At 42.6% G+C, this 64224-nt stretch overlaps 5 protein-coding genes and 1 long non-coding RNA gene across 7 annotated transcripts; 2 read left to right on the top strand and 4 right to left on the bottom strand.

The window, feature by feature from the left end:
- Nucleotides 1–15327: 15327 nt before the first annotated feature.
- Nucleotides 15328–26879, top strand: LOC118786657 (hippocalcin-like protein 4). Its single transcript, XM_036541865.1, has 4 exons — nt 15328–15476; nt 25030–25209; nt 26199–26414; nt 26682–26879. Exons 2-4 carry the CDS (start codon nt 25048–25050, stop codon nt 26877–26879), a joined length of 576 nt encoding a protein of 191 aa, XP_036397758.1. The 5' UTR covers nt 15328–15476; nt 25030–25047.
- Nucleotides 26880–31542: 4663 nt separating this feature from the next.
- On the top strand, nt 31543–37040 carry LOC118786980 (cytosolic 5'-nucleotidase 1A-like). The gene is made up of 6 exons (XM_036542347.1): nt 31543–32050; nt 33509–33676; nt 34629–34758; nt 35752–35874; nt 36070–36254; nt 36449–37040. Exons 1-6 carry the CDS (start codon nt 31943–31945, stop codon nt 36803–36805), a joined length of 1071 nt encoding a protein of 356 aa, XP_036398240.1. The 5' UTR covers nt 31543–31942; the 3' UTR covers nt 36806–37040.
- Nucleotides 37041–38276: 1236 nt separating this feature from the next.
- Nucleotides 38277–40749, bottom strand: LOC118786982 (interferon alpha-inducible protein 27-like protein 2A). 2 transcript variants are annotated; one of them, XM_036542350.1, is made up of 5 exons: nt 40730–40749; nt 40386–40406; nt 40156–40182; nt 39509–39679; nt 38277–38640 (listed from the first exon to the last, which is right to left on the bottom strand). In XM_036542350.1, exons 2-5 carry the CDS (start codon nt 40393–40395, stop codon nt 38543–38545), a joined length of 306 nt encoding a protein of 101 aa, XP_036398243.1. In that variant the 5' UTR covers nt 40396–40406; nt 40730–40749; the 3' UTR covers nt 38277–38542. The 2 variants fall into 2 exon arrangements, with proteins under 2 accessions (XP_036398243.1, XP_036398242.1); XM_036542349.1 differs by having other exon boundaries at nt 40684–40741.
- A 783-nt stretch (nt 40750–41532) lies between these two features.
- Nucleotides 41533–48422, bottom strand: LOC118786981. Its single transcript, XM_036542348.1, has 8 exons — nt 48138–48422; nt 46488–46646; nt 45441–45587; nt 45013–45093; nt 44167–44328; nt 43936–44004; nt 43083–43244; nt 41533–41972 (listed from the first exon to the last, which is right to left on the bottom strand). Exons 1-8 carry the CDS (start codon nt 48283–48285, stop codon nt 41860–41862), a joined length of 1041 nt encoding a protein of 346 aa, XP_036398241.1. The 5' UTR covers nt 48286–48422; the 3' UTR covers nt 41533–41859.
- A 1909-nt stretch (nt 48423–50331) lies between these two features.
- On the bottom strand, nt 50332–52422 carry LOC118787486 (interferon alpha-inducible protein 27-like protein 2). Its single transcript, XM_036543067.1, has 4 exons — nt 52398–52422; nt 51927–51965; nt 51062–51223; nt 50332–50564 (listed from the first exon to the last, which is right to left on the bottom strand). Exons 1-4 carry the CDS (start codon nt 52399–52401, stop codon nt 50458–50460), a joined length of 312 nt encoding a protein of 103 aa, XP_036398960.1. The 5' UTR covers nt 52402–52422; the 3' UTR covers nt 50332–50457.
- Nucleotides 52423–60926: 8504 nt separating this feature from the next.
- Nucleotides 60927–62421, bottom strand: LOC118786432. The gene is made up of 3 exons (XR_005005338.1): nt 62411–62421; nt 61998–62027; nt 60927–61526 (listed from the first exon to the last, which is right to left on the bottom strand). It is a non-coding gene; the product is annotated as an uncharacterized LOC118786432 (long non-coding RNA).
- Between the last annotated feature and the right edge of the window lie 1803 nt (nt 62422–64224).

Genomic DNA, 64224 nt, shown 5'->3' with positions numbered 1-64224 from the left:
CTGCTGTCAGGCTAACTCAAACTTTAACAAGACAATTTAACAAAAGCAATAATTACGTTGTCATGGGGGTTATGTATCAGAAAGCATGCTTATGCTGTAACATGCATACTTCATTGAAATCTCATTCCTGTGCAGAACTGCTCAGTATTTGATACACGTTCTGGGCAGGAGTAATTGAACTGAGACCTGGCAGAGAAGGGAATGTGCTCAAGCTGTACTATAGACTGGCTTAAAAGGTGAATATGATTTGAATTAGCATCTTTTGAAGGTATGGAGATTCTAACCACAGGACAGAGAGAGAGAGGGTAACTGGGTTTAAAACAGTGGTCTTTTTGCTGCCCTAGAGGCTAATATGTCTTACAGATCTCTTGTTACTCTCTGAGAGGCTGGTATGTCCTACAGTACTGGGACTGGATGAGGCTTTGCTGTTACTGCAGGAAGGAATGAATGAAGGAGCCAGTTTGGAAACCAGCAAGATTCTTCTTTACTCAACCTTTATGAGAGGGGGCGGGGGGGCGGGGGGACACTGTGAGCGTACTAGAACTCCTCTCACGAATCTGTAGACAATACCTAATCCTGTTAGACGAAACACTACAGCCATCTGGGTTTGCGTGGTGAGAAAGCAGCTGATCAGCCTGCTGACTGTCTGCAGACACAGCATGAAAATACAGAGCAGTAGAAATCTGGCCCATACAATACAGGTACAGAACTGCACAGATCTGTCTGACCCATAAATAATGCAACAAAAAGCACAGCACTATCTTAGACCATACAGTGCAATACAGAAACAGCCCATAAATTTAATAATATAAACACAGCTTTTAGATGCTACAGAGTATACCAGAGGTCAAGACTTGCCATTTGTGGCCTAGTTTATCTTTTTTGTGCTAAATATGATCTCAAATTTTTCTCACACAAACAATATGTTTTTAAGTGAGATTTTGCCTAGCAAACTGTTTTATTTACCAAATGCTTCCTCAAATGGCTCAAGCCTTTGAACATTTGCACGGCTCTTATGGAGAAAGGCATGCTGGGTAAACTTTGTTCTGAGGCGGCAGCTGCCCTGGAGCAGGGTGAAGACTCTGAGTGTATGCATCAGCCCTTGGATCCTCTGCATCTTTTGAAATTTTCAATTGAGGATCCTTCAGTTTAGTCTGGCCACACCCCCTGCCAGCTCGTGGATTATTCCCCCCCTCCAAAAACACCCTGCAGATGTCCCCTAGGCCATGGCCCTGAGCTCTTTGTCCCTAATGAAGTGCCAGTCAGACATACTAATCGCAAGCGTCCCGCCACACCCCCTCCCCCCACCATACACACACCACGCAATGGCTAATTAACCCCCCACCCCTGTGAAAACAATAGAGAGAAAGAGCTCTGCCTTGATGCTTGATTTTAAACAAAAGGCCCCACCTCCCCCAGCTCCCTGCTCTAGGAAGCCCTTGGAAATCTGGGCAGTGGGCAGGAGATAGCAGAGTAACATGCTCCCCTCGTTTGGCTTGGCAGCCGATGCAATTTTGCGCTCCTGCGCACCCCTCAGACTTATTACAATGCTCAGCTATCCCACAGGATCTCAGGCAAAATGCTCAGGGGTTCTTTCCATTCAGGGAAATCTAATTAATCAGTTAATGAATTAGTTTGCTCACACGATTCTGTGGTGGGTCTGTGGGTTGATCTCCCAGTCTATTTGCATGGATTTCTACCATCCATTTTGTGGTATAAACTGTCAAACAACAAGACACAAAACATCCCAAGTAATGCACATGAATACAGGTGTAGAATAGTCCATTGTTTCCAGTGAAATGCCATGTAATTTTTACAAACTTGTGAAAATGGTCTGCTGGTGTGGAAGGCATGGCACTGATTACACAAGAACAGCATCTCAGCCTCACGGGAGCCATGAGAGTCTAGTGGTAAGAGTCCAGAGGAGACTTGTACCTGGACATCACAAGCATGTTGTTTTCTCCCAGTGTGTCTGACTGCATGCCAATTTCACAGCACATGGTTCTGACAGTCAGCCAAACATTCCTGCTGGATCTTAAAACACACAGATTGAGCCAAGCTACAGGCAAGGTTGTGTGTGTGTGTATGTGTAGGTGTGCGTGTATTCAAGGGTTAAGTAAGAGACCAGAGTAGGATGAAGCTGGAGTCTTTACTGTACTGAGGGACTGTTATTGTGCACTGTAATCAAATTGCTATGACACTTTTCAACCGAGGACAGCAAAAGGGTTTAAGGCTGATGATTCTCTCTCTGTCAAACACACACACACAAACTTGTAGTGCTTACATTGTCAGGTGTGTTTGGGAGTTAGCGATTAAAGTGCCCTTGGGTTTTGCAAATGGAACCAGAAGCAGACTGAGTCTGGTTCCCTGGGGCATAAAGCCTGAAAGAGGCACTTTACTGTAATGTGTTAGAAATTGAAATCATAATTTTGGGAAATTGTCACTGCATCATTTTTCAGGAACAAAAACACGTGAACACATATGCACCAAAGCAGACCCTCACAAACTCACTCCTCTGTGCACAACCTGTAACCTAACAGCTTGTTATTCATTTTCAAGTTCACCACGCACGGTTGCACATGACGAGCAAGAACCATGAAGAGAGATGTTGTAGTTCCTCATTGGTCAGGCAGTGGTGTTAGGTACAGAATGTGGCAGGTCATGCATAACTTCACATCACCTCCACAGAGAACAGGGGGAGACCTTCCATGGCAGTGCCTTCCAGAACCTCACCTAGGGGGAGAGATTCCTGCACTCTGACCCCACACACTAACCCTGATACTGTGGCCTACTTGTGTGTGTGAGGTAGGCGGGCTATGTGCTTTGTTGGGTAGCAGATGTCCTGCAAATTTTCTGCCTTCTTATGCAACAGGGTCACTGTCACTCTGCTGTTCTCCACACATTGTCTTTGCTTCTCTTTCCCTCCCTTTCCCTCTCCCATCTCTTATTTCCTTCTTCCCTTTCTCTTGCTCTTATTCCACCCCCCCACCCCCCCTCTTTACCTCTCTGTTGGGAGTGAGGCAGTAGCTCTAGCGCTGAGCAGTCTGCTCTGAGAGAGCAGAGGAAGTCCCAGTCTTCCTGTTTTCATGACCACTTTAAAAATGTATAGAATGTTCTTGGGGGGGGGGGGGGGGGGGCACAGTGGCTGGACACAGTGGGTGTGCCTACGGTCTCACCAAAGCTTACCCATGAGTGTGACCTTTCTGGTCTAAGGTGGATTGTGAGTGTAGTCTGTAGGGGAGAGGAATGGCAGGCAGTGGCTATAACTGTCCCCCTGAAAGTGTTCCATCCTAAATGGAGAGAGGAGGTAAAAGACTGGGTATGGGCAGACCAAAGGAGAGCAGAAGTTTGAGCTAATTACCCATGGAAGTGGGAAGTTTTGCCTCCTGGGGATGAGGTATAGCTTCAGGCTATGAGGATTTGAATGACAGGTGTCAAAAGGAAAACAGAGAATGTACTCATTCATTCCTATCCCTACCTTAGTGATATACAGTCCCACACCGAATATGCTCTGCATGCTGTAGTTTCAATAACTGGCTGGGAAAAATGTATACCACTGTAATAAGTACAAGGATTTTCTCAAAGACTGTTTGGTTTGATAGACAGTATCTTGGTGTGTATTATATGTATGTATAATAGTAACAGTATATTCCTCACATATATTATATACACACATAAATAGATAAATATCTATCTCTCTCTCTCTCTCTCTCTATGTATATATATATATATATATATATATATATATATGACTGTATATACTGTATAGATACATCTCTTGTTTGTGTACAAGGTGTAGTGTTCGTCTGATGGTGTCCAGGCAATGGTGCTGGCTTGTTGCCAGGGGCAACCTGATACAAGCAGGAAGCTAGAGTAACGAAGCGGCAAAGGTCCGCACTAACACTGCAGTGAGCGCGCTCAGCAGGCTGGCCAGACAGCGTTTCCCGCCACTGGAGAGTGGGGCGGGGCTCTGGACTGCAGCCCTGCACAAAGAGAGGGAGGCTTCCCGCCAAATGGCTACTTTGCAAATGAATTTGGTGGGCAGGGCCAGCTGCCTCACACTCTGACAGGTTAACCCCTTCACAACCATGATGCCTGCGGTCTCAAAGTGTGGAGACACAAGTGCTTTTCCTCACATAGTACAGCTTTTGTTTGTTTGTATACTTTTCTTCACTGCTCCCTGTAGCAACAGCAGCCTTTGACTAACTTTGATTTATAATTAATACAACTGTTACTGATTAATTTTATAAGTAAATTTCTTTAAGTAAATTAAGATGATTGTGTTTGGGGTGAAACAGAACAGAACAGAACTTTCAGATATTCAGTCCCCTATTGAAAAGTTCAAACACAGTCACTCTTCACAACCCTCTGTATGTTGATATCATGACACCAGATGCATGAACATGCTGGCCTGTACTGTGTCAGCTAATGGGGACCCATATCCTTTTGCAAGGAAGACAATCACACACAGAGCGGGCACCAACAGGTGGACGACTGCAAACAGTTTGTGTGGCATTTTGTCGACACTGTGTCCCCCCATACAAACGCACTGAATGGAAACACTGAAGACAGTTAATTTACTGATTTTATGACAGCTGTTATGACTGTCACAGCCCTGCTCCCACCTTGAAGATGCCAACACAATCTGATGACCGTTACAAAAGCAGCTCTGTCAGAGTGGACACCTGTGTGCTAGAGGTGAAACACCTGTCATCTGTAACCTGGTGGCTGGTGGACATAACCCTAGGGCGGATTTTGCCATTATTTGCTGTTGTTTCACCCTCTTGTTTAATAGCTTGAGACATTCAGGAGTACTTAGTGCAGCAGCATTGTCCTTATCTATTATCTCACGTTATATAACTCTAATGACTGCGGGTGGACTGCACTTGCTGTTCTCTACAGAATTTAGGAAAGGGCGCTATTGATTTGGTGAGAAAAGGGATTTAGTATTATATTCAGGGCAACGGCTCTGGCTCAACATTGATTCAACTTTGAAAAGGTGTCATAGCAACGTGCGAGAGAGGCGACAATTACAGAGGACCGTTGTTTTGTGGGGATAGTTTGAGGCGACCAACGCCTCCCCGCTCGTACCCTACGCGCCTCTAGACGTAGTGTAACGATCTTAGACGGCGCGTAAGGGAAAGCGCGCCTCATTCGCGCCGTTCAGGTAGCATTCCAGTTCAGATGGCGGGCAGAGAGATAGCTTGTTTGTAAATTGTAGAGATTCCACAGTGGCGTTTTGCGGATTGTTTCTGGGATAACAGTGGTTTATCTTAGTATATATCTTTGTACTGTACTGATATGCGTTGTGCAATCTCGGGCAGTGTGTCACATCGGTTTTCACGGCAACCAAAAGGCGCTCTGAGCTCAACACAAATGCAAGATACAAGCTGCTGCCGGGCAGCCTCGGCAACTTTCTCATGCAGATAATAAACGTTCGCAATAACCTAATCGAGAGGAGGAAGGTTGGAAGTTGCCTGTTGATGTAAACTGCGCTGTCTTGCCCAGAACTAATATCTGTCTTAGTACTTAAAGTGTAGGCCTACTACCTCCTAATGAAGCGTTAAGAAGCACTAACTGGTATGTTTCAGTGTTGTACTTTGGATAATTTCGTCTGAGCTGTGATCAGACCAATAAGAACGCGGAAGCACACTTCAACGCTTTGCGCAATATTGATATAGTATTTTTCTTTGTAAATTATGATTCAATAAATTAACGATAATCCGTGGCAAATATTTTGTTGTCAACGTGTTTGAGGAAGTTTTTGATGTGTCAACTACCTGCTGCTTTTCCAAGAGGTAATTGAATTTCTGAATTTCTGTTTTCATTTAAAAATAATAATAATAAACGTGGAAGAATCGTAGGGTATGAGCGAGTAGTGCATTAACTCCTACGTTGTCTCGCAACATCATCTTAAATCGCGCAGTTGGGATTGATTGACTAAATCGCCATTGATTGCAAAAGAGTGGTCTATTGCTGCCACCTACTGGTTAAAACAAAAAATATCGTTGGACAGGGGATTGAGGTTAACACGTCACTATGTAGTGCCATAATCATGACTCCAGACCTTGGTTTAAAAGAAATGAGTTGCATTGCTCTGGGCTGTTCCTCTCTCAGCACCCTAACAAGCAAGACAGCACTGCCATCCAGATGTGCTCTGCATGTGTCCACACTCAGAACAGTACTCAGCATAACAAATACTGAAGGACTTGGGGGTCAGTGGGTTATGATTTTTATTCCCAAGTAAATCACATATTGGCCTTGTGTCCTTTGAGTATGGGGTCTCACTGTCCTTGACACGTGAGATTGGGTCCAGGGCAGTTTTAGCCTCCAATGGGAGAAAAACAGTTTTTGAAGGGCAGTGTTTTTGAATGAGCAGAGCACGATTCCCCAGCTCCCGTTCCCTGATTCCCTCTTAGATAAATGGAGACATCACTCAGCACCAAAAAATCACATGGAGAGGTGGAACACCACACTCAGACCACCTGGAGAACAGGAACAGCACCCACAGACTGCATGGTCAGTGTGTATTTGAAGGTAAAGGGGAACTAAAGCCATAAGGCTGCAATATTTGAGAGAGACAGGGAGAGAGAGAAGGAAAGAGAGAGAGAGAGAAATGGAGGGAGAGGGAGAGGGTGAGAGACAGGGAGAGATATTAAATGGGCAACAGGAGTATCATTAAGATACTATTACAGAGAAATCAATATATATATAAAATATGATTTTATTTTAAATACCTTACATTAGAGAGAAAGGGAGACCGAGAGAAAGAGAGTGAGACAAAAAAAATTTCCTTATGGTAAAAGGTAGGTTGGAAATGTCTGAATATAATGAATGTTGAAGTTGATGTTGCACAAAATACACAAAACAACAAGAGGATGGAATCTCCTCATCCTGTTCCTTTCCTCAGTATTCAGAACAAAATGTAAAATATGGCAGCCCAGGGAGCCAAAGTAAATGAATCTTGTGCCTTAAAGTTGAACACATCCATGCCCATGATAATGAACATATTCATGTCTCTTTAGGAATTTTACAACATGCCATTTACATAGCACATATATAACATGAAGCTGTAGAGAAAACATAATAAACACAAAATTCAGAGACTCTAAATGCAAATTACATCTACAATGCAGCGCTACCTATTTTTAATTCTACTGATTTTTTTTTACAAATTCATGTCATATATAATAAATATAATAAATAAATAAATATAATAAATATTTTCAAAATTCTTGAAAAGTCTTTTACTCCATGACGCTTGCCCATATTTTCCTTATATCTCTTTTCCACTCAACTAAGTCCACTCCCAGTCCTCTGAAGCACATCCAGCTCTTGTTTCATGGCCTGATAATGTGATCAGTCTTCAGCCTCTTCATGTCATTTTTGAAAAAAAAAAAATTTACATGAGAAATAAAGGAATATTCCCTCATGACTCATCACCAAGCTGATATAATAGCACAGACCATGTGGCACACTACTGAATTTGTCTGTAAAGACATGGTCATCTCCTTTGGGGGAAAGAGGGCTAGCTAACACCAACACATCATTTTTATTACTTTGTCTACTTTCTCTGCATGACATGATTGCCATTTGATGTCATTTTTATAGGTCTGATGGCTAGCAGAGAGACCTAACATGATCCCATTAAGTCAAAGGAAGAAATGCATATCCTGCTCATTTCTAGTAGATTTTATTTCCATTAAATTACAGAAATGTGATTGTCAAATATTTAATTCATGTCCAATTTATACATGGTTAACTTCAGATATGCCCAATTTGCCACATAATTTTGTCCAAATGTAAAGGTAGGCCTAGTTTTGGCTCAAGGTAATACACTTGACTTCAATATCACTCCCTATACTTTCCCCAGTATTTGTTACATATACAACAAATACCTGGCATTTCTGTAAAATCAAAGCTGCAACTGCCATGACTACTTTTAAAATAAAAGTAAACAGTACGTGACGCTGAAAAGAAACGACGCTGAGACCTGTGAAGCGTGGTCAGTTGGAGGTGCTTGAAGCTGTAATGACAGAAAAGGACGAGAAATAAAATTTTTATGGCTTCAGTTTTGAAATTCCTAGGTGTTTTTTTTAATTATTCATGTGTAATTGTAAAATTATTCTGCCGAACCTTATCGGTATCCCAATGCTTACTTTACACGCGTAACTATAGCGGAATTCAGCGAACGGTGAACGATCATTTTGAACACGTGAGGAATAATCTTGCTGGTGGGAGCTGTTCATTGCTGGAGGTGCTGAATCACCAGACTCAGGCCACACGCTAAGTCAGATCATTGGACATCTCTTTCACTCCACTCAGTAGAGAGCTTTTGGAGGTAGTTATGGTTACAATCAGTTAAAATATTAGTTACAGTTAGTAAGATTTCTTCTATGTTCTCTGTTTGATCAGTTTGAATACATTAATAGCAAAAGACATATTACTGTTTGAATTGCATATATGCACTGCAGATGCATTTCTCATAATGTGCCAGTAAGTAGTAATCAAATATTAATAAAAAAGTAAATGCATGTAAATATTTCCATAATGAAAAATAAAGCGTGTGTCTGTGTTCCATCTAGTGGAATAATTGTGTCACTGCAAATTTGAAAGGGTAAGGAGCGAATTCCTTGCAAAAAAATTGACAAATACTGTTGAGACCAATAAAATTATGCTACAAGGAAATTTAACATGTTCCATTTATACATTCTACATTTACAGCTTTTATGTTTAATGGCGTCCGGATTCAGTTGAAATTATATTGACAAAAATGTAGTTGCTGTATTATTTCACTAGATGGCAGTCCCCAACGAAATTTCTCATCTCGGTCTCAAAATTAAAAACTATTCAGCTATTTACAGAACGGTAAAATTGTCTAAACCGATTACTATTGATCTCTATCAATGTATGCACATATATTATAGAAGTAATCTGCCACATACATGTTTTGTGTGCATGTGTGTATGTGTGTGTGTGTGTGTGTGTGTGTGTGTGTGTGTGTGTGTATGAGTATGTGTGTATGACATGGACAAGAAACACTGGAGTCTCCTGTGTTCACTGAAGTCACGCAGAGACCTCCTCTATGTTGCCACAGCAACCTGCAACCACTGAATCCAGACTGTATTTGGGAGGAGGCATTAACCAGGAAGTAGGTTTGCGGTAGCAGGGTGGACATTCTGAGTGAACTACACATTTACACACACACACACACACACACACGCACGCACGCATGCACGCACACACACACACACACACACACACACACACACACAGTTTGTGGCGCTGTTGTGGCTTCATGGTGTAATGGAGAAAGGAGAGAGGTATGTACAGAAAAAGACAGGAGACAGAACAGAGATAGCAAGAGAGACAGGAGACAGAAAGGGCAGAAATATTCCCGGGTAGATCATGTCCTGGTCACATGTGAAGGTCACTCAGAGGTCAGGCTGATTACTGCCCTGTCTGTTTGCCCTACTATTCTCACTACAAATAGCTAGGACAGCAAACTTAGAGAGACCTAGAGACCAGGTGCTGCCTGACCAAGCCACCCTGACCATCAGGTGAGTTAAATCACATCTCCGGGGTGGATGACGATGACGTCAATGGCACAGGTCACATGTCATTGGGCTCTGATTCAGGCAGGCCCAGACCCAGACTCCCTGAAGATGCTTTAAAAGGCTTTGATTGAGGATAATTGATCGTCTGCCCTTCTAATTATAGCCCTGCTCTCCGATACTATTACTATACGCAGGCAGACATACAGTAAACCCCTCCCTCATATGCTCACTAAAACACGAACACACACATACACAGACACACACACATATCTCTGACTTCCTCTCCCTTCTTCTTTTCCTCTCTCAGGCCATGTGAAAAACAGAAATCGGGGCTGCTGGGTAGGTGTCAGTTTTCATGCCTGTCAGAAAGGGGAAAGAGTCCTGTGAAATAAGGTCTCTTTGACCAGCGAGCATAAATCACCACAGCACCCCATAAAACAGGATTCAGGTCTGCAAAATCATGTGTTCTAAATCATCTGTTCTATAACATTATCACACCTGAGCAAGGTCAGATTCACTGCCCTCAGCACTTAAACATACACATTCAGAACCACACAAAACACTGAAACAACACACACTCTGAAACATATGTGCACACTTACAAAAGCACATACACTAACACACACACACACACACACACACAGAAAAACACAGATGCAAGGTACGTTTTTCATGTCAACCTTTCCACTTCTCAAACAGCTACATGTTTCCACAGATTCATACGACCTAAAAAACGTTTCTCTTTTTATGAAGCTCACTCCACTACTTACTTTCACTCTCTCTCTGTCTCTTTTGCTTCCCCTCTTTCCATCTCTTTCTGTCATTCAGCAGGAGGGTTGTCAATAAGTAACAACTTGATGATCTGACACACTTGTCTTGCTTTGGCTGGGTGATCTGATAATGAGATGAGCTGTGGTCTATTACAGGAGCAGCAGCTAAAACCAAGAAGTACACACACTCTCACAAACACCAGCTCCCTAGCTCCATGAAGGGCAACACTGACACCTGTAGGCTGTCACACACCTGAGTCTCTTTGATACTTGCCAGGCTTTAATCTGGGCTGCACTTCTGTCTGACTTTGAAGAGAGAATATCTGGAACCTCCTCTTAATGATGTCAGGACCCTGCATTAAGCTGAGCTCTCCCTCCCAGAACTCCCAGATCAAGCCCCAAGACAGCCATCCTTATTTCACTGTGGATACAACCGTTCTGAAACTCATCAACCTGCCTCCAAACTTGACCTTAATATCAGCTAAAAATGCATAGGCTGTTGTGCCCATGAGAATGGCTCCTCCCACTCATTCCAGCTGCCACTCTGAAGTGAGCAAAATGAAGCAAGCAAACCGCGAGGAACAGTCAAGGAAGTGAAGGGTGAGGCAGGGCACACCAGGGAGCTGCAAGGTGTCTCAGAGCACACAGGTTAAGGTGGAAGAGGCTTTGGAGGATCTCTGGAAGGCTGAGGTTCTCAGTTTAAGGAGCTGCGCTCCCTTATCACATTCCTACAGTGTTGCCAGCACACAGATGAACCAAATCAAACCAGATTGAATCACTTCAATCACCAGCTGGATGTTCTGTCAGTTCCTGTCTGGGTCTGGTGCGAGGATTCTTTAGCAGAGGTTCTCTACCATGATTGACAGGTCTGCCGCCATTTCTGGTTAATGGTGTTGCCATGGACACTAGGTGCAGGTCTGGGGTATGTTTTCGTGTGTGACAGGTGTGCAGGCGTGTCAAGAGATGAGAGGGGGAGATGGAGGGAGGAAGTGCTGATGGGGGGAAAATTAGAATGTAGCAGGTTCAGAGGAGGAGTGTGGAGTTTAGGGCATGGGCGTGAACACCAAGAGCAGGCATAGATTTCCCTAAAGAACAGATGAGGCAACAGAGGGGAGAGGAGGATGAACAGAAACCACAGAAGGAAGGGCCAGGGTATGGGGGGGGGGGGGGGGGCAGATGAAAGAAAAACAACAGAGCTAGAGATAAAGTGTGGAGACCAGATTAAATCGGAGAAAAGAGAGAATGGGACACAGAGGGTGTGAGTGAGAGGCAATGACCACAGGGAGGCTATTAATATTACTGGGTAATAATGAAGGGCCACACATTTTGAGAACAGCGTCCATTTGTAAGCACCAGTTGGGCATTAAGGTCATCTTACTGCCACATCCTCTGTGCTTGCACAGGAGCACTGAAGCACATCAAGCACAATCCTCTGAAACACTTGCATGCAGCCTACAGCTATTTTTCACACTACAAGTCCTACAGTGCATCACAGGAGAGTGAGCACCGATTGGAGGATAGGCACAGGTCCCAGGGACATCATCTGAGGAACTTATGGGATAACACACAAGGCTGCAAGAGGATGCTAGAGGGTTGTAGGTTGCTCTAGGGGATCCTGTCCAGTGTAACCCACCTTACCCTCCTGGATTAGAGACAAATATTTTTTATATTGTAGGCTGATGGCCGCCCAGACCTGGACTTGCTCTTAGGCTGTGGGGCTCAGCCTGCAATCAGAAGGAGAATATTTCACAGCTGAGCCATTTGGGAGCTCAAGGTCCTAAATCAATTTTTGTACAGAGAGAAAGCATGCATACATGTAATCTGAATGCTGCACTTACACTATACTTAAATAGCTGTTGCACACTGATGGTTACCATGCCAGAAAACACATTTAAACCCTGTGGTAGAGCCAAGCCTAAACTCTGCCCTGCAGATCCTGAAATTTTGTCAAAAGTCAAACCTCTGTTTTCAGCTGCGTCCTGTCACACATGTGATTTCCTCTTCCTGTTTGACTTTTTCCTACAAGCTAATTGAACACATTTTGTCCTGTGCAATTCTTAAGGAAGAACTTGTTGGATGCAGCGCTTCCTATTGGATCGATGAGAATTTTCCCATCCCCCTCCTCTTCATGTCTCCCCACGGCAGCATCACCACTGGTAATGAGCAGAACTGATTAGAATGTACAGGCACTGATTCCTTTCTCCGGCCCTAGTCATCTGAATGCTGCAAAAGGACATGTCCGTGTGGGAGGAGAGAGAGAGAGAAGACGGATCCCTGTTGTGGGTCTAAAAAGGTCGTTACAAAGGGACAGTGCTCTCTTCCACGGGGTCTGATTACCTGTGGGTTCTTCTCAATGTCTCCCGTGAAAGATGATGGTTGATTACGTAAGAAGCCAAACGACCATTTGCCAATCCAATCCGACTCCTATTTGTGCGACGGCGCTATGATTAGCACCTCTGTTGTGAATGTTAAAGCGCTTGCATCGTTATTATGCTAATATAATTATTCCCCGTTGAAATGAGTTGAAAGGCTGGAGTGTTTGGGGGATGATTCACGGACATTTTGTGGCATAAAAAGAACAGCTCACAGCAGTCTGCCATCAGCCCTGGCTTTCAATCAACTACTGACCTACAACAAAACAGCACGGGGGGGGGGGGGGGGGGGGGGGGGGGCAGCCATCCAGGGGAAATGTTCTGGAAACTTCCTGAACACTGAGGCTGTGTTCCTGTAAAACTGTACAGAGATCCTAAGAAGGGTCTGTATGGGTTTGTTATCAACTACTCTGTTGCAATCATTACTTTCCAATAGGTCTGCACACTATGTGATGGTAAAGCTATGTTACCGCTATATTATTCACTGACTTTGCAGACTCTTTCTGAGGGAGCCTCGTGTAGCATATATCTTTTTTGTATTTGTTTGTCCAACATATTATCCATTTATACAGCTGAATATTTACTAAGGCCCCACCCCCCAAAAAATGTAGCAATCTAACACACAATATTGGGGTAACAGCACTCACAGATTGACCCCTTATTCTGATACCAGTCTATAGAGACAAATTGTAGTGGAGCAAACAAGACTCAAACCTAAAACAAATGACTGCAGCATCTCAGCGGGGCTCTGAACTCACAGCCGTCAGCTCCAGACCCCATTGTCCTCTCATTGCCTTATCATGTGTAGTGCTGTGGCCTTCCACAGTGTTCTATCCACAGCACATCCACAGGAAACAGAGTTTGAACTCCGCGGGTACGTCTCTCTCTCTCTCTCTCTCTCTCTCTCTCTCTCTCTCTCTCTGTCTCTCCCTCTCCGCAGTGACCGCGTGTGGCAGGACGGTGAGGTGTGACCAGGGTGCAGATTTCCCCATAAACTCGCTCCTGCCCGACACCACCGGGGCACCTGTGAATATGCATGGAGGTGACAGCGGCGGTGGCGGGAACGGGAACGGCAGCGGGCGTGGATTAGCCACTTCCTGGGACTAAGTGACAGGCCGTCAGAAGACACAGACTGGTGACGCAGGGGGGTGGGGGCAGCTGGGGAGTAGAGATGGGGAGACAGCGAGGGCCGTTAATATCCGCTGTGGTCCAGACGCGGGAGCGCTCATCGCCAGACAGCCAAGCCCCCGCAGAGGAGGCGTGACATACAGGTCTGAATGCGGATATTACTGGGTGTGATAATGTGTGATAATGAAGTCCAACACCGATAACCTAACCGTAGATAATCACACAGCGATAACTGCTCGCAGCAGAATCCAGTGCTTGCTTCTCTTGAGTCGGCGGAACATCCCATATGACCATACCCATCCAATACTGACCTTTGCTTTCGCTTAAGCATACAGACATTTGGGCAAAGACAACTGACAGAAAGAGAGAGAGGTAGGGAGAGAAGGAGAATGACAGGGAGAGAGAGCATCAAAGACACAGTGAGATGAATACGGTACTGTTCTCAGAAATTCACCATGAGAACCCAGAGGGAGGTGACAACAGACACTTGAGTGGCTGACTGAGGACTAAAGTACATAAGGGGGGAAGAGGATGAGAATGACAATGCATTGCATTCATATACCATCTTTTACTCTTTCAAGCAGCTCAAAATGCCTTGCAACGGGAGAGCGTGACTCACCTCAACCACCTCCAATGCGTAGCCTGTTTGATGCACAGCAGCCATTTGGCGTCAGGATGTTCAGGTGGAGATGGTAGGTTCTGTTTATTTCCCTAAAGCAGGGGGTTATTAGATGGCCATGATCAGAGACAACACTATGTCCACCGCTTGTTTAGGACCATATTACAATTCACCAGGACTCCACATACAGCAGATACAGTGTGCGGATGGCTTTCAATATCTTTGGAGAAACAAAACATTAGTGCAAACATGTTTTCACTTTGTCTTAGATTTTTGTCTTTTGGACTGAAAACCCTGATTCAATGAGATAAGTGGATGTTAATATTCCATGAGTAATCATTCAGACAGATGTTTCAACTGTATAATGGGAAGAACACAGAGGAAGGTGTATTTCTCTTATCCACAAAGGCAAATGGTTTTATGATTGATTATGGTTCCCAGACAGCAGGTGTGTGTTTTAATCGTCCTTAATCTGTCTGTCTTTACACAGTTTGCATTTGTGTGCAAACTATGTGCACCCTGATGAGTAAAACAATCTTGAATACGTTGAATAAAATAAATGCATATATCTGTCGTACGCACACATAACGCGCTTCTGCCGTATTTCAGAAAACGAACACCCCTCATGCAGGTAAAAAACTGACGCGCGTTAACCTTCCTCGGTCAAGCAACAGCGCGATGAGCGACACTTAATTACATGCGCAGCGCTGGGAGTTGCAGTCTGATGGACACCAAATCGTGTCCAATTAAATTTTGCAGGTGGCTTTGGATATTCGTGCATACGGGGCCGTTTGACCTATCAGGAGCCGCTCTAGGCGGATCTTACGCAAATAGTTCTGGCAAGGGAGACGCCAGCGGTCCATTCATTCAGAGACCGGGAAGACAAGGTGATTCAGTGACGCGGGATTTCTTTCCGAAGAACAGGTGCTGACATATTGTCCGATTAACAACCGCACGTCGCAGTAACATAACAGTCTTGTTTCTGATAGAACAAGGCAGAAGGACCTATTATCAGAAAGGGAATTCCCGGGTAAGTGAAATGGTTATTTTTTAATTCTAGTGAGTAATGTGCAAATATATAACACTGATGTTGAATATTACTACTTTCTTACATGGCAAAGCACAGCAATTTTTACTGTATCTTGAGCAAAAGCAGAACAATCAAAAGAGAGGGTTTAAAATGTTCAATGCATTTGTTATTTTTATTTATTTTATTATTATTATTTTTTTGCCTTTACCTGTTTGTTTTTTTTGGGGGGGGGGGGGGGGGCGTTGTGTTGGGGGTGATGAGAGTGGAAAATAATATGAAATATAGTTATATTACCTATAAATCTATAATAGTTAATAGTTGATAATATAAATAATATAAGTTGATAAATACAATAATCTCAATTGTTTAGTATATATAATAAATTTGTAGCATATAGTTTTTGAATTCTGTATGAGTGGAAAAAATAATCAAGCTTAGGTTAAGGGAAATTATGTTCTGTCAGTGCAGAGGTAATGCTAAAGAATCCATTTGACAAGTTGAATTGTATGTGTTACGGCAGGCCACGTTCAGACAGCGCAAGCGTTCCATTCACAAGTGTTCCATGACACGCTACTACAGAGAACGATTTTTTTTTTTTTTTAAATCCCATTGTCTTTAAATGTCAGCGTTAGCCTTTGCTGGACGTAACTTCAGAGTGGTGTGGAAAGCATGCTAGTGTGAGCCCTCTCCAGCAAAATCCCATAACAGCACAGCGTAGACAGGCGGGAGATGCACAGAGGAAGAAGACAGATGTGCAGAGAGAAGAGAAGGGCAGAGGAAGACAAGCTGCCTGATGACAGAGAGATGCGCAGAGCATGATAGAGTGTGTGAGATTATCTTGGTGAGAGGTCGCTGTGTGTTGTGTCTGCAAGACCCGTGCGTGTGTGTTTGTGTGTAAGAGAAACAGGGAGGGCATTTTAACTCTTTCAGCTGGCGTGGATAACAGGTAACCTCTACCTGCTAAAGGTTACTGCTAACTGTCCCACAGACTGTGGAATAGTTCTGAATTTTGACTCTTTGTCTTGCTGCCCTGCAACACAGAGAACGGTCATTGAAAACAGCCTTTCAGAAACTGGACGTGTTAATCGTGTTTTCTGTCACTATCGTTTGTGTCTATCAGAGATTTTCACAAATGTACACCCAGGAGTTTCGTCTTCTGATTCTCGGGGTTCGTCCGGTGCTCTTGCAGTGGTAATGGCCATGACTGCAGAGCCCGGGCGAGTTTAGCAGAGTTGCAATCAATGCTCTGATGGCATGATTGAATTAGGATGGCTAGACTGAAAATATGAGCAAATGTTCCCTCTAAAGGCTAACGGGACCCTGTGCTTTTATAATGCAGAATAGTAAAGGGCATGAGTCTGGATTTAGCTCGACAGGTGATGTTCGGAGGGCGGAATGCACCATTTACATTTGCATTGTGTCCTTTAGCAGGTGATATTATCCAGAGCGACTTACACAGAAAAAGAAGTGCAACAAATAAAGTTGCATGAATGATGGTACATACAGCACTATCTGCTGGCAAATTTTTAACCATTGTGTGATCATACCATAAATACTATGCACCATGCACAGAGAGAAAGGTGAATCCGTGAACGGATCTTTCTGGTCAGGTCGAAGCTTTATCACACAGAACAATGCGGAAATTTCCACAGATCAGTCAACGGTGGAACAGAAATGTGCTGCACTGTATTTGGAGTCTGCTGTTGCAAGTCAGTTACTCAAACAGATTTACCTTGTTATCTCCATCTGGCTTCTGTCGGACAATTGTTGAAATGATGAGAAATGCTGGTATCTGGAGGAGAACTCCTATGAAAACGGCCAGCAGGTAGTGTTTACCTTTCATTGACAAAGGTGACAAAGAAAGAGGCTCTTTGCCACTTTGGTGAATACCAGAATGTATATCCACCCACTGTCATAGTAAGCCAGTTGGATAGCATTTTAGGGTGGCTGTGTGGGTTACTGAACCTGTATTCCCAAGGTAGCAGATTCAATTCCCATGTGGGGCACTAATGTGGGACTCGTAAATAAGAAATTGCTTCTGGTAATATACCACTGTATAATTGAATATACTGTATGAGCCATGTAAGTTGTCCTGGACTCCTAAACAAAATGATGACATTACAGCTGCTGAACAGAAAGTGTGTAACTGCCTGAATACTCGGGTCCTGCTCACCTGTCCGTCTCCATGTCTATCAGGCAAAGAGCATCGACAGATGGGCTTGTGGGAGGGGCCTGAATTCCACAGTACGGACTTTGACAAATCTCCCACACGCCTGCAGCAATTGATGTACAGTAGCCATGATTATCACATTGTTCCATACAAGAATTGTGCAGACCAACGTGATTTTGTGGTCTGCATTCCTAACATGATAGAAAAGTAAAAAGATATACATTACCTTAATGAGCAATTTCCCAGAGAGGAAAAAAGTTACATGGTGACAGCAGACAGCATGATATAGCAGACACCATTGACTAAATTGGGATGCAAAATGCTTGGTATACACAACATATCACACACATTGGAAATGCCAATTTTATATTAGGCTTGTCTCACTGCAATAACCTCGGCACTCATGCAAGAGGGCTGAGACAAGACAAATGCAATCCTCTGGTGCAGTCGCATGCATCCACTGGCTATTTCTAACACTACAAGTCACACAGCACACTACAGTAGAATGGACTCTCATTGGAGGATAGGCACCACTCCACTAATTTCATCTGAGCAACTCACACCCCTCCTGACAAGTCGCAGTGTGTCTGAGAGCAGTGAGTTTTTTTTTTTTTTTTCTGCTGCTGTGGAATTGTGGGAATTGTTGACCTATAACATGGCTGGTTTGGAACCCAGGCCATAGGCTTCAGCCTGCACTTAAAGTGAACGCCTTGGCAACTGAGTCACTACACCTCTACCCTTTTAATAGCTTCCATGGGATCTCTGATGACCACACTGATTCAGGACCTCATATAAGTTTACATTTGACAGATGATGTCTCCAACAGCACAGTGTCCCCATGGAACGTTGGATTTTTTAACAACAGGGAAGGGTGAAGAGTGAGGAGGGAAGAGTGCCCCCCACTGGCCCATTTTTCATTTCAAAATGGAAAAAAAAGAAATTGGCAAACACAACACACATAACCACCCCTGAAGAGATGTTGAGACCACTGGTGAGACTGGATTTGACAGAATTTTTCCAGTGGAGTTCTACTTTATATTGAAGACTGAATGATAGATTCTTACTTGGAGAATGTTGTAACAAACCACTGCCTGTTGTATGCATAGAACTGAAAGCTGAATTATTTTACATTGTGAGACATTTTAAAATTACATTACATCACATTATTGTCATTTTAAAATAAATTACAAGATGCAACAAAAGTATATACATCAAAGGAGAAAAAGCAGCACAGCTGGTCCTGTTACAGAGTGTTACAGACTGCTGAATTGTGGAGGGTTATTCTCAGATTTCCATAGTCTGTTTGAAGTTATTGATCAGGGTTTTGGCATGCTGAGCGACCTCTTTGTTGTCGAAATAGAGGAAGCGTGTTCTGTTTTTTTTCTGCTGGCTTTGACTGCTCCTGTCTTTATTTACTTGTTTTGATAGATCTCAGGTTATTTTACTAGCAAAACAATTATGAGTGAAATTTATAAGAATGGGAGACGCTGTCAAGTACATACAACCGCTTTGCACCTTTGCAACCGCTTATGTTGTTTGTAGTGTTTCTTTAAGCTGTGTAATTCTTGCTTTGGTTGTATATTCATACATGCAGGACTAGGGTTGCTCTGTTGTGAAGGAGGCAGGGTTGTTAGAAGACCCATGGGGTGTCTGCTATCAGCAGAGCCATGGCTAAAAGCTCTCCATATAAATGTACAGTGAGGTGTGTATGGATAGCCTCTTTCTTGTTGGGAATGATCGTTTTAAACCCGTGAGACCTGGCTTTTATATTCCACTAATACAGATGAATAAAAGAGCATTTAATTGCACTGACGACTATAGTGTGGAGCCTGTTATTTCCACTATACATGGCAAAGGACTCATGCACTTCCATAAGAGCTATGCTGTGCGAGCATCTGAGCTGCAGAAGCGATGGATATTAAGAGAACGTGCATGGGAATGGGAAGGGACACGGGTGGTTACAAATCTGGGGAATTATGGGTGAAATTCAGTTTCCTACCAGGGATTTTGAGCACATTGTTGAGTATAACCCACAGCTCCATCCTGATGCCTACATTTACACAATGTGAAGTGCTGAGGATTTATAGAATATCCCCATTATCTGTCACAAAATACAGCCTACACATGTAAAATCTGCCCTGAGCAAAACCAGAGCTGTCAAAAGAGACCTTTAATATGCTATTATATTCGGAGACTGATTCAGGCTGTTCAAGACTTTGAACCGGTTTAAGTCGCAACCTTTATGCACTGTATATACTATTGATACATTCCAGACATCCCCAGCTCATAGCTGTTCCAGCTCATATGTCACATCCTCAAGTACTGTCAAACAATGTCTATTAGTAATGACTTTTATCCTATTTTTTTTCTTTCTTTAACAGAAAAGGTATAATAATAAAATCTTTGAAAGAATCTACATATTTGTTTCCTATTAGTCAACGCCAGGTAGTTTCTCTGTCTGTCTCTCTTTCTCTCTTTCCTTGCTGATAAGTAGACGTGGGAAAGAATAGGAAACGGGAAACAGAAAGTTCAGGGGAGGTCAGCAGAAAGGCGCAGAAAGTGCAGTCCTGCTCTGTGGTACAGCAGGCAAGAGCTGCTTTCCTCAGTGGAAAGGTCCTGAAGTCTTTCCTGTGCGTTGATGAGCAGGTCAGCCATGCCAAAGCAATGGAGGAAGCGCCGCTGTGAGCACAGTGAGACACGGCTAATAACAACTGATTTTGACTTGCTGTTTCCTTTGTCTGTGACAAAGGCAATGTCCTCTTGAAAGCCCTCAGCCATCCCAGACAGCTCCTGAGAGGAACCAGGGGGAATCACCCCTCCCCTCCCCCCGACTGTGGCTGGGACAGGCCGTTCTGCAGCACTTTACTGCTCTTCCCACTGTGGGACAGTTAGAGCCATGTTTCCCCTTCATGCATGGTCAGGGTGCAACCAGCAGACACACACACACACACACACACACACAAGCAGACTGATACATGCTCACACACATATACACACACTGGCAGACAGCTCACACACACAGAAGTCGTTTTTCTCACTACTCAAAGTGAGGATTGTGAAGACTAAATGACTGACCTAGTGCATGTTATAAAAACCAACACTGTGTTACTTCTCGTACCTTAGCTTATCATTTTGGCATGATCACCTGGCTCACTATGAATTATGTCTTCTCCCTTGGCGATTTCTACCTTTCCAGGACAGGACTTCATCCCTAGCTTCACAGACTAATCCATGAACCCCACCCCAGAACTGTGTATGAGTGTGTGCATGTGTGTGTGTGTGAGTGTGTGCATTGGAGGATTGCCTCCACTGTTTCCATGTGAGTGCGGAGGTAGTCATGCAGACTACATATATGTATACATACAGGTAGCATATAAGTATAAATCCAAATGACCCGTTGACTGCTTGACTGACTTACACAGTGCTCAGACTACCCACACCGCAGAGCGGCCAAATCCAGGTTTCAGTCCTTCAGGGGGAGCCAAACAAATGTGTTGAATCGGTAATGAAATCATGACCCAGTTCTGAAAGGCTGAGCAGTAGGGTTTCACGGCCTTGACCTCAGCGCTAATGAGAGATGAAAACGGCGAAGGTTGTAGGAGATGAGAGGAGAGGGGAGAGAGCGCATCGCTATAGAAACAGCGCCTGTTCTGGTCCAAAGACTTCAGTATAATACAAGGCAGCAGGACCCTGGGAGGGAGAGAGAGACAAAAAAGTGAGAGGTCCAAAGAGAGAAAAAAGAGATTGACAGGTGGGGGGAGAGATATAGGGAAAGAGATTGATGCTGTCTCCAGCCCAGAAGTAGGACATTTACATTAACATTTATTCATTTGGCAAAAGCTTTTATCCAAAGCGACTTACAAATGAGGCAGAGTACAACACAAGCAAAAAGTAGGAAACACATGCTTGAATCAGTTTGGTACACCAGCTTGTCTGTGTGGAGAGGAATGGGGGTGGGGGTACATTATGCCCAGAGTCAGTCATGTTTGTGTGAATTTGCCAGCTCAAAACAAGCAGTGACTTTAACGCTGCCTGACTCTCTATGGCATAATAATTCATCTGACACACCTTCTGGCTATACAGTATCTGTTCTCAAACTTGAGGCTTTAAATTTATTTTACTAAGCAACGCTACAAGCCAAATTGGAAGAAACGTAATTAAACAAGTGTATAACTCTCCACACTCAAATCACTACACCTGTAAATCTGTATCTCTCCAACTTTGTGTGCTCTCTCCCTACAGCTTGTCCAACTAATACTACTCCTGTGTTTAGTTTTTATGATGAATATTGACCTTCTTCATATAGTAACAAATTTAAGATTCAAAGATTTTAAGGTTTGGTGAGGTAATGAGAGGGAAATGTTGTACTGTGTCCCAAGGGACAAACACACCACATTATGATATAAGCAGCGTGGTCTCTGTTCTCCGTGCAGAAACTAGCAGCCAGGGACGATGGTGTTTACTGGTCTCTGGGCAAAAGGGCTTTGGTGAGCAGTCTGTCCCGTTTCCTTGACGACCAATTACACGATTTCTAAACGAACCAGGGCCCATAAAGCAACCTCTTTGCATGGAACATTTTTCCATCACAAAGGGGCCAGGACTCTCCTCAGACGACCACCTTCCCTGCAGTGATGCACTGTACGGTGCTGTGCAACCTCCCACAGCTCAACCTAAAATCTCACAGCCAACTGACCTCGCTCTGTTGGATTCAAACGCAATATGGGGATGGAATTTCATCTTACACTGTGCATGCGTGGGCTCAGATGTTTGTGCATATGAGAGTGTGTTTGTGTTTCTATGCATATGTATGTGTGTGCGTGTGCACTGTGTGCATGTGTGTGTGTGTTAGTGCGTGTGTGTGTGTGAGTGAGTGTGTGCGTGCACGACTTTAAGCAGGATCTTCGTGGTTTGGACAGCTAGAATTGCCTGTGTTGCCTTGACTGCCCCACCCCCCAACTGGACTGGGCCAAATCTGCACTCCATCATCCATTTCATCACATTAGTGCACCATATATACATGCCATGCTAAGATTGGTGTTACATCCTGCATTGCTCAATTCCGGGCCACACCTTTCCATTTGATCCTCTGGCCTGCAATGCAGTCTGATAGCTGTGACATCACCTGTGCCTGACCCCATAACTGCCATTGGCGGAAAAGACCTCTTTAAACCGGAACATATATATAAACCAAACTGCATTTAACCTGCATTCACCATTGTGGCACTGTTAACTTCTGCTTTGACAGCAGAAGAGAAACAGCCAATTATACAGGTTTTACGAGGCCTTACACAGTGAATTCTGAGGAAGAGTGTCAAACATGTTCATTTTTTTACAACAGATGTTTGCAAAGGTCCCCATATTAAACCTTACACTGCCTGACACCCTCAAGTAATGACCATTTCTAAGGGACAAAAATAGCAAGAAGAGGTGACTCCATCATCTAAACACATCATATTGTCTAAAGCTTCAGAATGTTTAAACACAAAGCACACAGTGTACTGGTCTATGTCCTCATTCACACTAAGCAAGTGAAATATATACATGTGTGTATGTTATTAACTGAAATTCATTCAGCTGAACCGAACATTTGATGTATAAGGCACTGTATACTGCATTACTTCTATCCAAATTACCTCTGTACTTTATATCCTGTGACTTATTTATACTCGTTTTCCTCCTAATTAACTATTGTGAATGAGGTAAAGTATACTGAGATTCAAACCTGTGATCTTCAGCTGCGTGAGTGTGTGTGTGTATGTATTGTATGTGCCTTTCTAGTTTCCCATAAATGTCTGTGATGTCTTGCCACAGAGAAAAGAAGTATAGAAGGAAAATCAATATCCAGTGAAACAGAGCATAATCAGGCCTCAGCACCCCTCCTCACTGTGCCCAGCCTCTGTCTCATCTCACAGCAATTTCAAAGGAGCAGTCTCTGATGTGGATTAGCCTTTCGCTACGTCACAAGCAACAAACACACAGGGCAAAGCTAATCGACCCACAAGTGTGAGACAGGGGCAGGGGATGAAAGAACCAGACTGCCTGCCAAACGCTGACAGCCCAAAAAATGCTCAACCAGGCACGGCGTAAGCCTTTCCTTCCAGAAGGAAAACCGCCGATAAAGCTCCAGTGGAGAACTCTGATTTGCCACAGGGCGGGAAAAAAGAATGTGTTCGGTCACTGTGCGAGGAGAACAATGACTAGTCGTTTTGGTGTAAAATAATGCTGCATAATTCAACTTCAACTCTAACAGAGTAGACAACCCCTGTTCCAAGGCGCTGCGCATTTCCAGGAGCTGAATTCTTTAATAAAATCATGAGTAAAGTCTGAACGAATGGAGGTACACTGGGATTCAGACTGGTGATCCTCAGTTGCAGAGTCCAATGGTCTGTTTGCGGAGCCCTTCTACTGCAGCTCTGACCACTGCCCCACACTGCTACTTGTACCGCTGTTCTACTGCCCCACACCCCTGCTCTGACCACTGCTCCACACCCCTGCTCTGACCACTGCTTCACACTGCGGCTCTGACCACTGCCCCACACTGCTTTTTAATACAATTTTCAGGACAAGTCTCATAATTCCATGATTTCCAGCTTTTTTGCACATTTTATGGCACATGCAAAAATCAGGGCCTCAGGAGGGCTCTCAAGGTTTCGGTACTCCATAGACTGAATGTACATAAGATCATAATTTTAATGATGACAAACAGCTATTAGTTCCTCTAAGTTTCTCACCTGTGGTCCAGAGCATTTCTAGCACTGTGGCTTTGAATACTTTACAGATTCCCCTACAAATCCTGGTAAGTCACTGCATATATAGATAGCTCTGCATGAAAAATTACTTCCAAGTGACAGTGTGAAATTTACCTTTATCTAATATCCACCTATGCCCTCTTATTCAGCTGACAGAACTCAGCTGGAAATAGCTGCTGTAGTCCACTTTATTAACCCCGTTTAAAAATTTAAAAACCTCAATTAAATCCCCTGCGGTCTCGTTTTTGCTGAGACCAAAGAGATTAAGTGTCTGAAGTCTCTCCTCATAACTTATGCTTGAGACTCATAACCAGTTTTGTCTTATTTCTCTGTACTTTTTAGAGCCTATGTGTCCTTCTTAATGTGTGGTTAATGATGCAATGCAGGATAATGGATGATATTAATGATCAGGATTACAATAATTATGATGATGACGATAGCGGTGGGGATGATGACGGTGATGATAGGAGTGGTAATTATAATAATTAAGATAGTGATGGTGATTATGACAAATATGAAGATGATGATGATGGCGATGCTGATGCTGATGTTGATAGTGATGGTGATGATGATGAACCTCAAGCAGGTGTCACGCCTGTCTTTTCCATCTCTGGTGTCCATGTCACCCGTCCAGGAGGGAAAAATAAGGACAATGGGGAAAAACAACACCAAGCTAGCCCCGGAGGTCCTGGACGATCTGACCAAAAGCACGGAGTTCAACGAGGCCGAACTGAAGCAGTGGTACAAGGGCTTCCTGAAGGACTGTCCAAGTGGCATTCTCAACCTGGAGGAGTTCCAGCAGCTCTATGTCAAGGTGAGAGGTCACCTAATGTGGGGTCACCAAGTGAGGTGACACGTGACAGGGGCGTGTGACAAAAAGATGGGAACACTGGGGTACTCAACACTGCCACGTCCACAACAGGGATACAACACGAAGGAGGATCCCAAAGTGAAAAGAGAAATTATGACCATTTTGTAGTTTTAAGCATTAAATGAACTCATCCTCGTGCTTGTGATCAAAAACAAGAACCGAAAAAAAACACAAATAGCAGAAACCACTGTTTGTTTTGTGGCATGCAAATCATCCTTCAGAACATACTGCATCAATAACCTTTGACATTAAACACAACAGTACAATGAAAGAACCACCGATTGCTGGTCATTTGCTAGCAGCTGTCCAGCTAGGATGAAAAGCTGACAGATTTTAGAATCCTCCTGCAGTGTTCCGTTCAGAACGTGAAATAATTGTTCCCTTGTCCCATTATGTGCACTGACTGCAGCCTTTGTTCCTGCTGTCAGCCTCACCACAGTCTGTCTGTCCCCAGCCACCGCAGCCTATCTATCCCATGATCACGCAGCTCCGTAGCTGTGCCGCTTCTGTCGCAGTGATGTCATAATGACATTACAGAAGTGTGGGATGGGCAGTCACAGTGGAGGCGCGCAGGTTGCTAAAAAAAATGCCACGCTGATCGGAACGCTAGATAGCGTGGGACACCGCGAACCGAAACGCTGCAACACTGCAGCCAGTAGTTGAATTTCCGTCTGAATTTCCATGCTGATGTACGCAGTCAGTCTCGAGTCTTGAGACCCATCTCATTGCAGGTAAGATGGTGTCTGCAACTGTGACCAGCCCATCCAAACTTGTGGTCAGGCAGGACGGTATCCATTGAAAGATTTAAAAAAAAAATAAATGCTGAAAGTGTTCTTTGCTTATTTACACGATCTTTCACTGTGGCTCAAACAAAGACACAAAATAGAAAGATTTCAGCCCTGGAAAATGAGCTCTGTTTGTCTGTCTGCCAGTTTTTCCCGTATGGCGACGCCTCCAAGTTTGCGCAGCATGCCTTCCGCACGTTCGACAAGAACGGCGACGGCACCATCGACTTCCGGGAGTTCATCTGCGCCCTGTCTATCACCTCACGGGGCAGCTTCGAGCAGAAGCTCAACTGGGCCTTCAACATGTACGACCTGGACGGAGACGGAAGGATCACACGCATGGAGATGCTGGAAATCATTGAGGTGAAGCCCTGTGTGTGTGTGTGTGTGTCAGTGTACAGCTTTACAGTCTATACTTCACAACAACTCTTTGTGCCCCTCCCTTTCATCTTGCTTTCCCCTGGCCCCTCCTTTTTTCTATCCTGGGCCCTCCTCCACATTACTCCCTGCTCTTGTTCACTGTCTCTCCTGGCTCCTCCCCTTTAGTATATCCTGGCCCCTCCCCTTTGTATCATTGAGCCCCGCCCCTTTCCCACTCCCTGACCCTCCTGTTTTCTCCTTGTTTCTCAGGCGATCTACAAGATGGTCGGCACGGTGATCATGATGCGCATGAATGAGGATGGCCTGACCCCTCAGCAGAGAGTGGACAAGATCTTCAGTAAGATGGACAAGGACCACAACGATGAGATCACGCTGGAGGAGTTCAAGGAGGCGGCCAAGAGCGACCCCTCCATCGTCCTGCTACTTCAGTGCGACATGCAGAAGTAGAGTGCTGAGGGTGTGGGGGGGGAGGGGGGGTGATCGCATGGAGAGTGCAGGCTGAAAAAGAATGAGAGAGAAAAGAGAGCGAGGTTAAGAAAGAGTAGGAGTGATTATAAAAATATTGACCTAACTGCCATTCTGTGAGGCTCAGCTTCTAACTAGCAGGCTGAATCCAGTTTTATATTGTTTTTTTTTTTTTTTTTTACAGAGAGACTGCAATTAAAATGGCCTCTCAAATGTGATGTAAAAGAGCACATTTCACATTTGCTATTACGATCCTATCATTTCTCATTTTGATGTATCACTCCAGTGTGAAACGGCTTGAGAAATTAGTTTTTTCACATTAGTCAAATACCATCGGTTTCCTGCCTGCAAAATACATGAGCTATTTAACATGGAAACATGTTCAGAATTTTGTTCATTCCTACAAATACTCAATGAAATCTTGGTTTGTGTATGCAATGCTCCATATGTCTGGGTGAGGCCAATACTGCTAGGATATATTATGTCAGTGCTTAATATTGGGATTGTAGACTATTTCTATAGTGTACAGTTACAAATGTCCTTTTTGATTTAATGGCATCCATACAGTACCAAATTAAAAATTTTCAACCTAATTTTTGTCTGACACAAACAAGCTACTTTTAACTACAATGCATTGGTACAGAGGAAATAAGCAGTGGAAACGAAATTCATGTTATGCATATGTGAAAGACATAAGAATGCTGTGGGTATAGGAGACAGGGCTCTTACTGAATGATGACTTTATTAGTTCAGACCCAGAGCACACACATTGCAGAGATATCAAAATTACCAGCCCACCTCTTTTTTGCACCTTTATAGAGGTGTGTGGATGCATCCCTGTGCTTCTTTGTTCTGATGTGTGATGGTATGGCATTGCTGTACTAACATGTTACCCAATCAGAGCTCTTACTGGTGACATGCCCGACCTGCAATCAGCAGGGTGTGATAAACAGCGACAGTTTTGCTCACAATAAGCAATCAAAAACTCTTTGTGTGTGAAAACATCCCTGGAACATTAAGGCTGATTATGTGAGCTGGCATTTTGCTCATTTGAGGCAATTAAAGCAGGCGGATCTCTTGCACAGGAAAGGTCAGGGTAGCCATTATAAGATCTTCTCCCTCTTCCCTCCATGTTTCTCTCTGCCCCCCCCCCCCCCCCCCCCCCCCCCCCCACCACCACCACCACCACCACCACCAAGTCTTAACAACTGTGATAATAAGAAACCGACACCCTCCAGCACTTGCGCAGATACATAACAGTACCAACAGAACTAAACTGCAGTAAATTACAGAGCCCAAAGGGGTTATGGTAGTTCACAGGATTTACAGCAGTCATGAAGCTTATGGTAAACAACACACACACACACACATACACACACACACACATACAGAACACAGTAACCTCTCAGCATGCTTGTTGTCTTTTAACTGTGAAAATGTGACCTCTAACAGCAGTATCACAGAACAGACCAGATTGGTTTTGCAAATTTCTCTCATGCTTTTCAAGTAATGGGTGTATTGAGGATGTGTTGAGGAGTCCAGGAGGAGCATACAGCTAAGAGAATGCTGGAATGATCTCTCTGCCAGAGGATGTGGGCCTCTCCCTGCATCAGACAACTCCCTTAGACAGGAAGAGAGAAAATAGGGCCTTCTTTACATACGTATACAGAAATGTATATAATCATCATCGTTACGAATATGTCACTATATATATATCCATTGTACAATACCTTGTTGCTTTTGCTCACAAGTGCTATATACATTGCATTTGTTCAATATTATATAAGTGTCAGTTTTCTCTGATTGCGGGATCGGTTGCTCTCCAGATTAAAAGTAGTAAAGGTGCTGTGCAATTCACCGTAAGGCTTTAATTAAATTTTCCCCCAAAACAATCCTTTGTCATCACTTTAGGATGAGGAAGAAAAGTTTCCCATTCGCAGTCGTATTTAAACGCCAATTGTCTGTGTCATTTAATCCAGAAAATAATCTGCGGTATCAATTGCTCCTTGCTGATGGTGCGGGCCGATGATGAAAAATAAACAAGTTCCCACTGCCCTCTAGCGATGAGAAGTAGAAACCTTTTTGGACTAAACAAATATCAAATATTGTTACAATCAGGTTTCAGCCTTTGGTCATTATTTATCAGTGATAGCCTATTCACACAACTGCAGGCAAAATGTAAACTCCTAGAAGCTTGCCTTGAAACCTTTCATGCGCACGAACGTTGCATTGTTGCAGACCGGTAACTGGCAATGCGGGGGCAAGACTGAGGACAAGCGCCATTGCCTTCTGTTGGTCACTTCATTCCGACAAGGGTCGGGCTGTTTGAAAAACGAGCTCCAAACCATGATCGTCTAGAAAATACCCTGTTCCTTTACACGCTATACATTAAACTATCTTAACATATATTTGTATATGCATATTGCTCGTTTGTAGTATCTTAAGTAGCCTATCTTAAGGACGTGGACATTCAAATAATTATCAAAAGCCGTCTTGGAATCATAAGTATTCAGAATTTTAATTGTTGCTGATTTGTTGTGGCAGTGGTGGAAGTGAAAATGTCACGAGGATGTTGCAAATCCAAGTTTGGCATGGTGTCACTATCTTGCTCGACGCAGAAAGTGTCCGTAAGTGCTGATCAAGAAGATTCCCCGACCACAATTCTGACTGTCAGTTCTAACCGCTGTCTCGCACTGAGTCAGAGAAGCCCCGTATACGTGGTGTTAGTACATTCATTTGCTGTGTTTTGTTATTCTGTTACCACTGTTAGCTTTTCTAAACCTGGCTGAATAACATAGTCATGGTTGCGGACGGCCCGTTGTCTCAAATAATTGAATGGTTTCAGTGCATTGTGTTCGAATGGGTAATCGGCATAGATCAGTAGTGATTAGTATGTTAGGGTGCATTTTAAACAGTCTATAGTAGTAGCATTCTCAGCCTGTTGTGTAAACAAAACAGAAAATGATAAAAATAAATTAATTACATTGAAATTTCCATCGGGACCCCAGAAACATTTCCATTGGGTGAAGTCCCACCTCACGAGGTAAATGTGCCTCCTTTCTTTACTCCTCTGTGGTGGTGAGACCTTAGATGTAAATGTCTGCAAAGCGATAAAGCCCTGCACAGACAGCAGGGAGCGTGTGAATTGGTGAATGTTTGAAGATGAATAATTTCTCATGGGTGACATTTCTCACATTGGCTAAGTTTCGGTCTCTTTCCTCTTAGGAGGCGAACTGTTCAGTAGTTGCTGTCATGGAACACAGCTGTGTGTGTGTGTGTGTATGTTTTGGGGGGTTACTTTGGGCATTAATCATAAAGTATTAGCTCCAATTTGTAATTACACTCATTATTTTAAGAAGAAAAAACGGCCCTTTGCATCTTTGTTACAGCTTCATCTAAGCGTAATTGCTAACTGTGCTTTTTGATTCCGTGTAATGCTATGTGGGAAGTTCAGATAAGATCTAATCAATATAGCGATGTTACCAATGCTATCTTTCCCATATTATCCCCTTGTCCTGAGCTGTACAGCTGAAGAAATATAGTAGTAACTCAGTTATATTGTAAATAATCATCTGAGTGACCCTTAATGGACAGTACATGATATTTGTGTGTTTTTTGGTTTTTTTTTTGTAAGTAATTCTGGACTGCTTGGTGCTGGCATTCTGAGTCATGTGGCTTAGTTTAGCCAACGATGCTAAAAGAAGGAGGCAACGAACAGATGAACATTGCGTGGCCTGAACGGGCTGTGTGTTGTTGTAAAAACAGAATGTGACTGGGAATGGTTACCCCTGTCAGGTAGAAGGTGGTATGCTAGAAATATGTTAGGCAGCCTACAAAAATCAAGGACACCCATAGCTCTAAATAATCCAACACTGTAAAAACAGAAAAGAAGCAGAAAAAGTCTACGCTGTCAACATCTGTGCAATATCGATTCTTATGTTGTCTTTCTGTGCTTTGTACTTATGGTGTTATGGCAATATGATTGTTAAGTAGCATTGTTATTTTCGATATTTATTATTTTTTTTAATACCTTGAGAGAATAAAACAAATGGATGTCGGTCATGGGGTTAGCTGTTGTGTGGTTTTTGTTTCTCTCTGTGCAGATTCTCTGTACGTACCCATTCACCATCCATTGGGCTGTTCTCAACAATGAGCTTTGGAGAGAGGTTTAACAGTTACACTTATATTGACCAATTCCTGCTACCCTGATAATAAATAGTGAGCCTTTTTGCCACTGTACTGGAAAGATATAATATATTTCAGTAAAACTGTACTATCAACAATAAAATACAACAATCTATGTGAAAACAGGAACAGGTGGAAAAACCTGTGTTCAAGGTGTGACAGAGCACCTGGATGGGCCTGTCTCACAGTCCAGGGCTGATACAGTGAACCTGCAGTCAAGTCACCTGTGGTTTGCCACATTGTCCCTTTCTGATGACATGTACCTCCTCTACTTCACCGGCAGTGGGAGACATAAACCCTGAACAGCACTCTGCCACCCTGGATCCTTGTCATCAGCATTCCATCCCTGTTGTAGGTTAGAACTGACAGGGACCAATGAGCTGCAACCTGTAGGGGCAGTGTGGTGGAAGTCCAAGCGTTGCTTAGCAACTAAGATCCAATGAGAGATAGTGGTAAGAGGGGAACCGGGGAATTACCAAGGGAGAGAGGAAAAAGGAGCAAGTGGTTTTCCATGTTTGACACAGCTATATCAGTATGGTAAAACTGCATTACGAATGCAACATCTGCTGGAGCGCCGCCTTACTATATATATATAATAGACAGGATAGAGAGGGACAGAGGAAGTGAAAGGGTCTGAGATTCGGAGAGAGAGAGAGAAATAGAGGACGTGAGGTGAACAGTGAGCAATACAGAAAGCCTGTGAGTACAGCACCCTCCAGTCAAACTGAGCTGAATTGTTAGAGGAAACTGGAGGATAGAGAGAGCATGTGACAGAAAGAGGGGGGGAGAGACGGCAGGCTTTGGGTGGGGGAGGGGTGCCCTGTTGCTGCGGCAGTCTGTTTACAAATAGAGAAGGCAGGATGAGTTTGAATCCCGCAGGGACTGCAACAGCACAGCAGAAGAGTGCTGTCAACGGGGACGGAAAGCCTTCCAGCCAGAATCTGACCCCAACCAAGAAGCCCCGAACAGTGAGTCTCTTCTGCTTTGTACGTGTTTGCTTGTGTGTTTGTGTGTGTGTGTGTGTGTGTGTTCGTGTGCATGTGTGTGGTGAATGGTAGGTATTCTGATGTTTGTGCCTGGCATTGAACAGGATGGACCAAAATAATTCATAATTGTTTCAGATTTAAGAATATCGCCTTCATCTGATAATTCCTCCACTCTCAAGAGAGGGTGACACTTTTCTGTGAAAATGATCTTTCACTGGAGAGATTTCTTTTTGAAGGCATGTTTTTGAAACTCTGATATCATTTCTATATTCTTAATACTTAAAAATTCAAACGGTGTGCATTCAGAATGTCATATAAGCTGTATTCCATAAAATTTGTTTGCATGCATGCATTTTAATATTCCACTAGTTATCCTCATTTACAAGCAGGTGGCTATTCTGAATTAAAGTAAGTGTGAGTGTACACAGCCTTGCTCTTCTGAAGGCGGGGGTTTGAGTTATGCATCACAAGCATGACATCCTCAAACACAAACATGATATTTCCGTCACCATTCTTTTCTGAATGTTACTAGTTTTAAATTTCACCTTTACTTGCACATTAATTCAACAATTAATAACTGTATGCAGTTGCATATCCAGGGCAATTTGCATTGTACATGCATGGGCAATTAAATTTAACGGACTAAGCGCTGTTGGTAGGGTGCTCCCATCACTTGTGGTGTTCTATTAAATGATGATCTTCATTTATACACATATATACACAAATTTCCCAAAACTCCATGACCACAGCCATTTCAGTTTGTCTCTGGTTTTCACTCTTTCACTAGTGAATGTGTGTTGTTCTCCTTTGCAATGCTTTCTGGCAGCTTCTGTTACTGAATTTTGATGGTGACAAGCCTTCACTGAATGGTACTGAAATCCTCACTGGATGGAACTGAAATCATCAGTGGATGGAACTGAAATCATCAGTGGATTGTATTAAAATCATCACTGACCAGATTGAATGATCCCAGAACCCTATCTACATCTCAGGTTACAGTAAAATCGAGTGGAACCGTAGCCATGGCTGAAACGACCCCTGTGGTGGGTATTCAAGGACGGTCAAGGCAAGGGTGACATGTGAGGAGAACCAGAAGTTCCGCTTATCTGCCCCGTGACAGAATGGCATCTTGGCACATTGTCACCATTGCTGTTTTTTTTTTTTTAGGGGAGGGGGGGGATGAAAGCTGGAAGATGGTGAGGATGGTATTGATGTTTCCTGTTCCTGGGTTTAGGGTTTATTGTCTGTGGAGATGTGTTGCACAGAGATGAGCTTTCTGAAACATCACCTCACACAGCAGATATAAAGACATGAATGAACAATAAATATGTAGATATATTCATTAAAAAACAACACTACTACTATCACTAATATTACTACTGCAACTACTACTACTACTAATAATAATAACAATAATAATAATAGTAATTCCCATTGCAGCCCAAGCCCCAGAATGCCATCACCATTGCAGTGTCATCTCGTGCCCTTTTCCACATGGAGGCAGAGCAGAGGATCTACGAACAAAAGGGCGTGGAGGAGTACCTCAGGTACCAGGTGGAGCATGAGACTGTGCCCTTCGGCCCGGGCCCTGCCTTTGCCTTTGTAAAGGTGAGACGCACAACCCACTGTTCACAAACTGCACAATGGTTGACTGTTAGATCCCCAAAGCTGTTATTTTGGCCACAATGGGATGTTTTTTAGAATTGCTGCTGTTTCTGTGTAAGCCTGCATGCTCTTTCTGGTCTCCTCGCCGTTTTCGCACATCAGCTGTTTTTGGGAGTGAATTCAGTCAGCCAATCAACGCCTGATGACAGGCAGTCCCTTTCATCTGAATGGCAGCCTTTACGAAACAGCAAAGGGTGTCTGAAAGGGAAGCGAGTGATCAATCCATTTCTCCTGCCTAGAGGGCCTGTGCCTGTAATAGAGGGACATATAGATTGTAGGAAATGAAGGAGATGCAGGCGGAGGCTGAGACAGAGGAAGAACAAGAATCCCTCATAGAGCCTGCCTCTGTGTCTTTCAGGTGTGTTTCTGGTGCACCATTTTTTCTTTTTACTTATAACAGTTATTTGTTTGAGTCTAAAGAGTGAATGTGCGTGCATGTGAGCATGTATGTGTGTGAGTGAGCAGGTTTTGGTTTAGGCTGATGTCTCTGTCTTTGAAAGTGCTGGTTTAGGCTGAGGTCTCTCTCTCTCCAAGCTCTGGTTTAGGCTGAAGTCTCTCTGTGTCCTGGCTCTGGTTTAGGCTGAGATTTCTCTATGCCCTGGCTTTGTTTTAGGCTGAGGTCTCTCTCTCTCCAGGCTCTGGTTTAGGCTGAGTTCCCTCTGTGCCCAGACTCTGGTTAAGGCTGAGGTCTCTCTGTGCCCAGACTCTGGTTTACTTTTTATATAGCCTTACTTTTTAAATTATTTTTATAGATTATTTATTAGCTTTTTATTGATCTTTTGCACTGTTGAGGATTGCACTCAATTTTCATTGTACATGTTACAATGACAATAAAGAAATTCTGATTCTCTGTGCCCAGACTCTGGTTTAGGCTGTGGTCTCTCTCTCTCCCCAGGCTCTGGAGGCGGTGAATGCACAACTGCGGGAGCTATACCCTAACAGCGAGGAACTCTTCGATGTGGTTCTCGTGACCAACAACCACGCAGACACAGGAGTGAGACTCATCAACACTGTAAACCACCACAGTAAGAGCTGACCTGTAATGACCCTACTGCTGAACCACTGAAAATACACTCACCTCTCTGCTCACTTTACTCCTGACCTGTCAGCTGGCCTCAGTACACCATGGACTTTCATACAGCTGCATTATTTCGACACCATATTGCCTGTCCTGTCCCTGACACCGTCTTTGCCATGATTTTTGTGATCATGAGACAGGACAGAGTACTTTCTCTGTGACAAACCTACAGCGTGAGCCTATAATGTTTCTTCATGAGAAAACACCAGCCTGGGTGGTGATATATTCCATCATACTCAAAGTTTAACAGCATGCGAGAGTGACTCACAGACACGGCTGTGAGCAACACCCAACACCAGAATCAAGTACAGGCTGTTAAATACACTGTTAACAAGCATTACTCAACATCCTGACAGCACAGAAACTGAAAGCAGAAGATGCGCTGATGTCACAGAGCCTTCTGTGGTGAAACATGTGATATGGCCTGTCCTCAGATCAGTGGTTTTACGTATACTCTGCAAGAAAATGGAATTTGCACAGGCCTTGGGACAGTCTTCCACACTACATGCGTCAGTCCCAGCGGGCCAATGTGATGCAGGACCAGGGGGTCCCTCTCCCTCTCTCTCTAACTCCCTCTCCCTCTGTGCCTTCCTGCTGTGCTCTCTCTGTGTTGTGATCAGCTCAGATATCTATGCATGTTCAAAGCGTGTGCCTCAAATAACCCAACAAACACCATGTATCCAGTCAAAACCCGGAAGTAGAGAGGAATATCTACCTCTCTTAGTCCAACCACACTCAATTTGCTTCAATTTGCTTCATGAACTAAATTCAATGTTGAGGCAATCTGATGCCAGTGTCGCTGCCAACACTGGCCTGGAGCAGCTTAGTAATATCCTCTGAGCCGTTCAATGGCCATACGGTGAGCCAACTGTCCTTTTGGGTTTGTTTCTGCAGAACCAACCCAGGTGAGTCTGGTGATCATTGCCTTCTGTTTCCTCAGACCTGTTTATTGAGCGGTTCTGTCTGACTGGAGGGAACAGTCCAATCGGGTACCTGAAAGCCTACCACACCAACCTCTACCTGTCCGCTGACCCAGAGAAGGTCCAAGAGGCGCTGGAGGAAGGTGAGCACACCCACAGCTGATGCCAGATCTGAATCACTATAGGTTCCCTTGTGTTTCTGAGCAGGGCCATGAACCCTGGGCCTGCAAGCAAGCAAAGCACAGACTTCCTTCCATCACATCACCCTCTGTTTGCCTCTCACTCAATCTCTCTCTTTCTCTCTCTCTCTCTCTCACGTCTGTCCATCTTGATCCCAGGGATCGCAGCAGCCACCATGTTTTGCCCGGAGAAAGTAAGAGATGTTTCAGAGACACAGCTACGCGTGGCTTTTGACGGTGACGCCGTGCTCTTCTCCGATGAGTCCGAGCAGATTTACAAAGAGCACGGGCTCGACAAGTTCTTTGAGCACGAGAAGGCATATGAGAACAAGCCCCTGGATCATGTATGTTAAAACATGCTCGTGCCAAATAACACACTGCTACAAAAGTAAGGATCCAGTTAACATTAAGTTAACATTTCCATCCACAGCATGAATACACTGTTGATGCCGCATACTGCTTGCTTTTCACACTGTGGTACATACCTCCTGCCTCTCTCTGCACCTCATTTTCATTCCTGCCCTCTTCTGCCTCCTAGGGGCCGCTGAAGGGGTTCCTGGAAGCCTTGGGCAAGCTGCAGAAGAAATTCTACGCTCGGGGCCAGCGTTTGGACTGTCCCATCCGCACCTACCTGGTGACAGCTCGCAGCGCGGCCAGCTCGGGGGCCCGGGCCCTCAAAACGCTACGCTCCTGGGGTCTGGAAACCGATGAGGCCCTCTTTCTGGCTGGGGCCCCCAAGGGCCCAATCCTGGAGAAGATTCGACCCCACATTTTTTTTGACGACCAGATGTTCCACGTGGAGGGCGCCACTGAGATGGGCACAGTCGCTGCCCATGTGCCCTATGGGGTGGCGCAGAAGCACCGGCAGAGGCAGCCCGTTGACAAGAAAGACTGACCACAGCGCAGCCAGGGAGGGGGAATAAAGTATGCCTCTACATGGCAATATGACTCAGCCCTGATCTCAGATCAGCTTCACCTCAATGTGCAGGGAGGGCCTCATTCAACTGTATATCATCAAATGAGATAAAAGAGATCATTCTTATGAAAATGAAGTATTGAATTTAATATCTATTTATCCTGTAGTCCTGTGGAAAAACTACACCCCTCTAGATTTCTTCCCTGACTTCTCCACACAGAGCATTTTGGTTTTTGTCTGATGTGTTGAATACTGCCAAACAGGGGTGTAACATGTCCCTGTCTGTATGGTAACTCACAATTAGAAGCCATAGTAAGAAGTGGGATTACTAGAAGTTGGCAAATATAATATAAATATATTAATAATGCTGTGATTCACAAGCTTTGGATTCACCATGTAGTAAAGACATGTGTTGGAAGTAAAACAGTATGCAACTGATAAACTAGATACCAATCAGTGAAGAAACGGGTGTGAATCCACAGCCCTTGCTGTAATACCTTCAGAGGGGTAGTTGTCTTGTCTCTACATTTATTTCAACCAGTGGCCTGTCTTTGCTGTAAATTTCCATGCTTGGTTTGGTACCTGTTGATTGTACCACCTGTGGCACTCATTGACACTACACTTATGCATGTCTACATGTGTTATATGTATGAATGCATGAATGTTTGATTGTTTGTTTTCAGCATAACTTTGTGGCTGCAGTGAGTTTTCCAAGTTCTCATGTGTTCATTATTAACACATATGTTCAGAAAGTGTACTTCTCACCCCAAGCAGCATCCTTGTGCCAACAGCCATGTCCCATTTTCTCACCAGTGTGTTCCGACCAAACATACCTGTGGTGGCAGTGTTGCATAGTGGTTGAGGAGCAAGACTTGTAACCGAAAGGTTGCTGGTTCGATCCCTGCTGGGATACTGCTACTGTACCCAGAGTTCAGAGTGACAACTCTCCCCACTAGGGGGAGACTTTTCCACAGACACTGTTTTTGTTTTCACTATGAAGAAAAAGAGCATTCTACTTAAATGTCTATCTCTGCCGAGCTGAAAGTAAGTAGTTTTATGTAATTTTTGATCACAAGTGTTATGTAATGATATTCATCATGACAATGTGGTTACATTGGTAATTAATTCACTTTCCATGTCAGCACCTGACATGAGGTTTGACCTCACGTGATGTCTCTGGCATCAGACAAAAGCATTAAAGGAAAATACTAATGGTCTACTATTCCATATGTCCTATTAAACCTTAGCTGATCTCATTTGGCAATCCATACACAATCATGCTGCAAGGTAGTAGGTAGGTTTTTTGTAATGAAACTATTTCATGTAATTACTTGCACAGTGAAGCTGTTTGTTAGCTGAACTGAATACCGTCACTGATGTGAAATGGCTAGGCAAAAGCATATTGAAAGATCGATAGCTTCTGAAAATGATACAAGCGGGGGTATGGGCATTTTCCAGTTTTATTTTAACTTGGATTGGACAGTAAAAACAGACAAAATAGCACAGAACAATGTGTATGCAAGTAATATGCTAACTGCAAGTGAGTTAGCATATTTTCACAACAATGTTTATACTGTCAAGTGAGACAATCACCAAAAAAAATCTGTTATTGGGAAGCAACAGGGTGAATTGGTTTGAATTCACACAGGAGTCATGGAGCAGAGCTGAATAGTGCCGAAAATCTGGTTGATTCTTTGGTTGGCTTCCTGTCTTGTCCTACTTCTTTCTGGTCAACAACCAGCTCGTAGCCGATCCCAGTGCGGACCCCACTCCTGCCACAGCGGCAGTAACAGGACCAGACATACCCGCGGCCGCTTAAAAAGATGACACAAACACCCCAGCATGAGGCGTGCAGAGCTTAACATTTCACATGTCACCGATTCGGGGTTGGCTTAGGAGGAGCCTTTTTTTTGACCCAGAGGGGAAATGCCGACAGTGTAGATACATGGTAACTGAAACTAAGCACCCATCTTCTGAGACAAAGCAAATAGCATTGAGACAAATGTACTCTCTCCTAAAATCAGAGACAAAATCAGAGAGGGACTTAAATGGATGTTTTCAACAAGCATTCATTTGCTCAAACGATGGGCTGAAACAAAAACCCTGCAAACATGAGGGGGGGCCCCAGGACCGAGTCTGGGAGGCCTTGCCATCATGTCCATTTCATAGATGTCTCTCTAGAAATACATCAGCAGATCCACCAAGGCTCAGTAACGGCCCATGCAGGTCTTTTTGCCTGCTCTTTGTGATTTGCTGCTGCAGTCAAGGTGATTGTTGGAAATTTCCATCTTTACTAACGTATCAATACCCTGCTTGGTCCCATCTCAAACTTTTAGCTTTATATTGTCTGAAGCACATGTAAGTGATCATCTCATGATTTAACAGTGCATTTAAATGAGTGTAAATGATTCTGAATATGAATATATCATGAAAGTAGAATATATAGTCGAGCAGCAGCGTCGCATTGCGGTAAGGAGCAAGACTTGTAATCAAAACGTTGCTGGCTTAATTCCCCGATGGGGCACCGCTGTTGTATCCTTGGGCAAGGTACTTAACCCTAACCCTAACCTTGAATTGCCTCGGTAAATATCCAGCTGAATAAATGGATAAAACTGAAACCTATGTAAGTGACTCTGGATAAGAGTCTGCTAAATGACAATAATGTAATGTAATGAAAGATACCAGTGGACTGCAGCACTGCCACAAGACTCCCAGATGCCACCCCGCCTCCGTTGGCCACCGCTGCAGCAGACATCATGGCCGCTGCTTTGGACCCAGCCAGGATCCCGCCTGCTGTGAACCCCACCGCTCCCAGGGCAACGGGTACCACAGCAACAGCGACAGCAGCAGTAGCTCAAATGGGAAGGACAGACAAGTGTGCTTTAGTATTGTTTAAGTATTCCTTTAGCATTGGTATTCTCTTGGGTACCTTACGGAGTTTGGGCACCATGATTTATGTAGCCTATAAAAATAGCAAGGAGAGGGGGAACTGAATAGAAGTTGTCCCGCTTGGCCAGCAAGGTCACTGAAGAGGTGTCTAAGAGGTACTGCTCATGGCTGAAGGCTGCACTCTCCTTAAATAATGGGTCTGAACCTGAGCCAAATGATGTGATGCTTATTTACCTCTTATGCCCATGTCCACCTCTCAGTAAATGGCCTGGTGAAGTTCTGGCACATCATGTGCCTTTGTGTTGTTATTAGTGAAAGGCAAAACATACGACCATGCTATTCTAATGTTTATTTTAATGGAATTAATCTTCAGGTTAAGAAGTGTTAACTACCTTCCAGAACTGTGAAAGTCAATGTGTGTATATGCACATTGTGCTTACCTGCGCTTGCTGCTCCCACGATCAAAACTGGAAAAAGAAGAGCCATCACGATGAACCTGTAAATCTCATTCAGGTCTTGTTGAGTCTACTACTGCATCTTTATGGTGGCGTTAAAATCTCAAATGATACGTTTGATACCAGCACTGACTTACAAATACTTGGTACAGGTAATCACTTCAAAATCACTTCAAAACACACGCAAACATCATGCAACATAGCAGCCTACTTACGTTTGTCCATTATGTAAATTTCTGGGAAAAAAATAAAGTCAGATAGATCAGTAACAGTACTATTTACTTGAAAATAATGAAAAATAAACAAAGATACATAAAGACTGTATCATCAACAGTTCAACCATTGCTATAAACATGCTCGCTACCGCTAATTTGCACATCTCACACAATATAATAGTTATGGTCAATTATTTAAGTAAAACATCTATAGCGTTTAATGTAACCATTACTTTACGTTACCACTGCGAATTTTGCCAGCTGATTAAAGTAGGTTATTGGTTTGAATAAGTATTACCGAGAAATGACAAACGATTCACACGAGCCGGCAACAAGCGATTTACTTCCTGGGATCGCTTGCTGATGCAGCACGCTCGTTCCTAGGACGTGAGCGCGCGGGGTGTGGCTTTATAATATTTGTGCCCTATTTATTTAGGTTATGTTGCTGAGATCGACTGTTTACTGTTGTAAAACATCAACATTAGCACATTATCTTATGTTAAGATTATCTTATCAATGTTAAGTGTGTGTTCTTTCACCTTGATGCTTTCCTTACATTTTTTTTACTGTCTTGCTTAAACCCATAAATGGACCTGTCCAGTTAGAGGGAAAACGTCTGAGATGTGAGACAGATTAGGGAAATCGTCCACGGAGTTTGGGAATAAGCAGTATGATGCAACGGCGCTGAAGGGTTACAAAATGTTTTGTGTCTTTATTGTCCTGGGACGCTGAATCGTGATTTTTATTTCTCCATTAATTAGTTATATTTTGTGAGCTGGCATTGTGAATGAAAAACGTTTTTTGCACTACACTCCTGGCTGCATGCGTTATTTCCAATCGTCCACGACCACAACAATCAACATCTTTCTGACAGGGATTGCTCTGTCAGCAAATTTTAAAACAATTTAGCAGACTCTAAATCAAATATTAACCACTGTTTGGAGCTTTTGTCATACAATCACCTTGAGGACTGGCTTGGTTACTCTTGGCGAACATTTACATGGTGAAGATTATGCCCACATCTATTATCACTCTTTATGCATACACAGGGCCAGCGCTATGGGGGTGCATTGCACCCCCAGAAGGATCTCAGTGCACCCCCCAGTTGTCCCCTTATATCCCCCGATGTTAACATAGTATTTATCACATTTTTAGATATGATGTTCTGTGCCCCCCCTGGATTGCAAGTGCACCCCTCTGTTTTCTCCTGGTGCCAAATCTGTGCAAACTGAAGTAGTGCCAAATCAGACAAAAATGATCTCAGACCTGGAGAGTTCAAAATAATGGCAAATAATATTTTTGCATTTATTATACCCATCTTGATTATTAGGCAGTCAACATTAGGTAAACAGAAAGCAAAGAGGTTTCATGCACGTTCCCCTCTCTCACAGGAAAGCCACTCAGACAGTGAAAGATCCCGTTAATCCTCCTCCTGAGACACCAGCCCAGCAGGCTCGAGGCTGTTGGTGGATCTTCACAGCAGAGCCTGGGACATGACTGTGTCATACAGAGCCAGGCTAGCCCAGCCAAGGGTCGATCCCACAGCACTGGTGGCCACTGTTCCAGCGGTGGACAGGCCTGCTGCTCCTGAGTACAATGGAAATACAGCGTCACAATCACAACGCTGCCAGACAGCCCAGGAGAGATATGTGTGGGAGACTTCACAAATCTCTTCAACCATCTACTGTGACGAGCCAGAGTGAATCCAAACTCTGAGATGATTCACTACACAAAAGGGTTGGTTCACCAACCACAAAGCTTTCTTTACTGAAGTGCATACAGAAAGCAAAGCAAATTAAAACTAAGCAACAAGGAAAACAAAGGGCAGGGCTTAAATAACAGACAACACAGGTGACAAAAGTAACTAATCAACACAGGTGGAAAACCTTTGTTAAATGAGTCATGGAACAAACATGAAGTTGAGGCCATCAGGTGGTTATCCCAGATAGCAGAAGCTGGGAACCCTGACAGGAAGCTATGAGGCTGCCTCTTCATGATCCAGGGAAGCAGCAACAGCTCAAACCCTGACATTTGACTAGCATAATTGATTTGCCAATGCCTGCACTGCAGCTCAGTGTTGGCAGGTCTGCTCCAGAAATCTTCCTTGTTCTTTGCATGGTCATCAAACTGTTCCTATTCTAAAAAACTGAAAATCCCCCAAACTTTCTTTGCTGAGAGACCAGTGGTGTGAAGGGAGCTTTCACCTCTCCCTAAAAACTAAATGTTAATTGTGTGTTAGTCATTTGTTAATTGTGTGCATATGTCGTCATTTGTCTGGGAACCTGTTGGCTAACAAGCCACACCTGACTAATTGAAGGCTGATTAAATACAGGTGTGGCTGGAGAGCAGGAGAGAGGCTCATTTTGTTGTCCCTGCTGTCAGTTTGTGTAGGCTGTGTTGTTTGTCTATGTTGGATTTTAAAATAATTTAAAATTATATTATATTAAATTATAATAAATTATATTAATTATATTAAAATAAAATTCTTTTTTTTTTTTTTTTTTTTTTACCTTTGCTGTTCTTTTCAGCTTGTTTTATGTGAGAAGTGTTGGCCAGCTTCTCTACAATTGATCACAGAGAAATCCTTAATGTTGTGGTCTGCTGAACATTTCATTATAATGGATATGGGTGTGAATTAAAAACTGAAATCAAGGATTAAAGATGAAATCAATAAAAAATGTTCTGCTTATTAGTTACCAGTGGACTGCAGCACTGCCACCAGACTCCCTGATGCCACCCCGCCTCCGTTGGCCACCGCTGCAGCAGACATCATGGCCGCTGCTTTGGACCCTGCCAGGATCCCGCCTGATGTGAACCCCACCGCTCCCAAGACAATGGGCACCACGACAACAGCAACACCTGGAGCACAGTGAGCAGATGCTAAGCTCCACCCTTGAGAACTCCGCTAGATTGACAATGAATACTACCCCGTGGAGTGTGTTAGTCTATAGCGCTAGCTCAGTAAGGTCAGGGAACTCTGCCGTTTTTCATGAGGATCCCCTGTTCAGAATTCCATGCTGAGGCACTGCTGTTGTACCCATGGGCAAGATACTTGACCCACAATTTCCTCAGTAAATGTTCAGCTGTATAAATTCACAGAATTGTCACCTATATAAGTCACCCTGGATAACAGTGTCTGTTAAATGACAACAATGTAATGTAATGTAATGCTACAGCTGAAAAGCTGTGATGGGAGGCATAAAGCCCTTCTGGCAGGGGATCTGACCTCATAACCAGAACGCTGCTGGTTCAATCCCCATGTAGACCACTGTGCCTTTGAGCAGTGTCCTTCACCTGAAGTGCTTCAGAAAATGTTCAGCTGAGTGTCTGCTAAATGAATGTAATGTAACAATGTAACTGGTTTTCACTTCTACCTGTGTGCATGTGGACCAGAGAAAGAGCACAGCTGGTGAGTCATGCTGCTTGTACACTGACACAAATGTTTGTCTCCACAGTGATATTAAGTGAAAACATTCCTTAGGTAAACATCAGCTGAGGAGGAGCAAGAGGGATTTATTTGGCCAGCTAAACCAAACATTATGGTACCTACCTGCTCCAGTTACCAGCACTAGACCAGTTCCTAAATAAGGGATTGCTGGAGTCATTCCGGCAGCCATTCCTGCAGTGGAGAATCCACAAGCTCAATGGTGTACATGCCACCAGTTACTCTCCTGTAATTAATGTCCATGTATCCACTAAACATGGTTAATAATTTTGCTTATCTGTATCAATCTATATTTAGAAGACTATATTTAAAACCCACACACACACACATCTTTACCTGTTGACTGCAACTGTGCCAAAAGACCTCCCACTGTGACCCCACCTCCATTTGCAGACGCCATCGATGACATCACGGCTGCCGCTTTGGCTCCGGTCAGGATCCCACCACTGGAGAACCCAAGTGCACCAAGGGCAACTGGTACCAGAGTGATGGCAGTGCCTTGAACACAAGACACAAGCACATACCTCCATGTACCTCTTGTACCTCCATGTACCACATGACATTCTTACAATGCTTTTGCGGTGTTGGCATCCGTAATTTTAAAAGTAAACAAACCGGACTAAAAGCACGCTTGGAGAAAAAGCTTTATTTGATGGAGGTGGAATCCGGCAGCATTTCTGCCTGCAAAGCTTTAACTCCGAGAACTGTTATCATGATCGGCCTTTTATACCATGAAACAAATGGCAACAGACAATAGGTTTACAATGTTGAGACATCAACCTATGCTCCCAATGCAAATCAGGATCTTCTGATGCTAAAGACCCCTTTGTCTGTAGTGGTTTCCAATTGCCCACTCCTGGTTGTATTATACAATTGATGGCTGTCACCTGCCTTAATTGCTCTTGGCTCCAACTGTAACGTGGCGCCAGAGGTGTGGAGCTTCCTTTAACTATGATAAGGCCAATCAGGATCAAGAGTTTTCTGATTCTGAACCATGTCTGGTCAAAGGTTACTATAATCTTACATTCATTACTACTAATACTAATACATACTAATTCATTCATTGTTACTGCTGTTATCACTACTCACTGCTGCCCATGCCTATGTGGCAGTTTGACTGGTCAGGACATGATAGGATCATATTACATCATAGTGCACAATACTCCAGCATGGCTTCCATACCTGCTCCAGCTGCTAAGACCAGGCTTCTCCCTAACATCGAGACTACTGGGGGCATCCCAGGGCTGAACAGACTAACAGGAGCTGATATGGAAAAAAAACAAACCATCCAACTTTCTGAAATAAACTCAAAGCAAACTTCTGAAAACATCATGTAACCAAAGATGGTACTGTAACCCTTATTCCATCTTGTCAGGCCCTATTGTGTTGATTGTAAATAATATTGCACTGTACTGGGATGAATACAGATACTTTTACAACAGCAGGAAATCCATTAATTTTTTTCCTCCCATTCATAAAATACAATATATAAACATGTCAAAGGCTCATCCTTTTAGGGCAGAAGTGGCTTTTTGTGTAACTACAGGATTTAGCGGAGTTAAAACCCTGGGGAAACACAGGGGGCAGAGCCAGCTGTACAGAGAGGTTACCAGTGGACTGCAGCTGGGCCAGCAGCTTTCCCGCTCTCAGACCACTCTCCCTTGCTGTAGCAGCCGCTGCTCTGTACCTCGCTGTGACCTCATCGGCCGAGAACCTGACAGCTCCCCTGGAGGCGGAGACCACGCCAGAGAAGGAACCTCACAGACACAAGAACAAAAGTGTAAATTGTAAGGTTCAATAAAAGTATATAAATTCATTCCACTCTACTACAGCCTGGGCTCGAGCCCAGCTGTGTCATCTCTGCCGACAACAGGTGGCGCACAGCAGCGGTGGGGGATAGGGATGGATGGATCAGCCAGGGTCTCCTTGTCCGACTGCTCTGTTCTAAAATTTGTCCCCCTACAGAAAGGCACACTCTATGTGCCAAGATACCAAAAGACTCCCCTTTTCCATATTGCTATCAATTACTTTTGCTATGGGAAGAAATTTCCTTTTTTTTCTTTTTTTATGCATTATTCTTCCTTTATGCAGCTCTATTTTGGAATTGCAAACTGCACGTTATGCTCATGTCACTGTCACATACACTGTACTCATTCAGGAGTGCTGTGGCACAGTGAATGCAATCCTCCGATACACTTACACGGCATGTGATGGTTTTTCATATTGCAAGTCACCCAGCACACTACAGTAAGGGAAGCTCCAATCAGAAGATGGATGTGGCTTCACTGATGTCATCCAAGCAAACTGCAGGTGTGAGTCAAAGGATGCCTGAGAGTGACGAGACGAGTAACCCCCGCCAATATAGCTACCCCTACCCCAGCAGGATGAAGTCAATTTGTTCTGCCGCTGTGGGCTCCTGGTCATCATCAGTTGATGACACAGCTGGGATCAAACTTGAACTGCAAGTACAGCAAGTGAATGCCTTAACCACTGAGCCACTTGGGAGGGTCGGCAACTTTCTTTTGATGGGTTCACAGGACTCAGTGGTTGATGGCACACAGTTGCTGCATACTTCACGCAGTTCACTAAACCTCTACCTCCCAGCAGTAGAAATTCTGACCCAACTGAATGAGACATAGGCCCTTTGAACATGTTACCATCTGACTGCAGCCGTTCCATTACGGTCCCCAACCTCGCCCTGCCCTCTTTGGCTGTGGTGACAGCAGAGATCATAGCTGCTGCTGCTTTGACCCTGGCCTTGGCTCCGCCCTCTCTGATAGCACCCAGGGCAGTGGATGTGACACCTCCAGTGATACCTTCAAGACACCAGAGAGATATTTTAATTTCCTCCCATAATGACTCTCCGGTGGCTAAATTAAAAGTTAAATTGATGATAACGAATACAGAAATTAATACTGAATAATTTAACAGTGGCTAAGAGGGCATATTTATACATTCATAAACCTTTTTTACAACCTTGAGAACATGCACACATGTGGTCATGGTCCATGATAAATCACTTCCTGATGAAAACCAATAACATGTAACCATTTTTGTTGCTGTAGTCAGCAACAATTTTTTCTGAGTCTGAAATTTTTATTTGATTTTATTGTATTTATTGTATTCATTTATTTTTTTTTTGGGGGGGGGGGGGGGGGGGGGCAAAATGGGACGCATGTACATTTAGCGTTACAACAGCTTTAATTCAACATTGTCAAACAAAACAAAAATACATTTTACAATACAATTTTGCATTACTGTGCTCAAATTAAAACTGCTTCCTTCTTTTCTCAAATGCTATTAAAAATGAAAAGTGCAACTTCAATAAAAGTTGGTCGAGTAGCAAGATGCTATGTTACAACTTTGTCCAAGTCATTATCATAGAATCGGACCAATACTTTGAAAATTCGTCCATGTTGCGGTTTGTGGACTCGTCAACGTTCTGTGAAAACATGTTTTGACAGCTTATGCGCTAAACATTGCCAAATATGACAGGCAATTTTGTGAGTGGATAGATAGCTGGCCTGTGTATTTGACACGCTGTTTGGAGAGTTTAGTTCTGTATTGTGATGTTTTGCACAGGTCAACTAGCGCTGGCGCTATCCTGAAAGACAGGTCATGTTCCACTATAAATGACGACTGGGTCTTGGATGGATGAAGCGGCAGCAGCCACAGTGGCCACAGCTCCCGGCAACGTTGACGTATGAGCCCGAACAGCTGCTTTGTGTGAGGGATCTGTATCATGCCGAGACAATACCTTTTGCCGCTTGTCCCATTCTGTATTATTTTCGACCACACAGTGCAAAGCAGCTCCCGGGCTCGTTTAATTTGTGACAAACATATGCCGGAACGTTTGTCCGTCATACCGTTTTCATCTAACCAAGCCTATCGCCATTTAATTTTCACCCCCGTTCAATTGTGCTTGTGGCTGCGACAACCTTCACAAGTTTCCATGCTCCATCTATTTGACTGCAGTCTAGCACCTGCAGTAATCAACTGATACAGTCCCCGCAAATACCTCCTGGCAACGCCTCACAGAAAGTTGAAACTAGTTGCCGATTGGATAAGAACAGTGCTCTCGTGCCAGTGCGTCGCCTAAACAGCCTATCATTGGTTAAAACTCATCCGAAAATACAACACGTCAGTGATTGTTTCTAATAAAATGGCGTTTCGGTCTGGTAATATCAGAGCCCATATACGCTAGTAATAATTTATTGCCTGATCTAAAATCTCTGCACGCCGGAGATCTTTAACCCATGTGTAGTGATTACAGGATATGAGACCAAACAAACCGAGGGGACCCTCACCTGTCAACTGCACTCGAGCCAGCAGCTTCCCCACACTCACCCCATGTTCCTTGGCTGTTGCTCTGGCAGACTTCATCACTGCCACGCATGTAGAAGCCACCCTGATCCTCCGGGCAGAACTAATCAGATTCAGGCCAGTTGGCAGCATATCGGCAGCACAAATCCAAATTTAGCACAGTGTGTTAACATCTAAATATGAGGCACACTAAACCGCGGATCGTACCCTATATATACAGTAGACTCGTGACTAACAGGCGGGCAGCGTATACAGCGTGGGCACGCTGGACAAAGGGATGATTCACGTCCCGGGCGGGACGGCGTGAGATTTTATCAGGCTACTCATAACGGCGCGCAATTTAAAACTTGAATTGTTTATTTCTGTATTTTCCCATTTAATATTTTCGGACCGCGGGGAACTGAATAAGGATAAGGGGGGACCACTGTATTCAGTGTTATAGCCTTACTGAACAAAAACAAGGTTTTGACAAGGTTTGATTTTATAGTACTTTTATAGACAAAGGTCTCCATTGATTACAGATACAGTGCTGTTGAAACATAGCATCAAAATGTCTCCTGGTTAGGTGGCTCGTTGATGCCCTCATAATATTTTTGGATTAGTGCATTTATCTTGTGATCACGAGATACATGATCTTGAGATCATGAAATATGTCAAATGTTTCAATCTGATCCAAACTTAATTATGTATCCAGCTTTTCACTTTTATTTGTCCTAAGGCAGGTTTATAGAACAGACTAATCCCCATTGCACCACATTAAGTGAGTAGAGTTTAGGACTTCAAACCTCTGCGATAAATGCAAACAACGCCTTGTTTCTCTGCAGTTTTACGGCCAGCTCTCGGGGGTAAATTGTAGTCTTACCAGAAGAAAATGTGGAACAGCTTACATAAGTATAGCAAAGAGGAGTATCACGAACCAAAGCCGTGCCAGCACTTAAAACGCGCAGAAGAGTATGGATGCTGGTAGCGAGCAAACATGACTGACAATCTAATAACAACATCACACCGGTGAGAAAAAATATTGTGATATGTGTTTATGTATTTGCCTATGCCATGTTAATCTGTAAAATTTACCAAACTGTCCTGTGTATTTAAATACATTTGTTGTGTTCATAAAGCTATCACTTATCTGTTGCTGGAAAGGGGCTATTGGCACATTTAAAACTTTAAGTGCAGTGCAAGGTTTTACATACAATGCAGTGTTTGTGAAAACTTTAATATTTAAATAAGCACAGAAACACCTTAATAATGGTTTAATACACTTTTCTTGTAGTATTCAATGCGTACGAACATCTGGGTAAATTCTGACGGTTGTGTTCGGAAAGACCAAATGAGAAGAGGGGTTACCACCGTTGCAACCACCTCGTCAGCCAGCAACGGTGGAGAATTTCTGACAGGGGAATGCTTTACGTTGTCGTGACTGTTTGGCACCCTTTTTTACTGTTAGATACTTTTGCTGTTTATTTCAACTGTTATGATGTCATTTGTTGTAATATGTGCTGTGTTATTATCTAGCTTATTGATTTATTAATTGTTGGATGTTCCGGGGGAGGGGCTACAGCTACTTAACGGCTGGGGCAGAGCATCTCAGAGACAGTGTTGGAAGGAGAAAGACTTATCTTTGTTGTATGTATAGGACCCAAGACAGGACATACCCTATATCTAGTTCCTGTTTTGTTATTTATTTATTTATTTATTTATTTTTGTACAGTATATTCATTTATGTCTGTTGTTAGTTGTGACATCCTCACTGTAAATAGTCTGAACTGGATCCTGGATAAAGCACAAACTGTAAATAAATCACTGGTGACCCAGGCACACTGCCTGACTCTTATTCAAAGGCTTCATCAAGGGGATAGGGAGTGGACATGAGAACAAAGAAAAATGTCAAAACACAGTGATTCACAAAAGACAGCAAGACTCAGATGAGTGAGGAATGGCTCTTCTGAGCAGAATCAATCATGGACAATGTGTTCCAATGAGTGGTTAATCAAGTGAATATAGCAGCAGCCCTTGAAAACAGATCAGAGTAATTCAATATTTTACAGCAGTACAATGATTATTCATAGGTTTATTAATACAACTCATTTATAGTAATTAATAAGCAATGCTGCATCCAGTACTTTATCTGAATTTACTAAAAGCATAATGTAAGTATCTAAACAAATACAAGGCCAACTAAGACACAGTAAATACAATGAGTTAGGAAAAGGGGGAAGAACAAAAACAAATTGATCATTAAAGTGGTAGAAACGGTAACTACATGGATATCATGACAAAGTGTGTAATCAGGTGACATGGTGATTAAACAGCCCCTGTGCAGTTGCTAACCAGTGATGACACAACTGCTCCAGCAGCCCCTCCCACACTGGCCACCACTGCAGAGGCAGCACCGGACAGCCCTGCAGCTCCTGCCAAATGCAAAGCAGATCCTGGATCAGTTTTAGAGATAGTATGCATCTACCAGCGGAGTTCAATCAAGCAGAGAGAGTGAATCCTGAGACTGTGAAGTGCCTTTAACTCTCGAGCCATCATCTGTGAGTGGAAAGGGATCAATCATGTAATGGACAAACATACCCACAGCGATGAATGTTAGATTGTGATTTTCCCGATGAATCATTATTTTCACCCTTTTTTTTTTGGATCTGTTGTTTGGTTTTGCTGTATGGTTATTATCCAATTTTCTGCCACCACCTTCAACTGCGTAATGTCTTTTTCAAGACAAAAAAGGATTGGTATAATAGCACCACCTAGTGGTCCCATAGGAGCTACTATATATTTACACTTACCACATTCTCAGAAGGTGAACTAACTCTGAGTGGATTTATTAAAACAGCTATCTGCAGCACTTATCACTTGCAAGTTTGAAATCATTACAGGGTAATATCTACTCCGCACAGTGACGTACCAACAGATTGCAGACCGGCCACCAAGCTACCAGCAGTGACCCCGCCTCCACTGGCCACTGCAGCTGCTGACATCATCGAGGCAGCATAGGAGCCAGCTGTAATTCCAGCTGCCGTGAAACCTGCAGCTCCGATAATGGCAGGCACAGCAACTACCGCCGCACCTGCACACAGCACAAGAAGCCATATAACTGAACAAGGAGGACATGACCAACTATTTACATTAGCCGGGGGCTTTTCAAACATTCTGTGTTCCCAGGTGCTTACAAAGAAAATAAAAAAAACTCTTCAGGAAACACAAACTTTTTGTCAAATCAATGTTACTGTAGCTGTAAATGTGTTTAACTAAAACAAGGAGCTAGGTAAAACATTTTGCTGACTTATGTTAGATATGACTGATTTTCAGTTAAATATTATGCTGCCATAGTTGCTCATTTTTTTTTGAAATCATATTTAAATATTTGACTTGTATTTCCTACTCTACTTAGACCTTTTACTGTCCCTGTAAACCACTGTATCCCATTACATAGCACAGAGTCAGACCTTATTTACAGCAAAGACTTTACATAATCTACAGGTTTCTATGTCATTCATCTGTAGTATGTTGGGTTGGAGTTATCTTGTGATTTGTTTAATCCTTTCTACGTGTGAAGTCTTATGGTCTGATAGAGCAGAACTACTATGTGACATAGCAATTCTTTGTCTGGCATTGTTTACCACACGCTACTTTCAATCTTTCTGTTACACTCTCTCTCACTCTCTCTTCCTCTGTGTGTGTGTGATAGAGATGGACAAAGAGGGAAAGAGTAGATGGTCAAATATCCACTTTCTTGTTTACTTGCCCCCTAAAAATTGGCTAATACAAACCAGCACCAACTGTAGCTGCAACAGCGGTTCCGATATATTCTGTTGAAAGAAATATAAAAAAGTTAATATGGTAGTATGTTAGCTTCAACATATAATTTATGATGTCATTAGATATGGCCCATTACATTACGTTACACAACATGGCAGCATGACAGTTACTCTGTGACTGGCAGTGCTTACCACAAGTGCACAACTTTCTTTCTCTCACACTCACACTCTCTTGCCCTGTATGCATACTTTGTGTAGCTGTCTGTTCTCCTGCTTAAATTCACCACACACCCAAAATTAATCCTTGCTGATATAGGCCAGTACCAGCTGTCAGAACTACTATATATTCCATAGACAGAAATATAAAATAGTTACAGAAAAAGTAACACAATGGGAAAATATCTTCACACAGTGCACATCAGCTGCAGTTTGAAAGTAGAATAAAGGTAAAAGTGTATCTGTCTTAAGTGCAAGGACACTCACCCATTTTGGTTGTTTTTGTTGTTTTCCAAACTGAAGGGAAAAAATCTAAAATATGCATAAAATTCAGGGATATATAAATTCATTTAGAGACACACTTTTAAATATTTACTTACAAATAACACACTTAATGACATACCATTAGAACATTATAGATCATAAGTACACAAAATATACTGGGAAGATTCTAGCCAAATCTGACAGCCTGTTATTTCTGTATAACCACAGGAGATAAACGATTATAACTTTCATAACTGAACAGCAATCACAAGGCAATCTTTGCAGATGTTTAAAACATCTGTCACATTGATCGTACTAAATTAGGCTATCAGCAGTCGTCCTTTGATTTAATACTGCAATATTGACCTTACCTGACCGTCTTCTTTCTTACGTAGTGCTCTAACCCTCCGTGCAAGATGCTCAAATGTCCAAAGGTTGTTCACAGAGCTGCGAGGCAACCGTTTCCGTGTGGTACCTTTGTTAAACCACAGCTTTTATAACCTGCCAGATCGCTTTCAGAGTTAAGTGAGGCGTGGTTCTGCTAAGGACCTAGGTTCGTAAGAATCGAGAGTGAATGCCGTTAAACCAGCGGAAATGAAACCGAAAGTAGAATGTAAAAGAGATTGTGCCGCCACCACGTGGTCATGCTAGGCGTATTCCTGTACTCAAATTTATCATAGAATTTATCACATTTATCATAGAATCTAAGTACCAGTACATTGGTTTCCGTATACAAGACATTATTTATATATGCTTAAGATGACGACACTGTAACAGAGCTGTGGCTTTAATCGTCATACTTAACTGCGACCCAGGCCCGGCGCCAGGAGAAAATACAGAGGGGTGCATATGGCCCCACGGAGTGAATGGGGACCTTTTTTCTTAAGCAAATGGTGTGTCTACCTCTTAGCGAGAATAGCCCGGAATTTGGATACAATTTTGTAGTATTGTTGCTGTCCTCTGTCTGCTGTGCTGATGGCCCTTTGTGTATTAACGCTTACACTAAATGGTATTGATGTGGTATATTTCACGTAAACTGAGCTAAGTGCAGTGAACCTGGGGGCCGGTGAGGCGGCTCTCCGCTGCGCGTTCTCGTTAGTTTCTTGTAATTGATTGTCCTGCCTTTTTAGGGAGGTATGTTAATGTTCGGGTTAGGCGATAAGGAAGGGGGGTTGGTGGTTGTCTTAACTTTTGTTGTGTTTTATCCGTTTCCTGTACATTTGTCTGACATCGCAATGGCCTTGCGCCTATTATAGTGGGGTGTAATGCAGTATCTTTAACGGCGGTGAAATTGGACTTGTATTGTGTAGTGCAATCAAAAAGTGCTTACAGCCACTTCTTTCTCTTGTGTCTTAGTTCTGATGCAGTCTGACCCCTTGTGTCAAATCCGTTAAAGAAGTTCCTTAAAGAAGGAATGACTACTTGTGTCTACTTACTCTTTTACACTGTTGCCACTGGGGTTATCATTCCTGGACATACCTCTGTATGGTTGTATACCCAATGTACTTTATTTCCTTCCTCACTATTCCACAAGAAAGACCAGTCAGCCAATTGATCAAATGTGCTTATGATACTGTATTTTTTGTAATTACAGCGTCATTAAGTGCAGGAGTGCATCAAATTTTTTCGAGTCTCTGGCTTGCCACACTGACTGCAATTCATGTTGGTCTTCCTGGGTTTACAATTAAGACATGAAATCAATGTAAGCATCAGTAAACAGTTGTGTGTCACTACCTTTCTGTCTGTGCTTATGTTCAGTACGGTAATCTTTACACCTCAGGCAAGAATTATACACAAGAGACAGTATTTTCCCCAGAAGGATTTAAAAACAAATCAGAAACCCTTGAGCTAATTGGAAAATTATTCCTTTACTCCTGGTAGAGGTAGTCAATAGATACTTGCTGGAAGTAATACTACTGGAATGCAGTGGGAAAAAGACCTTCAGAACAGCTTTGACAAAGGACTTTTACCTCTGAAAGAACAAGGATCAGTTTACTTTTCTGTGATTCAATTGCAATGTGCCAGTATGAAGCAAACATCTTTCTTGTCACAACATTTTTTTAACCATTAAAAGACTACAAAACGCTTTCAGCATTGCCTTTTGTACTTGGTAAAATGTGAACTATTTTAAAGCAAATCCTCTGAATGAACCTCCTGTACAGATTCACAGGAACCAGCATCCTAACTTCTCACACACAGTGTGGTCAGTAGATTGAGACAAAGAGGATGTGAACTCTCAAGTACACCCACAAACCCAAGTTCATCCAGTTTCATTTCATTAACAGCTGTTATGTGTTGAAGCTTCAAGGATGTCAAATCCTTGATTAAGGTGTAGTTCCTGGAGAACAGTGTATGGGTGAAACAAAAAGCATATACATCATACCCCACCTGACCTATTCCTTATTTAAACTACAAATATTCCTACCATAGATGGTTTGCAAATAAGGCTGGAATGATTCAGAACTGACTCACACCTTAATCAAGAATTATACATCTTTGAAGCTTCAGCAGGTAATGGCTCTGGTTCACAGGGTACTTAAGATGGGACTGCAGAGTGCTGGGAACAGAGATGGAGATAACGTTCCCCTGTCCTTTCACAAGAGGATGGCTCCCTGAAAGAGCAAGATACCTCTCTGGGGTATCACACATCTCACTAGAAATACGTTTTTTCAAATTTCTGTGCTACAAGGCCTACATCTTCATCACAGGAGGACTGAAAGAATGCTATTGTAGAATGTTATATCACTGTTTTATATACAATATGCAAGTCAGACTTTATTGGGAGATTTGTATTGGGACCATCTGGATTCATTCCACTCACTGAGAGATTTTAAAACTTGTCTACACTGCATAGAATGAAAGTTCATGGTCTGAATCAAAGGTAGGCAACCCTAGTCTAGAGATACTCAGATGTTTATGGTGTTTTCCATCCAAGCTGTTGATGAGAGGATGGTGTGACTCCACATGTGAACTACACCTTGTCTCAACCAAACTTTTTCTTTTTCAGCATTGATTCTCAAGGTACAACTGTAGCACCACTAAAGCAAATGTAGCCACAGTGAGTGAGCTTGATTGCAATCTTCAGTAGTAATACAAAACTTTCTGTTTTATTAGGTAAAACGTGAACTTTTACATTTCATCCCTCATTTGTCATAACTCTTGCAAAATGTATGTCTTTAGTGAGTGGCCATGTCTTCCAGAGGGTAAGTCTTTAAAAATGAATGCACATGACTTTAAAGCAAGCCCTCTGAATGCACTTCCCTCTCAGATTCACTGACAGCTTCTTCCTGCTGTGCAGAGTAGGACAGTTTTCAAGCATTGATGGAGTGAAGCTTAACTAACATAAAAAGCTGTGTCACCTCACAAGAAATGTGCTTACCAGTAGATTCTAACTGTATCACATTAATCACATTTTCCACTGTTTTCCAGGACTAACTCTTGATTGATGGATTGTTTGGTCAATTGATTTGCTTTGTCTTCAGTAATAACTATGTATGGCTATTCAGTTTAAGGCCACAGTCTGGTATGTAAAAACGCAGGAATGTTAGCAATCTGATATGAAAGCAAGGCTGCATGGTGTGTGGCACACCAGGTGTGTAGCAATACTGCACAACTAAAAATGTTTATAACTCTTGCTTTTAACATGAGAGGTCCAAACTACATTCCTGTGACAGGTGAACCCCAAAGTCTGCTAGATGATCACCATCTTAATCATAAAAAATAATAGTATGAATATTATAGGTATTTTACTGTTTATTAAGAATTCAGAATAAATATTAAGGAAGATCCAATACTAATAATATAGTACATTACAATTGATCAATGCTACAGATGCGCTGAAACATCTGAATGTATAAACTTATAATAACATACATTAACATATATGCATTTATAATCCATAATGTCTCTACCATATTTCAATAGGATTGAACAGAGGTGCATTATTTGTAAGTGGAACTTATTTTCAAAACACTTCAAAGGGACAGGTGTTTGCCCTCTAGATCGCCTTACTGAATGCTTGCAGAACAGCCACTGTGCCATGTTAGCCAGCACCACTGCCATGGCTTCAGAAACTGCAGGCATAGTGACCACCCCCACACACGTTTCCTATTTTAAATTGTCTATAGTATGGTTTCCTGTCTTGGTTAAAATTGCAGCTGCTACTGGTTTGTATTGGCAAGGATGAATTTTGTGTTTTTTTTAGGAAAATGGGCAGCTTGTGTCGTCAATTGGTCAAGTAGGGTTTACAGGACACGATTGAGAACTACTTGATTAGCAGCACAACACTCCAGACATCACTTGATATTCATGTCATAAAACATATCAAATTTTATTTAATTCTGTGACTGGGCTTCTGCTAAGGGAGTCATTACTTGTTTTACTTGCGGTTTATTTTACATGTAGTATCGCAGTGTGTTTGGATTCTGTGGTCTACTGAATGTGATGTTTGTATGTAGAGTGGGCTTTACTTGTCTAGTCAGGTTGCACAAGTTAAGTTGTGGTAGGGCTTGAATAATGTTATGCCTACACTCACTGGGCTGTGAGAGTTGTTAGCCTGGTATGAACTGTTGCTCATTCAACTTGAATGGATGCACTGCTGTTCTTTTGTGCTGGAAGTCACTCTGGATAGCTTCTGCTAAAGTAATGTAATGTAATGTAATTACAGATAAATGTGGTTAATGGTCAACTTTATCTCTGCAATCTCTAGATCTCTAGTGCTGTTCCTCACATGTCAAGGCCTCTGAACTGCAGCTACATGGTAAAGCCTATCAATGTGCAAATCCTACCCTTTGGAAAATCACAGAATCTAGCATGAAAAACTGAAATGGCAGTAAGATTTCAAGACAATTAATACTGATTTCTTTATGTGTCAGAAGACAACTTGCTGTCTCCTACCTCATCACAGTCTAGCTTTCTTCTTTGAAGCCATCAAGATTTGAAAATAGAAAACAAACATCAGATGTACAGTATGATGAGATAAAAAAAAACTCTGTATCTCCTTGACACGACATCCCACATGGCAGTGCACACAGTCTCCCTTCAGAAAGTTTTTTTCAGAGTTCATGTGATTATCAAAAGTGAATTAGTTAACGCAGAACACATCCAGTACATTATTTACAGACTTTATTTCAAATGTGTCATACAGGAAGTTCCAGACTTGTGACAGTAACCTTTTTAGACCTTGTGCAGTGTGGGCTTTAAGACCCTCCCATGATTTTTTTCAGACCCACTATGTGGCCACAGACTGAAACTCTACATTTGACCAGAGGCCCAGAGGAAGCTTGAGAGGTAGACCTGTCACTTCTTCCCCTGAGAGAGACACAGACATGTATGATCTCTCTGTGGCACTTATCTTCACCCTCAGTGAGTTAATGATTTTGATTTTTGTTCCGGATTTGCCATTTGTAGAAATGTAATCAATTTAAAATACACTGTTGTTATTGTATGCGTGTGTGTGTGTGTGTGTGTGTGTGCGCGTCCAGCATCAGAACAAGCGCTCACTGAATTTCAGTTTACCAATAACATTCATGTTTTGATCATTAATATCATTTTAACATGTATTGTTCCTTTTACTGAAATAAAAATGATCATAATAGTTTTAATTGCACATTTTTTGTGTGTATTGTCCTGGATATGTAAGCATTAATAAGGTTTACAGGGAGGCTTTTTTCATGGTACCTTTTAAACCAGCATTTACATACTCTCCATTTACAGTGTTGACAGACCCCAAGGTCTCTGGAAAGACAGATTTGATGACTGTCAGGATTATGAGCAATGTGAGGCTGCACTGCGATGTCAAGCATGAGAAGGAGACACTTTGGTTTGGACAACGTCCCAACGATGTCCCATTTCTGAGCCTTTTGGCCAGCAAAAAAACCCACCCAGCAAGTGATCTATTCACACATTTCATTGCTGGGGCTGACCCTCGTTTTGCTGTTGCATTCAACATTTCTGCCAGCTCCGTCTACCTGACGATCGACAATGTTACAGGGTCCGACCAGGCACTGTACTACTGTGCCTCCATGAGGAAGGGCAATTTGCACTTGGGCAACGGCACCAGGATTGTGGTTTCTGGTGAGCTGGCATCTTTTATTCCTCTCTTCAATCCAGTTTTGGACTCATTGTTTGAAATTCATTCATTTTTTTTCTTTAGTTAAAATGTGTTACAATATATAGCACAGTAATAATAGTACCTTTGGTACTATTATTGGTAAATGAAAATGAAATGAAATGAAATGTTAGCAGAAAGATTTGTAATTTCTCAAAAGAGACCCAGTGCCTCTCTCTGAGTTGTGTGTATATTTTGTCAGGGGGGGTGAAGGAAGAGAGCACCTGTCCACCTTGCCAGTTTGATTGTCTCCCGGGTCAGGTGCACCTGGCATTCGTCTCTCTGATCTGTGTGCTGGTCTGTACCTTGGGCCTCTGCTTCTGTGTCCAACAGGTATGAGTCTACCTTTCTGCTGTCCTCACCACAGTTTCCTTTGGCTGACACCCACAACACGCTAAGACCTAGATAGTCCTGTCCCATATTTCTCTCCTGTGGTCTTTCGGCATAGATTTCAATGTCGAAATTTGGGCCCTCTCACTTCAAGTCATCTTGAACAGACAGAGGCTGCAGTGGGGCTCCTCATTGCAACATCAAGGGCACAGGTGAATATTGTCTTGGCATTGTATAAACCTTGGATTTATGTTTGATGATATTCTTGCAGGTGTTCAAGAAAGAACAAAAATCTTCAGAAGTCCAGGGAAGACAGACAGTTGCTTCTAGGTACTTATTTCATTGCGCCATATTACCATACTGTATTATTATCGGCTGCATAGATTCATTATTACATGGTCTATTCAGATAGTAGTTTTGTTTTTTGACTAATTGTCTGGTCTGGGTCTCTGCTCCTTCCTGATCCCCTTGTGTTTCGACGGAAAGTTTTTTCCTGTCTGAGCAGTCAGGTGTCTTTTACCCCACCCATATTCTTAGACTGGGCCTGATGTCGTCATAGCAATAAAAGAATGCTTTGACATATAAAGCAACAACAAGGGAGTCAATGAAGGAGACACTGCACTTAAGTTTCTTCGTTGTCCGTAAAAATACATGTAACAGAACCTTTGATCTCTCTGTTCGGCTTCATTCACATCTGAAATGTGGCCCCATTTCTACAAAAATGTAACTGAAACAAACCAGTGGTACAGTGATAACTTTCACCAGGTCACCAATGCTCTTTGGCTAGGGTTGGCTCAGGGCCAGTTCCATAGTGGAAACAGGTGTTACATGTACATGGTAGGTCAAAGAGGAGTGTTCAAGGTGTAATTGCCTGGCAGACTTGAACAACAACAAAGTTTTGTTTGCAGTTTTCAGACAGGTCTTAATAGGAAGAAACACAACACCAGCGACACAACTGGGCATGTTGATAAACCAAACTAAAAAAAAAAAAAATCAACCACTGAACACAGATTTTGCTTTTCTTTACTGCAGTTTCAAGGAGGAAGACATGGAAACACAGGACTGAGACAGCAAACCAAAGAATCACCGCTACAGACACAGCAAAAGTCAGATTTTGTCTATGAATGTTCCAAATGCAGTATCTATGTTTTTATTTGGAAAAAAGATGAAATATATCTCCAGGTTATATTGTAATTATATCTCATTTTCTATTTTACTATAAATTGAGGCATCACCTATGCTAACATGGCAAATGTGTGTGAGACATTGGTGCTAATCCTTCCTGTTGTTTAATGCTCTAACAGCACTTAAATACATTAGTTACAGGTCTGAACCACAGGTTTCAGGGAGTGGCATTAAAACTGGATCAAACTGCACTTCTTTTGTGCTGCAGAGAGTCGCACTGTATTGCATTAAATGTAAGCTAGTGAAATAATGACATATGGCCAAAAATGAACTAGATAAACAATGAAATATGATGAACACAACAATTCAGTTCTAATGCCAAAATCAGTCCTTTACAGAGGTTAGTCAATGAGATAATGAGCTTTGTACACTTGTACAAACAGGAAGTAACACCATACACTGACACATCCTGTTATGACGTATTTCAGTGACCACATGTTCTTTGAGGCTGCTCCTAGTCTAGTTTGAGCTGGTTCTTGTTGCAGTATATAGACTGTGAGCAGGGCTATATATGATTTATAATAAAACATTTTGTATTAAATAATTTTAACTGTCTGACTTGAATGAATGTGTCCATTAATCTGATTATATGCTTACATAACAGAAAACGGGTCTTTCAGAAATTTATGTAGATTGAGGAAGATACGCATCCTTCGTGTTTGTGTGTGTGGTTTTGATGCTGTTCCTGTGTGTTACCAAGGATCTACAGTCAAAAGATAAAACATTAGGAACAAGACCAAGATGAAAGAAAATCACCCAGAGTGATGCTTTATTCAAGTATTAAAAAACACATATTTTACAAAAATGACAGATTTAACACTGAAAACAAAAAAAATGTACATACTCTAAATAAGGTTGCACTCTGGGAAATTAAATGATGCCACTAGGCTCACAGTTTCACAGCCCCTTAACAACACACGCGTTAACCAGTATACACAAACTGCACCCATTTATATGAGCCTTCACCACCTCTCCCTAAGTGCTAATTGTCAATTGTTAATCACTCACTGTCAATTGTGTTCACCTGTTGGCAATTTGTAAAGGAACAAGCCACACTTCACTAATTGGAAGGCAGATTAAGTACAGGTGTGGCTGCAGAACAGAAGAGAGGCTCACTTTGTCCCCGCTGTGGGCTTGCATAGGCTGGGGTCCTTTGCTTTTTTCTTTTAACCTTTTGTTCTTTTTTTTACTTGTTCATGGTAGTGTTATATGTATGTCACATGACGTCATTTAAAGGATGCACGAGAGTAGGGGTTATGGGTCATATGACGTCAGGGTCACAGGTGCACGAAGGTGTGCACCTCAGGTATTTTAAATTGCCATGGCGGCAAGCACAGTCGTCAGGGATTATTGTGAGTACTAGTGTGGTATATTGCCGGCCGCGACAGCACCACCGTTGGCCGTTGCCGCTGCCGACATCATACCGGCCGCGTAGGAACCGGCAGCAATGCCAGCTGCAGTGAAACCAATTCCTCCGAGAATAAGGGGCACTGCAGCCAGGCTGCAGCCTGCACGGCAAAAATAAATATCTTACAATGTGGAACATGCATCCCATTTCCTCCATTACAAAACTGTCCAATGTAACCACTTATAATCTCCAGTAATAGTAACTTTACGGGTAGAAGTCTTACATGTTAAGCTGTGAGATGTCATCGTTCATTCTTGCGGGGGTTAATGTTTTTGTGTACGTTTTAATGCATGTGTCTCTAAAAATAGGTCTACATTGAAGCCACATTATTTATAATTGGTTGCAAAACAGATTTGAAAATACAAGTTATGTGAGCAAACTGGTTAGGATGACTGAAAATCTGGAGCTTCAATTATCAGCGATTAATCGAAATCTGTAATTTAGATTATCACCGAGCAGTGTCTTCAGTTATGGATCGTGAAGTCGTCATAACAACATGCAATATAATATCCAAACACAACACAACGCTAGCATTGCGCCAGAAATGCAGACTGTAGCAATACAATATTACCTGCCCCGAGAGCCGTCATTAGAGCAATTTCTGGGAGAGAAATTAAAAATGAATCATTACACATAAAAAATATATAAATATATTCGCCACATACTGATAAAAACATGCATACTTGCTGATGAAATGACACCATTACTGCACATATAAGCAAGCAGCGCTGAGGTCAGAATTTATTGGCATTTACTGTATGTTATTTATTCTGTATTTAGTTCTTAATAAATATATTTAATAAGGATGAGATTTATATCCTGATCTAGATCCGAAACTATCACTTTTGAAAGAATAGACCTACACAAGTTCGTTAAACATTTTGTTAATGAGTTAATTCAATTGTTAATTGCTCATTGGTATTTGTTGTTCAGAAACATTTACTCTTATGCTATAATAAATGGATTTAAAAACATAAACCTTACTCGTGGCCATCTGCAAATAAAAAAGAAAGAAAAGGCTCATTAGCACGATATGAATTTGTTAATTATTTTGGTAGATTACATTCATCAAAGACGCAGTGAAGAGTATTCTTACCGTACGTGGGTATAGCCTGCGTATTTCAGATTTTAGAGCTGTTTATATATCAGTTGAGGACAGGTCACGTGGTTATCGTGTTATCTTGTACGCACTACCTCCGTTCCTGGACTGAGGAAAGGAAACCGAAACGGCCCGAATTTCCGCAGACATGAAATTGTCTGCAGATCTGACCACGAATTCACATACAACAAATGTCAACATCTCTTTCGAAACATTACATATTTAATTCGTTTGTAGAACTACAGCAAAACCAATTACAGATGCCATACTGACACAAAATCTGTCTCTTGCGATCTAACATATCACCACTCCTAAAAGTTTTATCTCCCAATTCCTCTTCATAACGTCACCTTCATGTTCTATTTCGGTCTAAATTTTAAGATAAAAAATTTCATACAATATTTGACAGTTTGCGCAGTAATGGTTCAAATAAAAACAAAAGAAATCAATTAAGATTTTAATCTGAATCAATTTCTATTTGGTCACCAATAATAAATATTAACTTGAAACGCACTTGTTCAGGTGTTTGTGAAACCCATTTACAGATGGTCAGTGCGAATCCGACAATTAATGAAAAAATTCGTCATTGCAAAATAAACAGCAGTCACTTAGCCTATTTAATGAGATGCCTCAAAAATGTATTTGCGCTGTCATATAAGCTTACTAAAAGAACTGACACACCTTGACGTACAAGATACACCTGTCCAACGCTCACAGGGTAGCCTAATACCATGAGGATCGGCCACATTGGTTACACAGGGATGTTAATCCCTGAGAGTGACCGCTGGTGTATCATCAATAAAAAAGTAGAAAAAATAAAAACTCTTCAGTTTGTTTTTACTCTGTAGCCTATCGGACATTTTGTTCTGGTACGTTGATAACCCCACCCTAGCAGAAAGCTTATGAAACCAACCAGATGGAAGTTGCAAAAAACAAACAAAAAAGTCGTAACCCAGATAAAATACAAAGGTGATTTACTTAGTGTTTTGCGTGATTTTGTCAGAACCAGCAAGTAAGATGAAGTTTCGAAACATGTAATGATAATTACAATACAATTTTATCTTATTCGACATGTCGCATTTTCTGCCTGGTCAAACCAAGGTGTAGCCTAGAGGAAAAAAATGAAAGATCTAAATATAGCGAAAGAATGTCGGTCTATTGTCACGAAAGTTTTCCTCCCTGAGTTTGAGCTTGAACTCCCTGACATATCTGAATCTTCTTGGTTCTTATCATGACTTTCCTCAATATCAGTAAGAATAAAACTTGTGAAGAGGGTTTCCATTGCCAAATCAGTACTTGATCAAAGCAAGCATGCAAACCTCTGAGCACTGAGCACAGTGCTAATTCATACGTGTCGCTAAAAAATACACAAAGATGCTGCAGATTAAAAGGTTGATTTAATGCGATGCTCAATATTGCATATAGCCATCCTTAACTGAAGTATTTAACATTTTATTTCTGACGAAATACACATCTGAAATGTACAGTGAACTGGGGATAGGTGTCATTGTCACAAAGGAACTTTAACCCCTACGAGCCCAGTGCATAGCGAACTAACCAGTAAATTAAAGAGGCCGAAACTCCAGACTGCGTTTAATTAAACATAGTTTTATTTGTTCGCCGTAATTTGAAGTTTGAAAAGAAACACAATGTATTAACTGTTAACTCACAATCCCTGGATTACAATAGGCTATAGGAA

The sequence above is a fragment of the Megalops cyprinoides genome, chromosome 12 (assembly GCF_013368585.1).
Source record: "Megalops cyprinoides isolate fMegCyp1 chromosome 12, fMegCyp1.pri, whole genome shotgun sequence".
In the NCBI taxonomy this organism is placed as follows: Eukaryota; Metazoa; Chordata; class Actinopteri; order Elopiformes; family Megalopidae; genus Megalops; species Megalops cyprinoides.
The sequence above is the reverse complement of the archived record's forward strand: the minus strand, read 5'-3'. Positions and strand labels throughout refer to the sequence as shown.

Bases quoted from the DNA above. Each gene is read 5' to 3' on its own strand.
- LOC118786657 (XM_036541865.1), top strand. From the start codon at position 25,048: ATGGGGAAAAACAACACCAAGCTAGCCCCGGAGGTCCTGGACGATCTG. The intron at 25,210-26,198 runs GTGAGAGGTCAC...TCTGTCTGCCAG, and splicing joins TCCAGCAGCTCTATGTCAAG to TTTTTCCCGTATGGCGACGC. The intron at 26,415-26,681 runs GTGAAGCCCTGT...CTTGTTTCTCAG, and splicing joins AGATGCTGGAAATCATTGAG to GCGATCTACAAGATGGTCGG.
- LOC118786980 (XM_036542347.1), top strand. From the start codon at position 31,943: ATGAGTTTGAATCCCGCAGGGACTGCAACAGCACAGCAGAAGAGTGCT. The intron at 34,759-35,751 runs GTAAGAGCTGAC...CTGTTTCCTCAG, and splicing joins CAACACTGTAAACCACCACA to ACCTGTTTATTGAGCGGTTC. The intron at 35,875-36,069 runs GTGAGCACACCC...TCTTGATCCCAG, and splicing joins CCAAGAGGCGCTGGAGGAAG to GGATCGCAGCAGCCACCATG.
- LOC118786982 (XM_036542350.1), bottom strand. The intron at 39,680-40,155 runs GTAAGCACAATG...TTCCCATTTGAG, and splicing joins CGTGGGAGCAGCAAGCGCAG to CTACTGCTGCTGTCGCTGTT. The intron at 38,641-39,508 runs GTATCTTTCATT...CATCTTTTTAAG, and splicing joins GGCAGTGCTGCAGTCCACTG to CGGCCGCGGGTATGTCTGGT.
- LOC118786981 (XM_036542348.1), bottom strand. From the start codon at position 48,285: ATGCTGCCAACTGGCCTGAATCTGATTAGTTCTGCCCGGAGGATCAGG. The intron at 43,245-43,935 runs GTAGGTACCATA...ACTGTGCTCCAG, and splicing joins AGTGCTGGTAACTGGAGCAG to GTGTTGCTGTTGTCGTGGTG. The intron at 41,973-43,082 runs GTAACTAATAAG...CATTGTACTCAG, and splicing joins GGCAGTGCTGCAGTCCACTG to GAGCAGCAGGCCTGTCCACC.
- LOC118787486 (XM_036543067.1), bottom strand. The intron at 51,224-51,926 runs GTTTGTATTAGC...TGCTGTGTGCAG, and splicing joins TGCAGCTACAGTTGGTGCTG to GTGCGGCGGTAGTTGCTGTG. The intron at 50,565-51,061 runs GTACGTCACTGT...TGCATTTGGCAG, and splicing joins GGCCGGTCTGCAATCTGTTG to GAGCTGCAGGGCTGTCCGGT.